We start from the raw sequence: 60,948 nt of genomic DNA on the forward strand, positions 1-60,948 counted from the left end.
GTCACACTCAAAACCGCTGTCTCATTGTCAAAAGACATGACAAGACAGCATATGAAGTGTTGAGAGGAAAGAAACCTCAGATCAAATACTTTCATGTGTTTGGTTGTCCTGTCTTTATTCTAAATAACAAGGATCATCTAGGCAAATTTGATCCTAAAGCTGATGATGGTTACTTTGTTGGATATTCTTCCATCAGCAAGGCTTTTAGAGTATTTAGTAATCGTCTCCAAGAGGTGGATGAATCCATTCATGTCACGTTTGATGAAAGTTCATCTGCTCTTAAAGATATCCAACCATTTTCTACTGAAGAGATTTTCAAAGAGTTCACTAATCCTTCTATGGAGGATGCTGACTCATTAGTTGATGCTTCCTGCTCACCGCTTCTTAATCAGTAACTCACTGAGGACAGTTCAGCAGATCCTGAGTTAGAGCAAGTTGCTGCTCATATCTATACGATTGAGCCAGTTGAGCCTATTTTAAGATCGATCCATGCTGCATCAGCCAAACCTAGATCACTGGCTGATGATATGCAAGTTGATGACTCTGTTGATGATGAGTTTCATGATGCTTCAGCTAATGCTGAAGACATGGAGTCTGCTGATGACCCCATCATCAATGATAACTCAAATCAGCAAATGGCTCCACTGATCAAACTCCTGTTGAACCTTCAATTACCATTGATTTCTCCTTTTATTCTTCTCCTGCTGATCCCATACAAATATCTTCCGCTGCCACTCTAGGTTCATCAAGTGTCCCATCACTTAAATGGACTTCAAGTCATCCTGCTCACCAAATTATTGGTGATCCTCAGCAGGGCATTGTGACTAGATCAGCGACTAGAAACACGTCTATATGTTAATTTCTTGTCAATGATCACTCCTAAGAATATTGGTGAGGCTATGGTTGACCCATCGTGGGTTGCTGTCATGCAAGAGGAACTAACACAATTCCAAAGACAGCATGTCTGGTTCTTGGTTCCTCTTCCTCCTGGCAAAGAACCCGTTGGAACTAAATGGGTTTATAGGAATAAAATGGACGAAGATGGTGTTGTTATATGCAACAAGGCTAGGTTAGTCGCTCAAGGTTACCTTCAAGAAGAAGGTGTCGACTATGACAAAACCTTTGCTCCAGTGGCCAGACTTGAAGCAATACGCTTATTCTTGGCACATGCTGCTTATCGAAACTTCACTGTATATCAAATGGATGTCAAGAGTGCCTTCCTGAATGGAAAACTCGAAGAAGAAGTTTATGTGGAGCAGCCACCTGGTTTTGAAGATCTAACCAAGCCAAACCACGTATATCGTCTTTATAAAGCATTATATGGTCTTAAACAAGCTCCCAGAGCTTGGTATGACACTCTTTCTGAATTTCTTTTTTCTCATGAGTTTCAGCGAGGATCTATAGATAGCACCCTCTTTATTTATAAAAAGGGTGCTCATGTCCTATATGTACAAATATATGTTGATGACATCATATTTGGATCTTCCAGCAAGAAGCTTTGCAATAAGTTTAGCTCACTAATGTCTTCTCACTTTGAAATGAGTATGATGGGTGAGCTGACCTTCTTCCTTGGTCTACAAATTCGCCAACTTCCTGATGGCATTTTTATAAACCAAGAAAAATACATACGAGACATGCTGGCTAAATTTGATATGTCTAATATCAATACAAAGCCTACTCCTATATCTCCTCCAAACAATCTCCATGCTGACCTTGATGGTAAGCATGTGAACCCCACTTTCTATCGTGGGATGATAGGCTCGCTGATGTATCTCACAGCGAGTCATCCAGACATTATGTTTGCTACTTGCCTTTGTGCAAGATATCCAGCATCACCCAGGGAGTCTCACCTTCTCGCTGTCAAGTGTATCTTCAAATATCTCAAAGGGACTTCCTCTCTAGGTCTTTGGTATCCCAAAGATTCTAACTTTGACTTAGTTGCATACTCTGATTCTGACTATGTTGGATGCATGTTAGATAGGAAAAGTACCAGTGGTGGATGTCAACTGTTGGGGGGAAGGCTAACTAGTTGGTCTAGTAAGAAACAACATACAGTTTCCATCTCCACTGCTGAAGCAGAGTATGTGTCAGCAGCAAGTTGTTGTGCACAAGTCCTATGGATGAAAAACCAACTTGCTGACTATGACTTAGATTTTTCTAAAATCCCCATTATGTGTGATAACACTAGTGCTATTGCCATCACACATAATCCGGTTCAACATTCCAAAACTAAGCACATTGACATTAGGTATCACTTCATTTGTGATCATGTCATGAAGGGGGATGTTGAAATCTACTTCATCCCCACTGATGATCAACTTGCTGACATTTTCACTAAACCTTTAGATGAAAAGAGATTCAAGGATCTCGTCAGCAGGTTGGGAATGCTAAATGGTGAGTCTGTCACTTAACTTACATATCTTTTGCAAGTTAAAATCTCTTGTTTTATATCAAGATTCTCAGCAAGTTCAAGTGTGTCTTACTTGCTAGGCAATGAAGAGTCATAAAGTCTTCATCTAGTCCAGCAGCAAATAGCTACTGGTAAAGACATCTAAAATCCGTTGATCCTAGATGCTTTGGGAAAAAGCATAATAAAAGTAATAGGGTGCTGAAAGTTCCTATCTAGTCCAACAGCAAACGGCTGCTGGTAAAGACATCTAAAATCCGTTGATCCCTGATGCTTTGGGAAAAAGCATAATAAAGAGTAATAGGGTGCTGAAAGTCCCTATATAGTCCAGCAGCAAACGGTTGCTGGTAAAGACATATAAAATCCGTTGATGGCTGACAATTTGCCAAAAATTGTTTAATGCATATCAGCATCCAATCCTTCTTTCTTTGTGGTGCTGATTAAAACTTGGTAACCATTCTTCTTAATAAAATAGTCTCTTCAGTGGATACCTCAATTTATCTGAGTGTATTCCACTACGTATTTTGTTAATATTTTATTATATATACCTCAAACGGTTACCTCGATTTTCTCCCAAATAGGCAACTTGTACACTGTACGCGCCGTATGAACTCAAGTATAGTTGAAATCGTGGTTCATATAGTCACATCATACTTCTCCCATATGTACATATAAACAGTGTCTCATAATTTAATATAATTTTTTTATGCCACGTATGAAAAATAGTACATGTGACGACTCACTTTTTGCAGTCATGGGACCCATATCCATGCCATATTTATGTAAATCTCTTCCTCTTCACCTTCTTTTACGTTCATTTCTTTCTCTCTAAACTTCCAAATCTCTCTTTTCTCAACTCTAAAGTATATGATAATGAAGGCATTAATCCTTCTAATCAAGTATCTTTTCAAGCCTCAAAATTGGTCATTAAGTCCAACAACTATGTGGGATTTGAAGAGATCCCATCTAAAACCAAAGGATACTTCTCTATGCTTGATTTCATCATGGGATGTCCTGCCAGAAAGGCTATCTACTCTGATCCCAAGGAAATGTGTGTCCACCTATTAAGAAAGTTTTGGTGGACATGTGATTATAAGGTTGCCAGTAGCACCATCACTGGAACTGTACTGAAAGGAGAACACACTATCTCAATCTCTGTAGACTCATTGAGAGATGCTCTTCGTCTTCCTAAACAATCGGAAGAGCATCCATATGTGGAGTTGGTCCCCACTGGTGTATGGAAGGAATGGTTGTTAACCATTGGATATGGGACCAACATGGAACCTGCACAACCCTCAGAAGAAATATTTACCAGGAGTATGGAGGTTGCTGTTCACCCACGTAATCCAGTGTCTGGGTGGCAACAGTGGCTCTTTTGATCAAGCCACTGCTGCACAAATGCAAATGATATATGCGCTGGCAAATGGTCGCAACATTGACTTTGCCAGCGTAATCTTTGAAGACCTGAAGGGGAAGGTCACAATAAAGAACAGATCAAGCTCAGTGCCCTTTGCACGTTTTCTCTCTTTGATCTTCAGAAGGGAGTTGAAAGATAAGTATCTCCCTAAAGGTGCTCAATTTATTCTCTCTCCAAGGGTTGCAAGCTCTGTTTATAAGATTCCTGCTTGCGACCCAGAACAATTCGATTCAAAGTATGTTGTGCTCACTCCAGCGATGAAGCAGGTACTTTACTCTGTATATCCTGAAATTTATAAACCTAACCCTGCTGGAGCTGGTATGCTGATAATCCCCCCAGCAACCTCCAAAGCTCCCAAGAAAGCCAAAACACTTGCATCTTCTTCCACTTCACCTCCTGCTGCTGTCCCAAAACAACAGCAGCGAGTATCAAAGGGCAAAACTACTAAGGCTAAGAAGTCCTCACTGCCCAAGGACAATAGAGACCTAGCCATCCCATCAGCAGTCTCAAAAAAGGCTGTTGACGAGAAAAAGGGTAACCAAAAGCAGCCACCTCAAACTTCTGTAGGCGAGGTTGGTGAAGATCAAGGGCCACCCCAGCCCATTAGAGTTGAGTCCACCGAACAAACTATTCCCTCTTCTTCTTCTCAACCCTCTGAGTCGTTGTCAGCAGCCATATCACAGGTGATGCTAGAGACAACAAAGTCTACGGCCGATGATGCTTTGGTGGTACAACACACTGAAGCTGAGGCACCCGGTTCCCCTACTCCTCTAAATTTTTCTATGGATGAAAGGATTGGTGTTGAGGTTGAAAATGCAAAGGATGTTGCTTGTGGTGAAGGAAATGTTGGTTTTGAAGGTGATGATGATGGTGAAGAAAGTGATTTTGAGCTGGGTGAATTTGTTGTTGATGAATTCCAGCTGGATTCCTCCAACCAAGCTGATGAACTTGAAGCAAGTGATATGGAGGTTGATGAAGAGGTTGCTGCTGTTGATGTAAATGCAGCAGCCATCAATGAAAGTGCTGAAGAAGCTGCTGCTGACGATAATGCAGCAGCTAATGTTGAAGAAACTGAGGTGCTGACTCTTTCTGCCGGACCTCAGACTCCACCCATGCAACTAGTGAACACCATGCTCTCCCTTAGCATGCCCTCTTCCTTCCAAAGTGTTCCTGGCTGTTCATCTGCTGGCAAGCCTGTCACTGAACCTCAAGTTGCCAAAGAATTGGGTATTTCCTACTCTACCAATTATTCTGACAGGCTGGCCAGAGTGGAGGACCAACTCAATGATCTCACCAGTGCTGCCAAGATAGCAATTGATATTAAAAATCATGAAGATGATAGACTGGTGGCGACATTGGAAAGCTGGTACAAAAAGCAAGAAGTGAATACTGCCAGCATCATGAATATTAAAGACAAGTCTACTTCAATGGCTGCTGATCTAGAAAAGCTGCGCACATACTCCACCATTCTAAAAAAAGATCAGCAGGCCATTAGAAGTTCCTCTCGATCGCTGTGCAAGATTGGCAACAACACACTTCTCTTGGCAAGAAAAGCTTCCAGCAGCAGTGACTCTGCTGCTGCTGAGATTAAGAAGGTTGCTGACCTAGTTTCTCTTCTCACCACCCAGGTTGAAGACAACACCAAGGCTATCAATGCCTTGGAAACTATAGTGGCCAGTCTTCCTCCTCCTCAAGTCTCATTCACTGAGGAAGATCGTAAGTGCCAGCAAAAGTTGGAGACAGAAGTTAGTGATATTAAGAAGATGTTGTCCCAATTTCTTCAGCAGCAGGCAGCCCCAGCAGCAACGGTGGAGGTTGTTATTAATGATACAACCTCCAAGGGGGAGAAAGTGGATGCTGAAATAATGAACCTTGTCACTGAGGGAGTAAACAAAGCGGTAGATGATATTTATAAGGCCTCTGCTGACCTGGTTCTTGAAGAAAAAGATGATACTGCTGCAGTTACCGAAACTACAAATGAAGATTTAGAAACGGTGGTTGTAGTAAATGCTGATGAAGCTCCCCTTGCTGGTGCTGAAGGGGAGATCACTGATGCTCCCCCAGCTGGTGTTGAGGGGGAGGCAGTTGAAGGTGCAAATGCTGAGGGGGAGCAACAATTGATAGTTGCTGAAGCTCCCCGAAATAATGAAGAAGAGGAAATGAGTCCTCGTGCAGTTAGAGCATCTTGGGAAGCCGAATTTGCACAAGAAATGGCTAGGGACAGATCCAGGGAAGTACTCAACATTTTCCATCCTCGCTTCCTTGGAAATGCTAAAGTCTTTAATATAACAGCAACACAAAGAAAGCAGCTGACTGATGCTGGCTTTTTCAAGAGACTCTCGCCTCTGGCTGCTCAAAATGTATCCATCACTTCCCAAGCAGGTAATCAATTCCAGGTCATTGATATCTTGTCACTTACTGCTGAGGGAAGAACTCAAGAAGAGGCCCTGGAGGAGCTGGATAGGCTGAAAGCAAATAAAGAAAATGAAAAGAAAAAATCTGGAATATATCAAACAATTGGCCCTCTTGGAGAAAGATGAGATGGATGGAGAGCAAAGAATGTTGCTGACCACTGGTGGGCCTGAAGCTCTCTACAGGCAAAAGCAGGCTGATGTAGAGCAGCTACTGAAGGAAAAGAAAGAGAAACTTGAAGTAGAGAAGGCCAAGTGGTTGAAGATCATGGAAGATAGGAAGAGGCCTGAGAGGATAACAGCAGTTGAAGCTCATAAAGCTGCCATGGGAACAAAAACCAATCTGAAGTTCCTAAGGGAAGGACATAGTGCCCCTACCAAAATTGAAGATGTAAAGCTGACCAACTTAGGGGCTTCAGAATGGTATGAAGTTTATATGATTATCAAAGACAAAAAGGCTGCCAGCTATGAAAAACTTCAGGGGATGCTAAAAAACTATTTTGAAAAGGCACTAAAGTTCGAAACTAAATTCAAGGCAGACCTACCCATGCTGAGGGCAGTCTTTGGATCTCCAGCAGCTGTTTCTTCTTCAGCAGGCAAGCGTATCCAAAAAAGAAAGCGAACCATGCAACCCTTGCCTGCTAACCTTCCTCCTATCTCAAGTGATACTGGACTAAATCTGAGGCTTCCTCCCAAGTGTTCTTTTGAAAAAGGAAAAGTACTTGAGAACCCTGCTGGCATATTCTTCCAAAATTTCAGAAATGATCAACTCTTTTTTAGGATGGCAGAAATTGAACAAGCATCTATTGGTTTCCTGGATCAGCATCAGAAGAAGATTTGCAAAGGTGATTAGTGCTAGATCAGTAATCAGCAAGATTGATGAAGAACTGATGAAGCCAGCCAGAAGAAAAGATCCAGTGCTGAGAATTGCCAAAGAGGGAGACGCTTGGGAGATAGAAGCTGCTAATCTTTAGATGTCTTAATTTGTAAAAGCTTTATGCTTCAGCTTGTAATTCTCTTTGATGATATAAAAGACATCTTTCCTTCATATTACATTCATCTTACTTACTCAGCAAGTCTCTTCAGCGAATAGGGGGAGATTGTTGAGTCTTGGATTCGCTGATTAGACTTACTCGCTGACATGTATAGTCAGCAAGTCTTCAGCGAGTCCAGTGACTCTCTTCAGCGGGATGTATGCTGACCAAATGTTCGTCATGGCGGGAAGTATTCAAACCATATGAAGACAAGAGTCACATGGTGGTTCTTCCAACTGTAACATGCCTTACTTGGTAAAGGTACAGTTTGGGACCAAAACTTGGGTCTTCTCTCTCATACCCATTTTGGTAAAGAAGACAAAGGCTCTTGCTTGGAAGTACAAGGAGCCAATGGAATGTTGACAACCACCATCTATCACAATCAAAGGAAGGTTGTGTTGCCCTAATTCTTCCTCTATATAAAGCAACACAGCCGCATTGTATCAAGTGTGTTTTGTCACCTTGAAAGTGTGTGTCACTTGTAATTGTTCAAGTTTTTAGTGTGTCTAGACTTAGCAATTACCTTTGTTCTTTTGTATTCTTGTAAGTCAAGTGTGTAAGATCAACCATGTATTCATCGTTTAATCAATGATACATATGATTATCCTTGCATTGATTTATTACAATTGAACTTGTTATTGTTCTTGTTATTTATCTTCTTATTTACTTTCTTATCTAATTTAAATATAACATAAGTTGTGCATTCGTGGACCATCAGTGTGCACTCTTCCTCCTCTCGAAAACGAACCAAGAACGAGTGGGAACGAGCCCATTGTGATTGCTCTAATACATTGAACTACATATGTCCAAATACTTTGATCACCTTTTTAGTTATGAGTAATTATTAGTTGTAACTTTCTAACCCATTGAACCAGAAATGTCTAAATACTCTCACCTTTTTAGTTATTAATTATTAGTTGTAACTTTCTAACCTAACACCTGTCTAAAAATTTTCACCTTTTTAGTTATTAATTATTAGTTGTAAATTTCTAACCCATTGAACCACATATGTCTAAATATTCTCACCTTTTTGATTATCAATTATTAGTTGTAACTTTTTAACCCATTGAACCACATCTATCCAAATACTCTCAATTTTAGTTATTATTATCAGTTGTAACTTTTAAATTTTTCTAACCCATTGAACTACATCTGTCCAAATGCTCTCACCTTTTTGTTTATTAACTATTAATTGTAACTTGTAAATGTTTCTAACATCTTGTTAGATTTTATCGATATACTTTTTATATTGATAAAATCTAACAAGATGTCAGAAATATTTACGAGTTACAACTACAACTAAAACCAAGCAAGCGAGAAGAATTAGATTTCAACCATATATACTTACAACCTTACCGCATAGTTATACGTACGATTAAGAAAAGGAAAAAGAAGGATTCATCCAATAACGCTTTCGGCTTCTATCTTTAAATCAACCACGAATGCACGATTCATATTTCTCCAAATTATCCAAAAAACAGTTTGGATCGATGATGACATCAGCTTGGATTATATATTTTATTAATGTCGAGGCCCAAATAGTTGGGGCCCAAAGAACTATATATGGTGAATGGTGATACGTAGACATGGGTAAAAAAACCGGTTCTAAAAAAACCGGTTCGGATTATCTAGGAACTGGAACCGATAGATAGGAACCGGTTTCACTTTCGGATCCAAAATTCCGGTTTCAAACCGGTTCTTGGCATGAAAAAAAAAAACCAAAAACAAAACCCGAAAAAAAGCGGTCAAACTTTGACCAATAACCGGTTCCGAACCGGTTTCGATTCTTGAAGAACCAGTTCTTCGTCATATTGACTGGAACCGGTTCCAGTTCCACCGGTTCCGATCTTTTGCCCAACGCTAGTGATACGTGATATACAATATGATTAGAAATCTGTTACTCGTATAAACAATTAATGTCAACGATGGCTTTCCAAAGACAAATATATTCGTTTGAAAACGCTTTGGTAAAGAACCATGTAATTGTGTGGAATTTTCACTACAAATAATATTACAATTTTTTACATTTTTAATTAGCGTGGACAAATTAAAAATTTTGTCACACTTTTATGTGTGTAAAAATATGTAGAATTAAAAGTGTGTAGAAATTTATCAACACTAAAAAGTGTGTAGAACTAAAACTTCACGCTTTTTAGTGAAGATTAATTTGTAATAGTCCATTTGTCCACATTAACTAAAAAGTTAGTATGAACAAGTAGGGTGTTACAAAATATTATGAAAGTTCACACTTTTTAGTGTGGATAAATTTTTATACACTTCTAGTTCTATATACTTTTACACATATAAATGCGTAACAAAATTTTTAATTTATTTATAATAACTAAAAGTGTAGACGAATGCAACATTATTTGTAATGTTTGGTCAAAAATCTTTGCTAAATACATATCCAAAACCCAAATACAACTATATCAACAAATTAATGATAAAAATAAAATAAAAAAAAAAAAAAAGAAGGGAAAGTTGCTAACTAGCATGCAATAACAAAAAGTAACAACATGTAAAATAGTTTCAAGCTTTGTGAAAATAAGCAAACAAGCTTTAAGTTGTGTTAATTTGTTTTATAGATTTCTATAGAATATGATGGAATTATTGAATTTACTAATAGATTTTTGTCATGTATAAGTATTTCTGGTGTTAATAAGAGTACTAGAACATCCTATATATGTATTACTTATAAATATATTTTATGTGTATTTAATTACCGACCTAGCTATATAAATTCATTGTTTATTGGAAGTACGAAGATGGAAGACAAAATTTCTGAAGTTTTTTTAATAAGAGTTTGGGAGTGAACATAATAAATATTGTAATACATGAAGTACAACGTAGGCAGTAAAAATGGTCAAACTTTGGATGGCATCATTTCATGTTATTTCGTTCTATTGATGATTCCAAAAACTACAAAACAAGACGATATAAGTGATTCCATATTATATTAGTCCCTAATTATTAGTGGCTTTGTCAATATTGTGAAAACTCAATGTTAACAAGAATTTCTATATACTGTAATTTTATTATTTTTTTTATTAATCTCTAGATAGATTAATTAATATGGTAATTATATACAATACGTACGTAAGGCTGCTTCTTTTTTTTTCTTTTACAATAATCACGTACGTACAACTGAATTCGATTTTCTTTATAGCTCGTTTATTTAAGTTGAGGTGAAGCTAATTAAATTTTAAATTTTGGTAGGCGGCTTTCAAAAACCAAAATTAATAACCACAAGCAAGATTGGTAACTCGATTCCTGCAACGGTTCCCATCACCCAAGATTTCTATATCTAGTCGAGCCTGGTCAACTCGACTCTTCTAAAAGGATTTGAAATTTCAAAGTGTATGGTTCAAATTTTGGTGTCAGAAAACTGAAAGAATGTATAGTAAATTTTTTCTTAAATTGAAGTTAAATTCATAAATAGATGATACCAGTAAGTCAAATTTGTCATTCAACAAAGAAAAATACTCATAGCTTACCGGTTTCGTCTTAAATAAATGTATTTATATAAGGAAAAAAAAAGTAAATATTTTTAGAGCAATGCTATATTTACAAACAAATTTTTACAAACTGATATGGTCCAATAAAATATAGAGAGAGAATAAAGAAAGAAAAATAAAACAACTCCATTGGTGCCAACTTATAAACCTTGTTTGTAGAAGTTCGTTTGTAAGTGAAATTTTTATGCTAACTTCATTTACATATCAAACTTCATTTACATATGAAAAAGAAAAAGAGAGATTTGTTTAAGGTTCACAACATCATCACACAAATATCGCAATGTATCACAAACATGTAAAAGGGGACTCATTATATCCTAATCTCTCCTTAGCCTGTTAAGCGATGCAAAGAACCGAATTCACAAAACGACAAGACGCTACCTATAACGTCGGTTAAGAAAAATGAAGCGACAAGTAAACCAACGAGACTTTGGGAGCAGTCTAATAACTTTGTAGTTGAAGTATTAAAATCCATATATAACACAATCGCGAGTCATACCAATATTATTATTTTATTTGTATATAATAATCATGATTTATTTATATATTTTAATAGATAGAAAAGTGAAATACTATGCTATATATACATACTTTTGTCACACCAACTTAAATCATGGCATCTATAAAATTGATTGATTAAGTTAGATAAGATGTGTGACAAATGGTGAATGGGGTGAGTTCCCAAAACCTGATAGTTTGCATGTTCCCGACAAAGCCTGGTTGTCAAAGATATGATGAGTTTTCCTTAAACACATTCTAGGGATGTTTTCTGTACTCCCTTTCTTTCCATTTTTGTTATCATAATTTCACCTTTGTTAAATAAATAAATCCCCTCTTTAATGTTTCAAGTTTTCACACTTTATTTATTTTTGAACAAACGAACATAACTTTGATGCGATAGATTATTTAATATAATATATATCTATGTTATTTAAGTAAATCTTCTTCTTCGTACTATATAAGCTAGGACAAAATCAATGGTATTGTGAATGAATGAGCGAGTGTTATAATGTTAATCAAGAACGTCTTTGTGTAGAAGAAACAACAGTCAAAGATTTTACTGAAAAGTCAACACAACGACTATTCAAAGTACAAATAACAATAAAATACAACCTGTGAGGCAAAAGGAAAACCATCCTGAAATGCTCTCCGTTACTAGATCAAGTAAACTAAAAGTTAATTAAAAATGGCTAATCAAACTAAATGAACATAAAATTGGCTATAAAACATAAAGTGGTCAGCGATTAGACATTTGTTAGTCCAACTATTGGACAAGTGAAGGTCAGCCTAGCTGGTCAGAGGCATTTCAGTTTTACTCAAGATTTTGAGTTCGATCCTTAAGGATAACAAAACCTTGAGGTTTTTTCCTTTAAATACTTGTAATGGCTTATGGTTAACATCTCGTTGTCTAGGGCACGTGCAAGGCTTCATCATTTACAGTGAGGTTTCCCCAACGTCGTATAATGACTAAATGTTCGGAAAAAGAAAAAAAAGTCTATCAGCATAACCATCACCGAACAAAAGTTGATATTCAAGAAATTGATTCATTGAGTTCTTTAACATATGAAAATAAAGTTTGATAAATATTTTAATTGTTCTTCATATGAACCAAAAAACATCATGACGTACTTATCATTACTTTTTAATGCGAATTACTATATATTTAATTAATGTAAGTATTTCATAATAAATGGTGAATAATACAATGGCATTTAATTAATTAAGACCACTTACAGACATGCTATATTTTTCAATAATATAAACATGATATTAAGAATTAACTCTAAATTAGAGTCTCTAACCATTGCACCGTGGTTGACATTTCTAGGAGTATTATAATCCATACTTTTCACACACACAAAAAAATAAAAATAAAAAATAAAAATCGATACTTTTCAATAGATATAACAATTCTAAAATCTTAACATCCAGACATTTTGGCAAAATTGCTCCAATAATCTGGAGGCCCATCAGAAAATGGGCTAGTATCAAATCTATTACGGAGTAATATTGCAAGAAGGCCCATGTGTTAGAAAATGGCAATAAATTCTCATATACTGGTATAATTTTTGTTTGTTTTACATATCTCAAAATCAAACCTACCGCCATTATTATGCTATATCTTTAAACTTGAAAAACAGTTGCGCGGTCACATGCATGATCACCTCACTCACACTCACTGGCTATAAAACCATATTAAGTATAAGAAATATAAATCAAACATTCACAAGAAATTTGCTACGGCCCATTACTTTTCTATCCAAAAAATGGAAACTCATCACATTTCAAAAAGTCACTCCACCAAAATGGCTCATCATGAAGATGAACTCAAAAGAGTCACTTACCCACTCGATCCCAACAGCTATCAAATCCTCAACGAAATCGGTAGAGGATGCAGCGCCGTGGTCTACAAGGCGTTATGCACCACTACCTCCTCCGTTGTTGCCATCAAGTCTATTGACCTTGATAAATCAACCACCGACGATTTTGATAATATTCGTCGTGAAGCCAAAACAATGTCTCTTTTATCTCACCCGAATATCCTGAAAGCCCATTGCTCTTTCACGGTGGGCCAACGTCTCTGGGTGGTCATGCCTTTCATGTCCGCGGGCTCACTCCAATCCATTATTGCATCTTGCTTTCCAAATGGAATTTCTGAGTCTTGTATTTCGATAGTTTTAAAAGAAACGTTATTGGGCCTTTGTTATCTTCATGATCAAGGCCATCTTCACAGAGATATCAAGGCTGGCAATATATTAATGGACTCAAATGGGTCAATCAAGTTAGCAGATTTTGGTGTTTCGGCATCTATTTATGAATCTAGTTCTCGTTGTCTTATGTTTAACGAAATCACTGGGACGCCTTATTGGATGGCACCAGAAGTTATAAATTCATATAATGGATATAGCTACAAGGCTGATATATGGTCATTTGGAATCACTGCACTTGAGTTAGCACAAGGGAGACCTCCATTATCCAACCTTCCATTTTCGGAATCTTTAGTGATGAAGATAACAAAAGGTTTACGCTTTTCAGATTACCAAAAAGAGGAAGAGAAAGGGCGGCACAAGAGTAATATTCCCAAGTTGTCGAAATATTTCAAGGAGATGATTGGATTGTGTCTAGATCTTGATCCTTTGAAACGCCCAACTGCGCAGAAATTGTTGAAGCATTATTTCTTCAAGAATTGTAAAGGGTGTGACTTTCTTGTGAAGAATTTGCTTCAGGGGTTGCCTTCTGTTGAAGTCAGGTTCAAAAAACATAAACTTCAAAGAATTGCATCAATGACTAAAGAACAAAGGGAACATGATATTGAAGACGAAGACGAAGAAATTGAAGGTGGTAGTAGTTTGCAGAAACACAGGAGGATTAGTGGATGGAATTTTAATTTGGATGCTAATTGTGATCAGTTAAATCCTATTTTTCCCATTGGGGACACAACCAGTAGTATATCCAAGGATCTTGATCAAGGTAGGTTAATTTTTTATTTTTATTTTTGAACAACGAGTTAGTAGTTAGCATTTGAGACACAGTGGAAGAGATTCACTATATATGTTCAATAAATCTATATTTGCTTCTTATAATGGCCTAACTTTGGTGTAGGTTTACCAACGGAAAAAGGTACTAAGGACGATGATTTTGTGAAACAAATTACAGTTGGGGGAGAGAGTTTGATATCTGGAAAAGAAGGAGAGTCTACAGATGCAAGCAAAGCAAGTTCTCCTAGTGCGGTAAGTAGTGGATGTGGTGGTGGTGAGCTTGATATCGGTGGGATTGATAGGGAAGTTGTTGTAGGGAGCTTGAAGACATTGAAGAGGAGTTTGGATGATCAAAGAGAGAAAGTTATGTATATGCTTGCTGTGGTTGGAGCCGAAGAGAGTGGTGGTGATGGTGATAAAGAGGAGAAGCTAATGCAAGTGATTGAGAAGCTAAGATTGGAGTTAGAGAATGAGAAGAGGAAATCGTCTAGCTTAGAGTCGGAGTTGGAGTTTCTGAAGTTGCATATCACAAGTACTTCTGATGTCTAAATAAGGATATATAGCATAGCCACTTAATTATGTTTTTAAATAAAATGATCGATGTTTCAATTTATTAGTTGTATGTGTCACAAAACTAATATAGATCGGCTTTCTTGCTGTTGCTAAGTGCGTTTGTGAATCCTTTTCGCATGACATGTAGTGTGTCACTAGTTTCTGACCAGATGTAGTCTAGAAACGAGAGAAACACAAATTGAACATGTTGATTCACACGAATGTCATATACAATTTTCCAATTATCATTAAATCGACCAATACTTATATTTAGGGTGAATTTTCACTCACACACGGATTTTGTGAGTTGAAAAATTATTGAAATTTAATATATTTCTAGATGACTGTTTTAGCATCATAATAAAACCTTAAAATATACCTGAAATTTAGAATGGGCCTAAAAAGACAAACGGGCCAAAACTAGAGCCCCGCATTCCAAGTTATGTTCATTTTAATGAAGCCCTCATACTTGTATGATCTTGGGCCTCTGGGGAAAAAAATGACACATTCCTCTAGGCTTGGGCCCGCATCATGACTCCATTTCAAGTATCTGTATCGCTAACTATACCACTAGTTTTGTGATCTTTCTGCACAACGTTTTAAAGATGGTCGAAGGGTCCATTGCATTAACCTTTAATTCAATTAAGGTATATATTTTCTTCAACTGTGTGATTAGTTTAGCTTACTTTTCTTCATTTTCTGATCTTATGTATAGTATTTGGTTTTTTCATAGGCCTAGGTTTCGACAATATATAGGTTTGATTGTTCCTAACACGTTAAGAGCATACTATCAGAATTGCGAAAAAACAAGAAGAAATTAACTACAGAAAGATATAACTTCAATACCTCTGAATATGAAATACCATATATTAGACAGGATATCTTCCAAATGATTTATTTCAGCAAGGTACATTCTCTATAATGTCAAATAATCCACAAAGATATAATTTTTGATTTTTACAGGCAGAGTACATAGAGTTTTAGAGTTAATTCTTAATCTTCTTACTTTTGGTCTTGTTTGGTACAAGCCCCTTAAGGATCGGATAACTGAATAGCAGAGTTGTCCATGACATGAATAGCTGCCCAAACATCTCATCAAGATTGCCATTGCTTATTACTCCCTTGACACCACCAACAAAGCATACAACATTCAACAAAACCATGACTGTCAACGGTATCATGAACATCTTTGCACCTTCAAGATCAAAGGTACCTTTCTCATATTTCGCGAGTTTCTCTTGATCCACCACTTTGTTTGTCAATCTGAAATTAGCTTTGGCAACGCCAAATGACTTCATCGCTACATCAAGACAACCAAATAGCAATGCACTAACGCATTTTATGAAATAGATTCTTTGTTCATTCCACCATGTCACAAATGATCCGTCGGATGACAATACTTCGTATAAATGTTGCAAAAGTGAAGATACATAAACCGCAGCAAACACTTTAAACCATGGATTTGATGCCTGATATACAATAACTGGTTACCTCGTATTTTCACTTCAAACAGCTGTTTGATTAACTAAAAACAAACAAATTTGACTTTTTGAGTCTTTTTCTTTCAATTTTGACCGTAAATATTTTTTTTGTGTTATATAACACTTGATATAAAACATATGAGTGAATTGAGTTTTAAATGTACTTTTTATAGATATAACTTTGATCAACTTATATATAAGACAAACAAAAATTTATGAGGTCAAAGTTAAAGGAAAAAGACTTTGAAAGTCAAAGTAAGATATTTAAAATGGGACGTATATTCAGACGCCCATTTTGAATTAGTAGTGTACTTTAAAAGATGATTAAGACATATGAAAGAATTTAAAGAGTTAGTTTTTCCCAAGAATTTTGGTTTAGGTTTACTTACCGTGGGGTACAATGAGACGCCATTAAGAAGGCACAATGGTGGTATGGTTCCATAAAGCAGAGATGCAATTGACAAAATTGGAGTGTACATGAAGTAGGCATAACACATACTTTGAAAGATTGTCATTCTAGATGCCCCATACACAAGAGGGTTGAACCTGGATAGACCAACTTGAAGCAAACCTGACGACCATTTCATGAGCTGAACCAAGGCGTCTTTCATGTCAATGGTGGTGCAACCCAAGAAACAGGGCCTTTTTGGGTATAGATAAACAGATTTCCATCCTTTTGTGTGCAGCAAATAACCGGTGAAACTGCTCTCTAGTAATGAATCATATGAGTAACCAATTTGTTTGCCCCATTTGGTATTATCTTCATACGAGCAGGAAGCAAGCTTCTTAGTTTCTTCTATAATGACCGTTGGGAATAGTTCTGTTTGACTATCTTCCTTTTTTAATGACTCTATGAACTTGGTAGACTGACCAAAGCTCTCCATTGGACGCACAAGATGTTCATCTGATAGTTGTGGGTTCAAGTCTTATTACAGCGAAAGGCAGGGATACGTCAAAAAACTAACAGAAAGGAAAATGAAGAATACATACCTTGTTGATTAGGAGATTCGTACAACGCTTTTTTCCTCAAGTAATAACCTGTTCCTGAACAAATCGTGCCCCCAATCCCGTCCATCCCTTGATATTTTGTCTGAAAAATTAACAAACATAAATCATTTACTGTATATCTCACACTACGATAGAACCTGACCATAGCTAATTAACTTACATGTCTAAACTGACTAGATTTTGAATGAATAATCTAGGAAACAAAAACATGTGCGAAATGATCAAATTACCCTGTATGCTGATCTTGCTTGACCGTCGTAGATATCTTTTTGGCTTACGTTATAGAAGATTTGAGGGAATTGGACGAATGCAAGCGAACTTGAGAGCTTTGGATCAAGGTGGAAACACATTGCCTGTTTTGCAGATGCAGGTTCATTGCAATACATGTCACAATCCAGCACAAGCATGTATGGAGCGTTGCTCAAAACTCCAGAAACTCGAAGCTACAAAATTAAGGCATGATATGAGACACTTATATATGATTAGAACTAACTCATGTTTGTTTATATTAGTCCAACTTATTTATTGTCACATGTATATAGAGCATACAAGAGTGTTTAAAGCTCCGGCTTTGAAACGATGAGGAAGAGAAGGTCTTCTTTCCCGTGATACATAGACAAGCAGAGGCATTTGAACTTCATCATCCCCACTCTTTTGGTTGTCGTGTATTATCTGAATTTGAGGCAAATCAAAACGTGAAATTTTGTGGATTACTTCACCAGAATAATATAGAATTGTGCACTAGCTTCATATTTGGATATGAATACTAGACAAAAAAAACATACCTCCACACATGGTGGCCGATCGTTTATAGAAGAAGCTCCATTGGTTCTTCGTTCTACGTCGTCTTTGAATTGTTCGTATGCTAACTACACATATGGAATTAATTTGTAATTATACATAATCTTAAACTGATCTAACAAATTAACAATTATTATGTTTTGCTGTCTTAAAAGATATACTTAGTCTAATATATGCAATTTTATGTTTATTGATGAATATATATGTACTCACCTTCATGTTCTCTTCATCTACTTCAAATTCATCACTTCTAAAAAGTAACTCATCATGTCCATATGTAGAGAAAAATGAGTCTGGGCACCTACTTTTGATCCCATACTTTCTACAAAAAGGTAACCAGCTCTTTGCAAAAGAATATGCTTCCTTGATAGCATAAAGCGTTGAAGGCGCGCCACCATCATCAGACAAATAAACTGATAGTTTGTCTGATGGGTAATCAAGTCCCATAGCAGACAATACCGTGTTCATAACCTCCAACGTAGGCTCCTTACTAGGGTCTGCAGTGCATATGAACACGTCCACTTTAGGCAACTCATTGTCATCAGGGAGGTTTTGAAGTGAAACCTCCCTAGCCACTGGACGCCATCGAAAGGCTTGTGTTAAGAACCAAACGAAGGCAAAGATAACTTCGGCCGAAGTAACTAGAGCCCATGGTAAGGTGGGTACATCACCATGTATTAGGTTGGTGAATCTATAGTACAAGATGGCTAATGTGGCTATCAAGTGAAAAATGATGTGAAGTCTTTGGGCAGTGGCTCGTGGTTGTTGAACGGAGCATGTGTTAAGAGAGACTGTGGCGGTATGGCGTTGGGAGACAGTGGCAGCTGCCATCGAGCTTAGTAGCTTGTTTTTGTTGATCAAAATTTTGGTTTTTTGAAAGAAGGATAGATGATACTATTTTACTTTTTCTTAAATATTGATTGTGAAATTCTTTAGCTTAGTAGCAGTCCATTGGTTCAAATGATAATGCTATTTTTTGTCACTAATTCCAATCCTTGTTTCTGTCTTGCTACAAATTTGGATTTAGTCGCTTAATCTTCCTGAAGTATTCGGATCTCAGGTTTAATTGTCATCGGGTATTATTTTAGGTGGCTAGCAAATGGTAAAGAAACGGTAATGGAACTACTTCAATAAAAACTTTTTTACAAACTTTGATCTTTTCAAAATTACGAAGTAAGATAAATTTAATTCAAATTTTACGTAATCTATCTGACTATCTATGAACACAATATATGAAGAGACAAAATATATATAGTAACAAGTACAAAACCTATAAAACCTTTGGTAAGCTAATTCCATTTCTTTCTTATACTTTTATTAAGATTTGCATAGATGGTTTTTTGACAATTAAAGAGACGTTCATTAATCAAATACTTTATTTGATTTGGGATTTGGCTTCCTTCCAAAGACATATGAAATCGTTATGAACGCCCTTCCACTTACGATAATTTGATATTAAAAAAAAAAACATAAATAAGCATATATTGATATCATCACCTAGCTAATTACCACACACACTTATCAAACGGCCAATAGATACTACACAAATTCCTTCTATTTTATTTCCAGGTAGTTTTCTTAACCAGTCATCTAAGTCTCTTAATCATTTTGTTTATATAAATGCTTCTATAGAAGACCAAGTAGGACGGTCCATAAATAAGAGCTTAATTGGTATTTTTGCTAATGGCTAACCACTATACTACTGAAAATTTTGTACGGATGAGAAATATTTTGAACCATGTAGTGTTTTAGAAATTTTCCTCAAAAAATTTATAAAACTGGGAAAGCAAGTGTTGAGAACAACGGCTCAGACAAACTTTTTCCCACTAACGTCGGTCTTTGAGTTACCGCGCTTCAGAGTTTTTCTTGCTTTTCCTTCAAAGTCAGTGTTATGATCACCGGTCTTCATTCTTTTTGAGCTTTTGCATGACTAGCTTTTGAGCTTTTGTATAAACGGAGGTGTATCTAATATCACCCCTTTATTCAATGGAAAATAAAATATATTACATACCATATACATAAGTAGCTTCTTCAACAATATATATGCATAGGTTCATGGGTTGTGTTTATGATTTCCTTTAATATATAACAAGATCATGAAAGATTGAATAGAAAATAACAATAAACAGATTTATATAACCTCAATTAACATATAAAAGCAAGAGTTTTTGTAGTATTGGTCTATGAGAGCAATGAGCGATTTTGTATATTGAATTTTCTTGTTTTTAACAACTATCATCATTTTCTTTTCGAACAGGTATCATAGATTTGTTTGGTTACAACAAATTTCTACAGCAATAATTTTTTTCCTTTTTATCAAAAGTTTCTTATGATTGAATACTAAAATGCTAAACAACTCTTGATTATTTGATTTCTCCTTGATCACATCTTTAGGCTAATGTGATAGGAAGGGCTCAAGCTTCCAAGACGGGGTATGATTAATAGTTGATTGATTGCCATTGTTATTTAGAATGGCCTTCAGCCATTTGATTTTGTTAGCAAGTTCCTCCAGGTCAGTAACAGCTGCTTCCAGTGTGTACTCATGCATTATGTTCAAGCTTGTGCCACGGTCAATATCACATTCATCTACTGCTGACTCTTCCGCACACACACTCTCTTCAACACCATCATCATTCATTTTCACATCCTCACACTGCACTTTTTCCTCCATAACAGTATGCACAAGATCTGAACTCTGTTTTTCTGTATGTGCCAACACAAATTCATCGTCCATTTTTACATCTTTACTCTGCTCTTTTTCATATACGATAACAGCATCCACGGGATCTGAACTCTGTTTTTTTGTATCTCTCACCGCAAAGTCAACAACCATTTCCACATCTGTATTCTGCATGTTTTTCTCACAGATAACAGTATCCACGGGATATGAGCTCTGTTCTTGGGTATCTCCCTCTGTAAAATCATCATCCATTTTTACATCTTCACTCTGCACCTTTTCTTCAGAAATAGCAGTATCCACATGAGCTGAACTCTGTTTCTTCATATCTCCCTCCATAAAATTATTATCCAAATTTACATCTTTACTCTGTCTTTCTGAACCTCCCTCCGCTGATATACGTGTGCTGGAAGATACATTGAGAGGTGAACAAGCAGCATTCTCAACTTCTAAACCCATACCCAAAACAGTAAAACATGTGCAGCTACAATCAGAATTAGAATGCAAAGATAAAAGACATTACATAAGCATGGACTTATTACACCTTACCATACATGGACTGTAATACTAGTAACTGTTTGAGATATCATAACAAAAGATTGGGAGATTGTACCAAAATGTAGCGAACTTTACCAAAAAAATTTAAACATATGAATGAGCATTTCAAAATTACCACTTAATGACATGAACCTAAATTTTCTTACAATCTATATGTGACCTGCTATAACAAGCAAACAGCTTCCGTGGTCTCTCTTTTGCTCATCCTCTCCAAGAAGACATTCTCTAGAGAAACCATTTCTTTAGGACAAATTTAATCCTTTTTTTTTTCAATTACTATATTTGATTTGGTAGTATCATAAATTAAACATTCTCAATTTTAGTCAACATTTATATCCTCAATCTAATCAATGTACACTCTCCTGCCTCTTCCTTTTCTGCCGCCTTTAATACATCACCATATTTAAGGCCATTAATTGGCTCCCACCTACCATCATCCTCATCAAGGTCACCTGCGAGCTGTGATCTATAAACCAACTTCAGGTCACCTACGATCTACACACGGTGTCTAGGTTTTAGGCTTTTAGTGTGAGCTAGCTGATGACAAAATTAGTGGTGTGTATGGTGGCCAATGGAAGAGATGTAGCCAACAAAGACGACAGGCAATATCAACAGATAGCTAATGGAAAGAAAGACGCCCCTTAATTTCACCCAAAAAAGGTGTGATGCTTTTGGTGGTTTGTTGTTTGTATTGACTGGTTAGTGATTACTTTACTAGGATAATTAAAGAAATAGTTGAAGAAATTGACATGTAGTGGTTTGACGTTTATGTTGACCAGTGTTCAATAATGAATATAACAATTCCTAACCAAAAAAATAACCTATGTTCACTAGGTTACCTTCGAATCAAATGGTAAGGAATTCAAGTTCTTCGCATTTCACGACAGTTAAAAGTTCATTCAAACAAAGACACATTGATGTTCATCTACTAAAAAATTTCAGAAAACCCGATAAAAAGTAGAGAAATTATTGTAAGTAAAGATAGCAGATGCATATATATGTAGCAGATAGATGTTTCCATTTGAGGTTGAAGGACGAAATTATTATAAGTATCACACAAAAGTTTGGTCATTTACCACCAGTTAGCAGACAGTTTTTCAAAAATATGTCACTCAACTTAGAAGCCCACAAATTCACTAATGAATTACGTAATAAAAGAAGTGTTGGCCTATAAATCTTTTACTTTACCTTGTTTTGATGGAAAGATAAGTTGTGCATTGCCTGAAGTCTCGCCTCCCTGCATGAAAAAATTAACATCAATGAGAGCATGTCTAAGGCATTAGAAAAGGATGAGAACATCTTTTGTTCCTGGGACCAGGCTACAAGATCTGAACAAGAAACAACCTTTTGCATCACACTAGTTCACATTCCAATCTTAGTTTAGCACTTTAGCCAATAATTGAACAATAAGAAAAGAAAAAACTAAAACAGTAAAACAGGTCTACATTCAAATCTTGTGAGTTTCCCTTTTTCCGCTTATGGGGTATAATGATGAGATTCTCTAACTGTTTAGTGCGAAACAGAAAATTTTGAAAATTAATGCATTAGCAATTTAATCATAGCTGCAGTGGCATTTACTTGAAGACCGTATTATCTGGCCATATGTATGACATGAAGCTACGAAAAGTAGATAGCAATTTATGACATGACTAGATTATCTGTCTAAACACTATGAGACATCCATTATGGAGCTATCATGCAACATCAATTATGTTAAGAAGATCAATTGACAAAACTTGAGTTGTTATTATTCTAACACAAGGCTTATTAGACTAACATTTATAGAAGGAATGAATTAGGCAGATAGAAGCTAGAGTATTTATAACAAAAATAAGATACGACAATGTATGTGAACACCACCAAGTATTCAACTTTTTACTTCACCCCCTAGAACTATCATAGAGATCACCCAAGTATGTGTCATGTGGCATTTATACCTAAAACATGCCAGATGTCAAAATAACCTTTAACTTGTACTCTTTTTGAAAAAACAAAAAAAACTTTGATAAGATATCAACATATATGTGTTAAGGGGCTGTTTTTGCCTGTTTGGCATGCAGCTTATAGGAGCTTATGGTTTTCATAAGCTCAAGCTCATAAGCTTTGTATGGCTACCAAATTTTCTAGTAGCCTTGGATTCAATAAGCTCCAAAACCATAAGCTAGCTGAAATAGCTTTTGGCTAGTAACTTGAGCTTATGAAAGAGTAAATTACCTAAATACCACCCTAAGAAATTATATTCCACCTCTTGCTACTTTGCCAAACACATATACCAAAAACTCCAGTTACAACTATTTTTGCCAAGCATACCCCTAATTTATTTTTAACTAACTATAGGGAACTTTTGTCATTTAGCATGTTTTTGGTCCTTACAGTATCAATGACACAAAATACATACTTGGATAGCCCATATGATTTGTTTTTATACATGGGTGGTCATAAGAAAGAGAAGTTATATAATTGAAAACAAGAAAGCTACCACGGTAGGCAATGTCCAGCCTTCTCTTTCTGACCAATCTAAGAACGGGCGTAAATCCTTACAGTATGCATCATAAACTTGGCCTTCTCCTGCTGGAGGCATTGGCAACTCTATCTACAGAACGTACAAACAAGAGCTCATATCAGATGACCAAATCACAATTCACAATTGCTGCAAGAAAAGTACAATTCCAAATTTCCAACTCCAATAATAAAACACCAAACACATTTTCCGTTACATCCTTTATCAAATCTCATATCTCCTTTGTGACGCAATGTTACATATATCATAGTAAATCTCATATCTTCTTAGTGACAAAGGAACTAAAGCACTAGCTAACATTATTTAAAGATATATAAAATCTTAACAATCCTCTTAGCACATGATGCTCATGGGAGTTTAGTTTATAAAAAAAAGTTTGAATTAAAATCTGATATGGAATATATCAGTTAGGCTTGTACAAAGAAATATATTATGTTACTAATCAAATCAGATATAGAATTCCCAATGCTTCGAAAAACCCCAAAACTATAGAAACCAAAGCTCTTGGACCAATGCAAGTATGGGACTAAATGTGGACACGTATCTTGGGCCAGAGGGAGTACTATGTAAAGATAATTCAAGCATACATGAGCCATAGAAGTCTCGGATAGCCATATCAACTAATTAGTTAAAGACGGGTGATACTACGTTAGATTTTTGTAATTACATCAGGAATTGATAAATCAGAAGACTTGCATTTAGTAAAAGAATAGCAAATAGCATGATTATGTTAATAGAAAAGGGAAGGAAGAGTTTGGAGCCTAATACTTCTGAGTTGAAAGGTAGTTAAATCTGTAGATAAACAAGTCATAAAGGTTTCACCAGTCATGTATGTGGCTAAGGAAAACAAGCAACTAGATATAAATCCATTACCTGAACCTCAACGTCGCTCAATACTTTGATCACCCTTGCAGACCAATAAATACTGTCAAAATACCAGTCCACCGTATCCCCAACCTTCCATCTACCATTTATCACAACACAAACTTCTGAAATTGATTTGGCAGGAGGCACTTCACTTATATGATACATTGGAGGATAACGAGGCCGCAACATCAGTTGTTTTTTAAACTGCCTTGTCTTCCTGCCATGAGGAGGTGCTTTGTAAATCGGTTCCCAGCTTGGCTCTGCAAACATATTTAAGCTAAAACTGAAATTCATGCTCATAATAAAAGACAAAAAGGAGAGTACAACTAAACAAAAGCAAGTAATGTCAAAAGCAGGGATCATTTCAAAACTAAAAAATTGGTCCTATAAGTTAGGGGATGTTTGGGATTGCTTATTTTTCCGCTATCTGCTTATCGCTTGGTTTTTTAAGAAGATAAGAAATAACAAACATTCTCTGAAAGACTCCTTAGCTGCTTATCTAAGTAGGAAAAAAACACTTTCTTATAAGCAGGTAGGTATCTGCTTATATTTTCCGGCTAAAAGGTGCTTATAAATAAGCAATCTCAAACGCCCCCTTAGTCCTAATAAAACTGATGTGGCATCACATGAGTCCGCTTGTAAATTACATAATCTGACAAAAGGGGAAAGAAAGAGGCTTGTGTGTGTCTGTCCCTTGTAAACCAGACAATGAGTTACCCAAGACCCTGTCTGACTACCAAAAGGAGTTATATGTGGATATTACGTGTATCCTAAGACACACCTTAGTTTTCAACTATACTAGAGATTATATATTAATCTTTAGAATCAACACACCTACACTCTGGACTTGAAACATAATAAATAAATAAAAAATGTATACATAACCACTCAAAAATTTAACCGATCTACACAACCCACATCTAAGATTTGGCCTATTGCCTTAAACAAATACACAGCCCGGCAACAAAAAAGCTATGTACCATATAGTCCCAGTTCTAGTCTGGTAGTTTTGGTTAATTTCTTGGCTAGTTTGCTTACTTAATTTTGTAATTCTATTTAGTTACTTTGCTTAGATACTTTGTGGTGGGCCATGGCCAGTGGTAAACTGGTAACTTTTGCTTAGTTACTTTGCACTTGCAGATTGTAGTATGTCAATTGGTTACTTTGCTAATTACTTTTTATGGTTAACTTTGTAATGTGCTTAGTTACTTGGCATAATCATGGCTTTTCTGTAATCTTGAGGCATGTTTCAATTGGTTACTCCCCACTTTTATGTAACTTGGCCGATAATTTAAAGCTTACAAGATACCGTTTTCCCCAAATATAATGATAATAATAAAGAAATTGCGTTTAATCTAAACCGATGAAATGCAACTAGTAATTAGCAAGCAATAATCATCATTGGTTTCTACAACTAGTTAGTCAGCTCACTTTCTTGGTCAAAATCGTAGTACTGCAGGTTGACCTTCATCTTTTCCGGGATGATATTCAAGATCTGATGGAATAAATAGACACGGAAACAAAGAGACTTAGATTTTGTTGCAAGTTCATTGCTCAAAAGCAGCCAAGCCTTCTTTTGTGCTTCTTCAAAGAGCACGTAGATGTTTCACACATTCGATCGAGTTATTATTTTTCATTTTTTCAAGTCTAAATAAAATGTATGTGAAATAATAACTCGATCGAATGAAAGCGGTACCTTGCAACGGAACCAGGCACCACGATATCCTGTCTGGAAGGTTCTCAATTCCGCCAGTTGGCCAACTTTGAAATCCACAGCACCAGGCTGCTTCTCCATTCTGCTATAACTATTGAAATGCCAATCAAAAATTTCTTGATGAGAATGAAATAGCAAAATCACATTTCTGATTCATTCATGTGTAAGAACATATATAACTGTAATAACATAAACCTAGAAAAATCTAAATCTTCTCTTTAGGGTTTTGATGATAATTAAATAGACAGACGGGTTTCAATTAGCATTAGAAAAAGTAGACAATGATAGAGAATTAACTGCTGGAATTAAAGATTCTTTACCAGTTGGAATGGAAATTGAAATTCAAATTGGAATACAGAGGTTGAATTTGGGGAGGAATATATATATTGATTTTATATTTTATTTTATTTGATGATTGAATGTGCAGTCATCTTTCTACTGAACTTGAAATTAATTACGTCAAAACTCAAAAGTCATTTATTATAAATTTTTATTTATTTTAAAAATATTATCAACAACCCTACGAATTATTGTTAGCGTGTACGTTTTTTAACCGCAAATATACTTTGATTTTAATTTTCACTTTTAAATGATCTTTATATCAAAAACTAAACATTGAGTTAATTCTACCAACTTATAACAACGGAAAAACGTTAGGTTAAAAAAAACAAATCTTTTTTCAATTACATTTCATTGAAGATTGAGAATGATTTTTCAAAGAAACTAAAATGATGAAGATGAAAAAAAAAACATAACAGTGAAATAAATGAATAAATGTTCATAAAAATGGGACTCAGTGTGTGTAATCTATTGAATCTCGCAAAGCACCATGTGGGACCCACAAAAGGTGGTGATACAGTATAATTAACTGGGCAATTGAACAGGGACTACAACGCCTTCAACTAAGGGAGGGGTGTATAAAGCATATGTCTTATCATAACACAAAAATAGCAATGTTTTTTAGATTAACGTAAACCAATTTTGTGGGTGTCATTTGCTGGTTTCAAGATCTGTGGTAGTGGGTTAAAGTTGGTTTTACTTGGTTTTGTTTAGATCAATTTCATATTTTGTAAAAAAAATATCGTTGCTAAAAATCAAAAGGGCATGCAACTTCAGAGTTGCATGAATAGTTGTCATGATGAACCATTCTATTAAAAATGTCATTTTGTGGTCTATGTGTCATGGCAGACAAAAAAAAATGTCATTTTCATCTTGTGATCCATAAACCATGGCTGATTACACAGAGATTAACATACTTTGATTTTAAATTTAATGATCTTATATAAAAAACTAAATAGTGAGCTAATTCTACCAACTTATAACTACGGGAAGACATTAGGTAAAAAAAAAACAAATCTCTTTTCAATAGTATGTCATTGAAGATTGAAAATGATTTTTCAAAGAAACCAAAATGATGAAGATGAAGAAAAACATAACGGTGAAATAAATGTTAATAGGAATGGGACTCGGTGTGTGTAATTTATTGAATCTCGCAAAGCACCATCTGGGACCCACAAAAGGTGGTGACACAATACAATTAATTGGGCAATTGAACGGGACCACAACGTCTTCAACTAAGGGAGGGGTGTATAAAGCATATGCTTATTCGAAATCATATTTACCACTTGATAATTTTGTATCCTAGCATAATATCCGGTTGTTAACATGATAAAACGAATAAGTATGTACTCACAAAAGGTGTATTAAAGTTAAAATATAACGGAAATAAACTATAAATTTTAACAAAATTTGGAAGAATCTAAAATAGGAGGAAAAAAACATTATATGAGTTATGAGAAAATTTGAATCAATAAATATAACATGACCCTAATAAGATGATACTATCATATGATACCACTTATTGAGTTAAAAGTTTACAAATGAGTTATGTGTATGTAAGCATAAATGTTATTTTTTAGTCAGTTACATTTAAAATGTTTTCAACACCATCAACAATATAGGTCTATTAATACTTGATCTAACCGAAAACCAACTTAAACCCCTCATGATATCAGGTTTTTCGACCTGTCAACCGTCAAAATTAACAAACTGAAAATTTCAGGTTGATATTGGGTTGGTTTCTTACGATTTATCAGGTTATCCTGAAAGATCTTTTTATTTTAATTTAATTTTAATATTACTAATTCATTTGACCACATGATTTAAAACTAACTCACTTTACTTGTCAACCAGCTATTCCATTTTACCCAAAATAACCCATTTGACATGTCAACTCACTCAACCCCAAAACCACCCATTTGATATGTCGACCCACTTTACCCAAAAAAACACTCATTTAATCATGAGCTAAAATCAACTCATTTAAAAGCACTAATATCAAACTCACTTGACTCAAAACCAACTTATCTAATATGTAACCCATTATCAACATCACAAAACATAACTAATTTAAGTAAACCAATCCTTAAGAACGTGTCGAAAATATCTATAAATAATTTTTCAAGTAAATTATCAAATTGGTGAAAATATACAATAGACAAGTATTTATACGAACTGTCAATAGATCAGATATTCAAAGGATTAAAATCTTGGTATGCCAACTATATAAACACATACACATGTAAAAGCTATAACATAAAAAATAAGGATGTAAAATTTCGATTACTTTTTTTTTGTGTTATTTCCATTATTGCGAAGGACAACTTCTATTTTGACGCTCTTATTCATGTTTACATATTTTCGAGTTTATAAAAAAACAATGATGTTTTTCTTGTATTTTTATATTATGTTTCTGATTTTGCATGATATGAAAAGATGAACATATGATCATTAATTATTTAGTTGACTTTTTGAAATTAGATGTGAACTTTTGGAAATGAAAATGTATGAAGGAGGATCCTCTAAAGTTATTATCAACTTCATAGGTAAAGTTAAAAATTCTTAATCAAATGTTAAAATTCAAAAATCAAATTTTAATTTTGACATTTAATTGTAATTCAACTGTAGAGGATACTTGTCCCAAAAGTATCATCCATTAAATGTATTTTTGTAACTTTATGTGCTTATTTTTTTTACAATAATCTTTAAAAATTTTGAGAATTACTTCATAATTCTCGAAATAATTATCTTTTTAGCTATAAAGTTCTAAAAAAATTAATTTAAAAATATCATTGTCACTTGTCATAAAAACATTTTAGCTAGAATTAAAAGTCAAAGTTGCAATCTATTAAAATGCGTAAATCAAAGACTACATTTTAAAGACATTTTGGTATGAAAATGAGGACCATTTATGTAGTCTAGCAAAGATATAAATAAATAAAAATTAAATTAAAAAAAAATATAGAAATAAAAAAAGTTTATATACATACACACACACATATATATATATATACATGATACATATATGTCCACCTCTGTTTCTGTTATATGCTCTGTTTCTCGTAACCTAAAAACAGCTTCAAAATTTAATTCAATCAGGTGATGATTTCCATCTATTCACTTACTTTTTATTTTTTCATAATTAATTTACTCAAATTCATAATTAGGGATATTGAATAGAGATATTAAATAAATTGTTGAATTTTTAAAATAGAGAGTCCAATATATTTTATAAGAGATTATAGATATATGGGTACCTATTGCATTTAGAAAGTGTGTGAATTAGAGGCAATATGAGGATATTGAATATATTGTTGAATTTCTAAAATAGAGAGTCCAATATATTTTATAAAAGATTATAGATATATGGGTACCTATTGCATTAACAAAACCTAAAAATATTTTTAAATAAAAATAGAAATTTAATATAAGTATTTAATGAACAATTTATCTTTAAAAATATTCAATATTAAATATGACATCATAAATAAAATAAAAATTTCTGGAAAAAAATATAAACATGCCACAATGTTTTTTTATTTTAAAAATCGTTTTGTAAGATAATTTTCTTTTATTATATATAAAGATTATGGGTTATTCTAATTTTATATTTTTAATTTTCTATCATGTCATCATTTGTTTCTTTTTGTATATATATAACCCTTAGAATGAAACTTATATCACCGAACGGTTAGGTACCCTTTCGATTTCAAAGAAGTCAATTTTCGTTATCACTTTGCTTTACAATGACTATCAACAAAAGTCAAAGACAAAAATTGGCCTAAGTTGGTTTGTACTTGAAGAATGCAGTTTTTAGTAATGGTCAGTTATTTGTTGTTCTTTCAATAGTTAAAAGCAAACAAGGATTGAAATTTTTTATTTTAAACAGTTAAGAAAAGTCTACAAACACCATTATAAAATATTGTTTTCAAAAAGGTTTTTGAGTAATCAATAATTCCTTTTATGTCTATGTATTTAATATTTGTTTACTATTAGTGATTGCAATTTCTTTTGTTTAATAAATATTAAGTAGTAAGTACCTTCGTTTTTTTAATATTTTAATTACTTAAACTAGTTTATGGTTTAACCCATATGAACATCTATTTTATTATATACGAGAGCAAGTACCCGCTCATTGCGACAGTGAGATGGTGGGGTAATAGGTCATAGAGTGTGATAGATCATAGAAGGTGATGGGTCATAGAGTATGATAGTCAAATGCCTTAGCCGTAAGGGCTCCGCCCTTAGATTTAAAAATTCGTCGAAAGTATATCGAATGACATCTTTAATGAAAGAGCATTAAATTTTAAGAACACTCATATAATTTTTATGATTTATCGATGTACGGTTTTTGAGATAAAAATTTTTGAATGAATTGGGGAATAAATGATTTATAGAAGAAAGAGAAACAAAATGATTGGTTGAGATTTAAGGAAAGAGAAATAGTAATTTAGTTATTTTAGGTAAATATATAATATACAAGAGGACATTTTAGGAAAGTAAATGTTGAAACTTAAATTTAGACAGAGACTTTTTGCTTTATAATATAACGAGAGCAAGTATCCGCGCGTTGCGGCGGTGAGATAGTGGGTGTGATAGGTCATAGAGTGTGATAGTCAAATGCCTTAGCCGTACGGGCTCCGCCCTCAGATTTAAAAGTTCGTCAAAAGTATATCGAATGACATCTCTAAAGAAAGAGTATGAAATTTTAAGAACACCCATATAATTTTTATAATGTATCGATGTACGGTTTTTGAGATAAAAGATTTTGAATAAATTGGAGAATAAATGATTTATGGAGGAAAGAGAAACAAATGATTGATTGAGATTTGAGGAGAGAGAAAGGGTGTTAGATAAATATAGAATTGAAATATGGGCATTTTGGGAAAGTAAATGTTGAAACTTAAAATGTAAACAGGGGAGATCTGCTTTATAATATAGTATATATATAGATAATTATTCATCTTTTGTTATTACATTATTTTTATTGCATGTCATTTACAATGAATCACGTAGAAAACAAAAAAGACCGATGCAATGCACAGGTTTCACCTAGCGAGGACTATTTATGTAGTTTAGCAAAGATAGGATGAATAAATAAGAATTAAATTAAAAAGAAATATAAAAAAAAAATTATACATACATATATATTATATATATATAGGGGTGAGTTATTTTGAGAACCATTAAAAAAAAAAGAACGCGAGAACCAATCTCAGCCCTCCATTCATCAAGATCATGAAGAGCATGTTTGTCATTATTAAAAAAGTTGTCCAACACTCTCTTTCTCTCTCCTCTTATTAAATCAAAAAATATCTAAATCATTAAAAATCTTTTATCTCACAAACCGTACATCGTTAGACGGAAAAAAAGCATGGGTAGTCTTGAAATTTCGTCCTCTTTCATTAGAGATGCGATTCGATATACTTTTGACGTCTTTTTAAATTTTGTTTTTTTTTCCATCACGTTCATCCTACACATGTGTAAGTACAACCTACACATGTGTAGGAAAAACCTAGAAGTAGTGAGTTGTATAACCTGCCAATGTGTAAGTACAACCTACACATGGGTAAGTACAACCTACACATGGGTAAATTACTTATAAAGTTCAAAAAAGATGAGGACGCATTGTAAAACCCTAAAGCTTAATTTCTAATCCGAGGGGGAAGCTACTTTCTAAAAACCCTGGAAAATCTAAACCTTAAATGTTAAACTCTAAAAACCTAAAACGGATGAGGGTTCCCACTCTAGGGTTTAGGGTTTGAAGCCCGAGGGTTAGCCTATCGACCTTCAAACCCTAAACCCTAGAGCGGGTACACGGTACGGCTAACCCTACAACTTCAAACCCTAAACCCTAAAGCTTAATTGCTAATCCGAAGGGGACGCTACATTCTAAAAACCCTGGAAAATATAAACCCTAAAAACCTAAAAAGGATGAGGGTTCACACTATAGGGTTTGAAGCCCGAGGGTTACGGCTAACCCTCGACCTTCAAACCCTAAACCCTAGAGCGAGATGTATTAGGGGTAGGTACAACTTGCCCATGGGTAAGTACAACTTACACATGTGTAAGATGAACGTGATGGAAAAAAAAACGAAATTTAAAAAGTCGTCAAATATCAAATTGCATCTCTAATGAAAGAGGATAAAATTCTAAGACTACCCATGCTTTTCTTTTCGTCTAACGATTTACGGTTTGTGAGATAAAAGTTTTTTAGTGAATTAATATTAAAGTAAGAAAGAGAAAAAAAAGGAGCTGACGAAAATACCCCTTTAGTGTTGAGAGGAATTTTTTTTATTTTTAATCTTGTCCATCAATTTTCTTTGATCCAAGGGTGTAGAGGAGTTGTTGAGTTTTTTTTAGTTCTCAAATAATCCCTCCCATATATATATATATATGGGGAAGAGAATATGAGGCTATTAGGCATCCAAGTTGGGTGAAAAACCCTCACATACATTTTTTTAAAAGGTAAAATTTATGGGGGCCATGTATTTATTTAAAATATTAAAATATTAGTATGTAATGGGTTTTTCACCCAAGTTGGGTGCATAACAGCCTCATACTCACTTTTCCCTGTATTTATATATATTATATATATATTAATATATATATATATATACATACATGATACATATATGTCCGCCTCTGTGTTCTGTTATGTGTTCTGTTTCCCGTAACCTAAAAACAGCTTCAAAATTTAATTCAATCAGGTGATGATTTCCATCTCTTCACTGTCTATTCACTTACTTTTCATTTTTTTCATAAATGATTGACTCAAATACACAATTATTAATTAGTTTATCGTTATTTAATAGGATCAGGCTTTGCTTTTCTTGATGATGATATTTCTATGTAATTAAATAATTAATGATCTATGATTTTATGTGAAAATCAATTATATACGTATACTATTTGGTTTTATTGAATTTAATGTTGTTTTATTATTAGTTTAAGTTTATATATTATATATTAAATCAGTTTGACTGTCAATTGTGAATTAATTTAATGATCAAATTTTGTTATGGAATTATAAGTGAATAATATTGATGTATGTATATATAGCTGAATTTGGAGTAGTTAGTGTGTAGGGATTTTTGTGGTGGGAAATGACAAGTGAAGCGTTGGCGGAATGGCGGTCATCTGAGCAGGTGGAGAATGGGATTGCTTCGACATCGCCTCCGTATTGGGATACTGATGTTGATGACGGTTGCGGTATTTTCCTTCTTGCCTTTTTTTGATATATATATATATATATATATATATATATATACATGTTCCCATGAGGTAGAAGAGGCAGCTTTTAAAGGGGGGTGGGGGAGGTGACATGTTCGTAAATAATACTAGTTTTGGATGTAGTGTTTGACTAACTAAGGCCAATTGTAGCATGATCATCCAGCTCAATTGTCGGGTGTGTGATAAAAATACCACAAAGGGCCGTCAAGTTGTTGGGCCTCGAAGTTTGCTACAAGTACCAAAAATCTAGTGAACATAAAAATGGTTTATCATCTAGTGTTTGTTTAGGGGTCAAATTTATTGTAGCGTGCATGGTTTGATTTGAATAAAGTTAAATAAAAATCTTTTCAGGCCTTTAGGCTTTACTTTCAGGTGCCAACTCATGACCACCAAAAACGATGGATTGTTTCATATACATTTTCAACACATATACAATAGAAAATTTGGATACTTTTTAAATATATATGTGAATGTGATACTGCAGCTGTTCTTTTCTTTCTAGTCAAAATGCATTTTCATCTCAGGTTTTGTGTACTGTTAATATGTACTTTTTGCTCCATTGAATGCAGGACCAAGACCTTCAGAGTTATTTATTAGGCATACGTGGAAGATAGACAAGTTTTCAGAGATTAATAAAAAAGAACTTCGTAGTAATGTGTTTGATATCGGTGGCTACAAATGGTACGGACTTTAGATACAAGCTATTTTCTAAGCCTTGACTTATTCAAATTATATGAGTTGTAAGTTCTAGTAGCATGGATACTGACTACCGCATTTGCATTATGCTTTTCTGAAATTTATCAGGAAAGTTTCAGATACAAGATATTAATGTGAGTGTAGACTGTCGATTCCTTGTAGGCGAATATCCAATTTATCTTTCCCTTGTAGCATGTCAATTCTGCATAGTTTGTGAAAATACGGGGCTGCAGTATTTTGTTGTGAATGGCCAACTTATGCTGCCATCTTTATGTGCAGTTGCTGATGGCATATATGCATGCACATGGTCGGCAATACGATACAACTAACACTTGCAATTCACCTTTCATTTAAGCTTACTGTTGTGGCTTGCAGGTACATTTTGATCTACCCCAAAGGTTGCGAAGTGTCCCATCACTTATCTTTATTTCTCTGTGTTGCAGATCATGAAACGCTACACCCAGGTATGTTTGCTTTTGTTTTGTTTATTTTATTTGTTGTGCTACCTTAAATATTAATAACAACTTCCTGTCACTGATATAGGTTGGAGTCAGTTTGCACAGTTTACAATAGCTGTTGTGAATAAGGACCCCAAAAAATCAAAATATTCTGGTTGGTTATTTGTTCCCCTCCTTGTTCTCTTGTTAGTTTTAAGTATTAATTCTAACTGGTTAGTGACTCTTGCTGATCAATTGGATTGGGTTGGATGGTATGACAATCATTAAATGCATGTTTGCAGACACATTACATCGATTCTGGAAGAAAGAGCATGACTGGGGATGGAAAAAGTTCATAGAGTTATCTAAAGTTTTAGATGGTTTTGTTGACGCTGATACCCTTACAATAAAAGCTCAAGTCCAAGTTATCAGGTTTCTAGCTACTTATTCTTCAGAAATAATTTTATGTCTCTCGTTTTTTTTAATGCATACTTGTAACCGTCATTGCTGTGATCGCACATTGTTTTAGCGACAACTTCTAGACTTGACTGTTTTCTTTTTTGCTAGTTTAGGCCTCACAAAGCTAAATATATTTTGTACATATAGTTTTGTAAGATAGTCTGGGTGCCTACTGCCTACTATTAGAATACATTTGTTCTTTGTTGACTGTAAACTTTTATTACCGCCTTATTGATCTCCCAGATTTTTTCATGCAATGCTTGTTTCACAGAATATCAGTCCTTAGCCCTGTGGAGACATAGGTAGTGTAAGTCAATGCTTTATAAATCTTTGAATCATAATAAATACAATTGAAAATTTTGTTTACATATAGATTTTACACTTAATTAGTCCTTAGCCCCATGTTGACACATAGGTAGTGTAGGTCAATGCTTTATAAATCTTTGAATAATAATAAATACAATTGAAAATTTTGTTTAGGTATATTGTATTATATTTAAATCTTTGATATTTTATATTCTTAATCATTATGTTTTTATTAGTGTTGGATTTATGATGTTAGTTCAAAAATAAATCCAATGTAAATTTTTGGGGTTATTAATAATGGTTTGGAAAATAAGGTATCATTATTAATATTGTAAATAATGGATAATATTTTATTATCTCTTACATATGTATCATAGATAATTTAGTATGGATGGAGCTTTCTGCTGTTGATCATTCAGAAATCCAGCAGATTATCTCAAGTGTGGTATCTTATGCCATCTTGTTCTTATTAAGGATTGGCTAAGCAAATATACGTTTCCGTAGAGAGTGATGATATCTTGTTCTGATTGCTGCTTATTTCATATTGCATGGTTTTGTATGCTTATAATCTCCATCTGAGAGATAATCTGTAGCTTTTCCGATGTTCTCCTTGGTTGGCTTGAACTTGGAAAATGTATGGTATGTAACAGTAAAATGTCCAATTGATTTGCAGGGAGAGAGCTGATCATCTATTCCGCTGCCTTGATCGTCAATATAGGAGAGAACTTGTTAGGGTATATTTGTCAAATGTAGAGCAAGTATGTCGCCGCTTTGTGGAAGAAAAGAGAGGAAGGTTTGGAAAGTTGATAGAAGATAAAGTTAGATGGTCAAGGTACATACTGGTTTAGTTATAACTGCTGGTTTCATTTTTCATAGTATAGTTAGTTTTGTTTCTCCGTTCGATAATCACATTGCTGGCTGTATCTTCAACATCAATAGAACATACCATGTGTTAGGAATAAACTGCACGCACTCACAAAAACAAGAACCAGAAAATAACAAGAAGGAAGGACACGAGAGATTTAATGTGGTATCTCACACTAAACTGTGTGAACTAATCCACGGGGCAACTGGGTTTTTCTTTATTGATTCCACCAAAACCAAAATTACATGTACAAGAGATATGTGTATTTACAGGCTACTGATTAGGGTTAAATGCTTGTTCCCCAGGAAATCTAAAACTGGACCTAATAGAATTAAGGCCTGCTGCCCTAATTCCCTACTGGGCCGGTTTTACTAAGCTCAACTAAATAAGGCCTGCTGCCCTTTTAGTCTCTGAACATAGCAGCCCTTTGAGTGGACCGAATGACAACAACTGCCAACAATCTCCCACTTGGTGTCTTCGGACCTCGAACTACACCATCTTCAATCTCTTATGTACATCTGTAATAAGAACTCCTCCTGTTCTTTAATGCGCCCCAGCCCGACCTTCTCATTCTGAAGGCCCGTTAAAGCTCTCACTGAATTTCAACGCTTCAGTCACGCCTATCTTTGCCCTGACTTGTTCTCTATCTCTACCGGTTCCCACTGAAACTGCCAGATCCTGAGAAATCCCAAGAACAAACACTCTCCTGTAAAGCAGATAATAAAATGGAGAAACTTTAGCAGCTGGAATACTGGTTCACTTAACCCACTGTCTGGAAGCTCTGACTGAAGCACAACACCCATGCTCCCACTGTCATAAAAATCCCTGACTGACTGGTTTCTCTGAACCTTTCCTAGCAAGGCCTGCTGCCCTTTTAGTCTCTGAACATAGCAGCCCTTTGAGTGGACCGAATGACAACAACTACCAACACCATGTGCTATATATTTATGTTTCCACTTCCGTAATGTAACTCTGTAGCTCTATGTTCGGGCTGTAATTCAGTTATACTTTGCTTTGTTTCAGTTTCTGCACTTTCTGGTTGGGAATTGATAAAATTGGCAGGCGCGGTATGTCAAGGGAGAAGTCGGATTCGATATTGAAAGTTGCTGTGAAGCACTTCTTTTTAGAAAAGGAAGTTGCATCTACTTTAGTGATGGATTCCTTATATAGTGGACTGAAGGCCCTTGAACGTCAGACCAATAACAAGAAATTAAACGGAAATTGCGTGGATGCTGAAGCACCAATACCTATAGTGCTGGTGGAGAAAGACTCGTTTATTCTGGTTGATGATATATTATTATTGCTTGAGAGGGCAGCCTTGGAATCATTGCCGCCAAAGGATGAGAAAGGTCCTCAGAACCGAACCAAGGTGAGTGCCGTTTTGTCATGGCTTCAGTTTGATCTCTTGCATTTGTAGGTTTACATCAAGTGTTTTCAAACGTCTTATCATGTCACTAGTTTTGAGATTTTGAAATACGTCTAGTAGTGGCTATATTTAAATTTAAATTGCACTTTATTTTCTTTTCCAATATAGATTCCGCATATGCAAATTCTTTTTTTTAGGTCAGCTAATTGCTGCATAGATGATTACTCAAGCTATACTAAGTAGTTTTAACTTTAAGTCTTGACATATCTTCTTTTTTCCTTCATAATATACTTACAATACCTTATAGCACCTATCATTTGTAGTTTCTTGAATTGGTTTGTCTGTTATCTTTGTTCTTCAGCATCTGTACACCGATAACTACTTGATCTGGTATCAATGATATTAGTGTCACAGTTAAAAGTGGTAGTTTTATGGTGCATTTTGCTGCCCTTGTAGGATGGTGGGTTAGGGGAGGATTTCAGCAAGGACTCTTTTGAACGTGACGAAAGGCGTCTTACTGAACTGGGACGTAGGACCTTTGAAATTTTTATTCTGGCACATATATTCAGGTAATGAGCCAATAGTTTACTTTTTAACGTGTTTATGTCCTTTTGATGTTTTGACGAAGTTCCACTATTTTTCTTAAGTACTGAATCTTCGAGAGAATTTTATTAGTGCTTGTTGCATAACAGTATTACTACAAGCTCATGAGTTTTCTCAGTTACAAACCTGGTCAGGTGATGTGTTTTGTAGGTTCATTTTGGGTAGGGTATGTTTATTCAATCAATATCATCTTGTCAGGAATTTATTGATTTGTTCTCTCTCTCTCTCTCTCTCTATATATATATATATATATATAATGAGTTAGAAATAATAGCATGTTGTGGCAGGATTTTAAAGTATTTTTTATGTGAAATTGCAAAATTTTCAAAATAAATTCAATTTTCTTAATTTGGTTATACATTCATAATTCTTATAAGAAAACATTTTGTTTAAAAAAAAGTTTGGAAATTACAATATAAACCAAACTATATCAATAATAATATTAGAAAACAGAGAATACATCTGCATTTTACTAAGTCATTGAAAGACGTCTTTGGCAGGTTTTGTTATTTCTAGTTTGCCGTTCTTCAAGGAATAAGTTAATGGGTCGGAATCTATGACATTAACTCAATAAAGTAAAATGTAGAATCTTAGTCAACACAAAATCATATCAGCACAATAAAACAGGTTATGATACAATAGCAGCTTAATAAACACAGTACAACGACAATAGCAGTATTAATAGTAATTAGATTATTTGGTAGTAGTCTTTATTTATTATTGTAGAAATAAATAATGGTGCATTAGAATTTATGTAAAAAACCAAAATATAGTATGTAAAAAATAAGTTGATAGATAAAAACTCATTGTTATCTTAAGTATAAAATAGATGAATGTGAGAGAAAGAAAATGACTAGAAGTACAACTGTATAAGGCAACATGCAAGATTTAGGATTGTTATTTCAAAGACGTTGGCTAAAAAGCCTCAAACCACTTCAATCGTAGATTTTATTGGTCAAGTAAGCTGTCACTTAATAATACTGTTTAAGAGCTGAAGTTTTTTTGGAACAAATTTATTTACCGGCCCAATTTGTCGCAGAGTTAGTTTTTGCTCAACTGCCTCTTGTTCCTTCTGCAAGCTGCCTTTTTGATGCCATTTTGGTAGATGTGTTATTTGGCGGTAAAAGTTAATCGTTATGGACATCAAAACTTCTCCGGTTGTATATGAGTAATTGAGAAATGCGCCAAATAGCTTGTTTTAACTACCATTACTTGCATCTATTGATAAACAGCAACTGAGTGTTTGTTTCGTTTGCATAATCTTTTATTGTTGTCTGGTTTCAGTTATGTTATAATAAAGTTCCTTGAGATACCTATAAACTATGGGATGTGATAGACACTCCACAAAGTTTGATAAATACTTTTGTATATAAATATAGCAAACTGTACAATCATATAATGCACAATTGTGGTATATCAACTTATGTGGTGTATTTGTTAACTCCCATAGACTATAGGTTGATATTTTGCCGGTTGTTATTTTAGATCGTATTCAGCACCTAAATATCATCACATGACTGCCTAAAATGATGTGTTTTTGCCTGGCATATTACCCAGAAGAGACCCTTCTACATGTGGTTTAGTATAAAAATTTGTCCATTATGATTGTATTAAGTTACTTTATTCTTAGAAATGATGCTTATAGGCATCTAACTTACCTCTCTATGCAATAATTCTTATCTCCACTAAATTACTGCAGTAAAGTAGAAGTTGCATACCAGGAGGTTGTTTCTTTGAGAAGGCAAGAGGAGCTTATACGTGAAGAAGAAGCAGCATGGATGACTGGGAATGAACAGAAAGCAAAGCGGGGTGCATCCGAAAAGGAAAAGAAATCTAAAAAGAAACAGGTTTGTTGTAACCGATGTTAAAGCTATTAGAAACATTTTTCTGTGCCAAATTAAGACTTTTGTGTGAAGGTTGGATGAAGTGATTGCTTACTATTAAAGCTTGATGTTTGATGGTAATTTTTTGATTTTTAGCCTCAAGTTGTAGCTAGACATAGGGAGATTTGCGTTGGGGATCAGGCTTGAACCTAAAGGGGCTGTTAAGTAGTTGCATATTTCATACAGTTTGGGATGCATATACGAAACTAAACTATTTTATTATCAGAAACTGGGGGTGAAACCTAGATGGGGAATATACAACTTGTTAAACATACCCTGAGATAAATAGGTGCAATCCTGTAGTGCCAACTTGTAATGTTAAAAGTTCTAGATTATCCATCCTTACGTTTTTACATGATCAAAACTTCTATTCGACAGGACTAGAATCTGTATCATCTAAATCATATACACAAATCTTATTGAAGAGAGCAATTCTATATGTTTTTATGCGACCAGTCTTGCGCCAAACTAGCTTGCCCAAAAGTCAAGTTGATTTGATATTATCGTTAGAACAGTTAGCTTTGTTAAAAGACCCAGGATGTGCAATGCTTTACCTTTAAATTTATTCGAGTCGTAACTTTTTACACAGGCAAAGCAGAAAAGAAATAACCGCAAACTAAAGGATAGAGGAAAGGAGGAAAAACAGGATATTGTAGTAGAGGAGAAACCTCAACGACAGAACCTAATTGAGGATGCAGAGTTGATGGTCGAATATTGTGGTGCTGATACCCTTGAGGATGTTTCTGATGTTTCAGGTTCGGTGAAATGTGACATACTTGAGGAGACGCCTGTTGAGGTTGATTCAGATGACAGAGATTCAAGTCCTGTGAATTGGGATTCAGACACATCAGAAGCTCAACCGAACATGGTTACGACTGCGCATAATGTAGATAGGAAGACTCAATCTATGAAGGATGATAGTTCATCAACATGTTCGACAGATTCCCTCCCGTCAGTTCTTTACAAAGGGAACTCACTTCGAGATCAGAAAAGCCAAGAACCACCGGCAAGGTTAGCTACAACTGTTTTCTTCTTCTTTAGGTGGGAAGTGTTGGTTGGTCTTATTAAGTTCTTATTATTTGTAGAAGCAAAGGGAAGCAAGGAAATCTGAATGGTACAGTGACTGGAAGATGCAACGTGGATGAACTCGAGTCTAATATGGTGAAAAAGGTGGTGTTATAATACTGTTACCTTTTTTGCCGTCAACAAACATCTGTTATTGAGTTATTTTAGGTCACGAAGCAGAATAGGAGCATTTAGCTTCTGAAGTTTTGCTAAAACAGCCGGTCATTTTAATGAAAAAACATCTTTTGCTGATTCGTATACCAGTTTTTTTTTTATGATTAATGAGCTGTCAGTCTTCACTGAAAAATGATTTTGATTGTTCACATGTCTAAGTCTGTCATCGCTTTAAAATGATTTAGGATCTCTGCTATCTAATGGATGTTTTCATATAAATTATCTGCCTTTCACTACCTGTACATTTTCTGATGATCTTTTCTTAGGACTACACCTTATATTTTATCAAATATCTATGGGCTGAGTTGTTAACATGAGACTTATTTGTATTCATGTGCTGTAGGAAGTTGTTGGTTCCTTGCAAAAAGAAACAAGTGTCAAGGATGAAGTGGGCCCTCCAAATGCAGCTCATATTATGTCATCTTCTCTAAAAACATCCACATGTGCTGCTCACCAGAAAACCGACCTAAAGAAAAGCTCATTTTCCATTCCTAGAGAGCCATCTATAGGTAAAACCCTCAATACTGATAAAGCGGTTGAAACTTTAGTGTCAGCCAAAACTTCTGGTTATAAAATGGGGACCCAGAAGCCAGCCAAAACACTCCTTCCAACCGAAAAGGCGATGAACAGTCCATTGATAACCGAAAAACCTGTTCTTTCTCAATCGTCAAACACCATTAAAAAGCCTCCTATTCAACAAGCGGCAGTTTCGGTGGACAAGTCTTCCACTCAGGCTCATTCAACTAGCGGTGTTGCCATTGCAGCACCATTGGTACCTCGTTCAGCAAGTGCAGCAGTACATTTGGGTCCTGATGATGCTGTTCCTCAATCCTACCGAAATGCCATCATGGGGACTCATGCTACTACTGCTGCAACTTCAACAGCTTTCAGTCAACCATGTTCTCCAAATTTGGCATATTCACAGCCGCCTATCACATCACTTCCCATGTTTCTACCCCAGACCTCCACTTCTAGCATTTCACCCATACCAACCTTCTCGTTTGGAATGTTGGATTATGGTGTATTGCAAAATGAGTCCCACTTATCAGGAATGGGTGACGTTGATAGCAGCAGAGGCTTACCTAATGATCCTTCATTTCTGACTGATATTACAAATATTGATATACTCAAACGATCCTGCAATCTTTCTGACGAGTTCCCTCCTGGGTTTCCACCTCATGGTGTGTTAGCTGATGAATTTCCTCATCTTGATATTATCAATGATTTGCTCGATGATGAGTATGGTATACCAAGTGCAGCACAAGTTGGTCCCTTGTTTCAAAGTTTCAGCAATGGACCGCACCACCTAACTGGTCAGTTTGACACAAGCTCATGCAGGTTTGAGCGACCTCATAGTTACCATGATGAATTTCAACGTAGCTATGGTGGTGGGTTTGACTTGTCACGAGAGATGGTTCAACAGCAACAACCCAACTTACAGCCTTTTGTTAATGGACATATTAATGGATTGATTCCCAACCATTGGCAGATGGCTGGTGCCGATTTTTCTTATCCCAGCTGGAGGAACTTGGATAATAATGTGCGTCAGTATCCAGATTACTCTAACCTAATGATGGGTGTTAATGGCTATACCATATACCGTCCTTCAAATGGACAGTGAATAGGCTCCATTAGTACTAAAAGATCAAAGAAGTTGATCTGAAAGGAAATTTTAAGAAACACATGTATAGATTTGATTCTCTCTATTGTTGATTTATGTCTCAGTCTTGGCCCTTAAAATGGCAAGTCCTATATGTTGTGTTAGGTCTTTAACATACATGATCCTGCAGGTCTCTCCGGTGAAGCTAGAAATGCACATTTAGGCATTCTTAGTTTTAACCTGGCCAACCCAAAGCTTGGTGCAGGGCACTAACCCACTCCTTAGAGTCTTAGACTGACTATGCTTAAAATTAAAGGGCTATGTGAAATTGATGTTTCATATAATGACATAAGGCTGCTAAAGGGATAGAGGGGAATTGTGAGGGATAATATACTGTTTTGTGGATAATGATTCCCCAAATATCCTAATATTTAGAAAAGAACTCTGATTATTATTTTTAAATGGCTAATTTTATTGAATTAATATAAGACACGAATACAACCACAAAACGAATTCAGATTACAATTTAAGAACTATTGTTTTTACATAAAAGAAAAGCAGTTTCAATTCTCCCACGATTTTGCAAACTCTTTAGCTTGATTTTTAAAGCAAGATATTGAATTTCTTCAAAATATGCCGTGTACACCACCTATTTCTCCCACAAAAAGAATTCAGATTACAATTTAAGAACTATTGTTTTTACATAAAAAACGTCCCTTGGTAGTTCTTTAAATAAGACATGTACACCATCTATTTTTAACCGTACACCATTAAATATGCTTTAGAGTGTTGTACCGTACAATACCGTGAATCACGTTTGGTAGTGTACGGCTAAAAGTAAGTGGTGTACAAATCACTATAAAAGAATGGAGCATTCGTTAAGCTTGGTGTCTCATGAATTTCAAGTAGATTTTGCATAGAAAAAGCATATATGAGGGGATTTTGCACAATACTCCAACCTTTTGCCTATGCCCGAGGCAAAAGAACACGAGGTGAGGTGTTCTGTTGTCATTGGACAACAATTACACATTGTACAAAAAGAACTTAGAGCTACAAGTTTTTTTCCATAGCGTTTACTTTAGTTGGTAACCTTTGCAATGCGATTTTTCATAATCTCATTGTGACTTTTAAAATCTCACCGCGATTTTCTAGAATCTCATTACGATTTCTTTGTTTTATTTTGAAATTTTGTTGGGTATTTTGTGAAAATAAAAAACTTTTTACTTTTTTTTTTCTTTGCTATATTGATATATCTTGATTAAAAAAATCGGGTGCTCATGTTATTTTTTCTAGTTTTCATGTTATACTCATAGTTAAGATAGAAAGTAAAAGAGTTTAGAAAAGTACAACTTTTGTTTCCTTTATTTCTCATTGTGAAACTTTCATATATAGTTATACAATACCTGCTTTTGGTCTTTGTGTTTTCCATGTTTCACAAAAAGTAAATATATTTAAATGTCATTTTTTTTCCAGCTAATTTTGAGTAAATGAATTTGCTACTGAAAATTTTATAAGTTTTTGTCTTAAGTTATAATACAATGTTTCATTCATTAAATTTTTTTCCACATCTTCTCTTATTCCCCACTAATGTTTTTTTCTCTTTCAAATTCTTTTTGACTATGATGATTTTATAGATTCAGTCATTTCTCTTTATAGAAAGAAAATGATGACCTCAAATAAATATGGTCTATAGAAAGAAAATGATGACCTCAAATAAATATGGTCATAGTAGAACATGAGGTGAGGTGTTCTGTTGTCACTGGACAACAATTACACATTGTACAAAAAAAACCTGGAGCCACAAGTTTTTTTTCATAACGTTTAATTTAGTCGGTAACCTTTGCAATGCGATTTTCTAGAATCTCATTACGATTTTTTTATTTTTTTTTGAAATTTTGTTGGGTATTTTGTGAAAATCAAAAACTATTTTTTTTGCTAAATTGATTTATTTTTATTTAAAAAATCGGCTGCTCATGTTATTTCTTCTAGTTTTCATGTTATATTCATAGTTTAAGATAGAAAGTTAAAGAGTTTAGAAGAGTACAACTTTTGTTTTCTTTATTTTTCATTGTGAAACTTTCACATATACTGTTTTTGGTATCTGTTTTCCATATTTTACAAAAAAGAAACATACGTAAATGTCTTTTTTTTTCATCTAACTTTGAATAAATAAATTTGCTACTAAAAATTTTATAAGTTTTTGTCTTTAGTTATAATACAATGTTTCATTCATCAAATCTTTTTCCACGTCTTCTCTTATTCATCAATAACGTTTTTTTCTCTTTCAAATTCTTTTAATAATCATGATGATCTTTTAGATTCAGTCATTTTTCCTTATAGAAAGAAAATGACGACCTCAAAGAAATATGGTCATAGTAGATCTACACATCTCGAGGCCTCAAGATCTTTTACAGATAATCCAAGTTTTTGTCTTTAAGTTATAATACATTTTTTTTCTTTTACAAATAATCCATTCGACGTCATAAAACATTCATACTTCAATATCATCACAGATTCCCATAAACACCTAGACATCGAACATTAAAACTGGGACCCGACATAATCTTTCCTCTGTCCTTTTGTTGATGATAAAATTGTGATGTGATCTCAGCCCAGACCTGCACTTGTGTTTTTATTTTGCAAATGCACCTAAAAACTTTACCAATATCAAACTACAAATTTAAAATCCATACAAACTTAATATATACACCAGATATGACTGTGACCATGTATTCAATATATACGTCCAAATTTGAACAACCTCTACATCGATTGATTATAAAAGTTTGACAAACTTCCAAAAGAAACTTGTAACTCAATAGCATAAACGGTACAAGCTAAAGTCCACATTGAATTACTACTAACACTTAGCCTTGACTAGTTTTTCTATTCTTACTAGATTTTGAACCACCTATCAAAACAATGGACAATTAAAAACATAAGCAAAAATCTCTTAATGAGTACTAATATTTACAAGTATTTAGCAAAACGTGCAATTCAATTAAATAACAATGCAATTAACAATGAATATCAAGCGTAGACTCTACCTCTGTGTACCAGCGAAATCAAACGCTAATGAGTCCACAACATGTGACTGACTCATTAGTCCAAATGGGGCGTCTACACCTCTGTGTAAGACTAGCCTGAAATGATGCCTACACATCATGTGCCCGGCATTCTCAAAAGATTAGGAACCTACACATCAAGTGCCCAGTCCCTATTCACAACAATAATCATACAGTCTGCATATCAATGCATACTATACTTACAGACATTTTTGTAATAATAGTGTTAATAATCCATTATAAAAGAGATTATGCGTTCTTATTATTTACCTCTATAAAAACGTTCTTAATGTTTTGGTATTGATAGTTATAAGTATGATGTCTTCTACTCTTCTAAGTTTTATCAATACTTTACCTCTCAAAAATGACCCGAATGAGATAACCAATGCCATTGAGTGGATCGATGGTGGTGGTTGCTGAGTTAATGTAGAGGTCAGAATGGTGGATGCCTGGATGGTGTAGTAGCGGTGGTGGTTGGCTGGCAATGGTGGGTAGAGGTGGTTGTAGTGGGTGGATTTCAGTCAAAGATATGGAAGTGTGTTGCACTGCATATTGATGCATTAAACTTTCAAGACAGTAGCTAACCAGGTGCATAAAGCATTAGTAGGGAAAAGAGTCAGAGTAAGGAGAGGCTTTCTAAGCGAAGATTAGTCTAAGTAAGGAAATGGGACCACGCCGCACAAAATTACTAGGAGTCCTAGTTGTATCATTAATCATGTCCACAAACTATAAGCAAAAATATGTAAACTTGTGAAAAGTGAAAACTACAAACTATGTTTTTCGTTTCATTCAACTGTACCCGCGTGTGTGATTAGTAATCTTAAAATTACAACAGTTTTAGGCATGGCAGAGTTTGTATGCATTTAAGGATACAAAGTTTCTTCTAATTGAAAGACAACATATCGCTGGGCGTATTCTATATTCTAAGAAATTCATAGTTGAAGAAGAGATGTGTCACCTGCAAAGAACTCATGAGCCACACCATCTATCTCAATGGTACTGCAGCCAGGCTCCTTGGTTACACCCTTATCCATCATTAGCTTTCTGACAGAACCAACCTCGTTCCACTTACGAGCCACTGCATAAACTCGGGACAAAAGAACATACACACCACTAAAGTTACTCCCTTCTTCCGACTCCATAATCTTTTTAGCCATTTCTTCACTAATCTCTATTCCCATGGTCTTCTTTGAGCAAGCATCAAGAATGCTCCTCCAGATTACCACATCTGGTTTAATGGGCATGTTGGACACAGTATCTAGTGCCTCTGCAATGAGCCCGGCTCTAGCCAGGAGGTCAACCAAACACCCATAATGCTCCAAAACTGGTTCAATGCCATAACTTGTTGCCATAATGGTGAAATAGTTTCGACCCTCGTTGACCATGCCACTGTGCCTGCAAGCACTTAAGACCCCGCTGAATGTAATGGAATTGGGCTTTATCCCTCCTTCATCCACCATCTGTCTAAAATATTCTAAAGCTTTCATTACCTGCCCGTGCATTGCGAATCCAATAATCATAGAGTTCCATGATGTCACGTCACGTTTTCTCATTCTTTTAAATACCAAGTTAGCAGTTTCTAATGTTCCACATTTACAATACATATCTAGCAAACAATTATTCACCAAAACATCATCAGCCATTTCTGAGCTGCAGCTCCTTAAGATATACGCATGAGCCCACATCCCTAGAGATAACGCCCCCAAGCCAGCACAAGCCCGTAAGATGCTCTGAATTGCAAAACTATCTGGGGTGAAAGTTTGCTGCATCTCACGAAAACACATCAACGCATCATCAAACTCATTCAACTGAACAAGAGTATCAATCATGACGTTCCACGAAACGACACTTCTTTCAGGCATTTCATCAAATACATCCCGCGCATCCTCCAAACTCCCACACGACCCGTACAAATGAATCAAACTATTATTAATATATACATCTGAGGCAAGCCCAAATTTGACAATATGCGCATGCAATTGTTTTCCCTCAGAAATAGCAAACAAATACGCACAAGCCTTAAGCACAAAAGGGAACGTGTGCTTATCCGGGGCAACATCCCCTTCACATAACATCTTAAGGTAGAGTAAAATGGCTTCGTGCTTTCTATGGCTACTTTTAGAACAAGCTCTTATAATAGTGTTCCAAGCAAAAGAATTAGGCTTTTCAATATGAGTATGGAAGAAACGGAAAGCATAGTTGAGGTCGTGTAGAGATGCAAAATGGAGAATCCTACTATGGACAAAAAGGGTATGTGGGTGAGCAGTAGAGGTAGTACGAAGCGTGTGGGCGTGAATTTGCTTGAGCCGAGACATGGAGGTGCATTGGTCCAACAACTGAAGGAGACGCCGGTGATGGTTGGTCGGTTGCACGTAGTCAGCCACCGCCGGAGAAGGTGTGGTTGTTAGAAACATATTGTATTGAGTTCCGAGATTCAATGCTTTTAGATGATACTATATTTACCAGCCATCATGTGGAATCAACAAGGTTTCAATGACTATATCCAACTTGGTTCTACAATTGATCAACATCACTTCCTGTATGCATATATAGATTAACAATTATAGGTTAACAAATACACCAGTAACTTTTATAAATTTTAAAACACATGATAATTTTAGCTTTACCCAATTATTAATATTCAAAAGATATATCAATCTGAAGCAGATAACATTTTCGTTTGGCTAATTTATATCTGTCTGACATCATAAGTTTTGAATCAAGGATACCTGAATCCCTACTCATACATTCACAGCTAACATATATACTTGAGATCATGGAACAGTAAATCTAAAACCTCTATCTTTCTGTTTCTTTCGTAATGATAGTGATTCCTACACTGTCACATCCTGAAAATAGTCGCTTGTGGTCATGTTATATATCCAATCACTATATATGTCAGACACGTAAAAATCGAACTAGTATGTTATGTAACTAATCACTTTAACCCAATCCAATCCAATTCAGTGGTACAAGTTTATCCAAGTTCCAGTTAATCCGTTAACTAACTACACGGCGCTTTCGATCATTCGCGGGCGTGTGGGATGCATTTCAACATTGGGTAACCAGGCCTTAATCTTTGTTGGACGTTAAAAATGAAAAAAGCTTACCAACTAGTGAAGAAGACCTATGAAATTAGTATAGTGAGTAAAATGAGAAATATGCACAACTTCATGATTAATCGATTGAGACAAAACAAACTTACAATATGAAATGGAATACAAAAACTAATAACACCATGAAAATGAGTAAATTAAAGTATACCTCTGTGTGTGTCAGAAAGAGAACTTAGAACTGAAGAAATAAGTAGTGGATAATTACTTATGAAAAACAGAACACATTCAAAATAAATGAACGTGTTTTGGATGAAGGAAAGACAAGCACACAAAAAAAAAGCACTAAAAATAAGGTCCTACCGGGAGTCGAACCCAGGTCGCTGGATTCAAAGTCCAGAGTGCTAACCACTACACCATAGAACCCCGATATTATCGCTATTCGCTTTAATATTATTTATTTATTAAATTAAAGTTTTAACAAAAGCAAAAAAATGAAATGCACCAGCCGGGAATCGAACCCGGGTCTGTACCGTGGCAGGGTACTATTCTACCACTAGACCACTGGTGCTTTTTGTTTAGAGTCACTCTTCCAATGTTATTATTGTATATATACATACAATGCTGGAAACAATCTCACATTCTTAACCTTATTCTTAACTAGAATTTTACTCCACACATTACCGCGGAAAGTATTTGAATTCGAGGCGAAAGCCTTCCCCACATTTACGTTGTTATAATTTTTTAATACATGTCAATAATCACATTAAACAAATGACTAAAGAAATTAGCATAAGTTTTTTTTTTAAAGAAGTCTTGAATCTAAATCTAAAGCCTCTAAAATAGAAAATAATAATTCAAGTAGAATATTTAACATGTCTAACATAAATATGTAAACAGGGCATAAATTTTTCGGCATAAATTTGAAGCCATTAAATTAAGTTATAAGTACTCGTAATACTTTTCTTTAAAAGTTAAAGTTACTCGTATTAGACATGTATTAATGACCATTTCAAAAAAGAAATAGTCATGACCTTCCAATATGGTTCTCTAGTTTTTTCCGTCCACTATCTAAAAGCACACACACATGACACATCTTTTCTTTTTTCAAATAGAAATTAAATCTCCATCCACCAAGTTTTCTCCACCTCCCCATTTCTTCTTTACCCATATTTCGTTCCTACTAAATGAATCACTTGCTTTTCTTCTTTGTTTAGAAATAACAACAAAACCCACATCAATCAATTTAGTAAAAGTCTCAGGTAGATGGAAATCGATCTGTACCATAGACATTCAAACAGTCATTTTTTTAAACCTTACCAAATTGTTTTTAGTCAAGGCTTTGTAACACAACTTTGTCAAGGATCAAAGTTATGTCCGACGTTGAAACAACCCCGAAGTGCTAAGTGGTTTGTAATTGAATGTTACAACGGCGATAAAGAATGAAATCACGAATGTTGTGGCCGGCGCAACGGCGATGTACAACGATGACGGATGACGTCGGAGCTCGATCTCTACATATGCTGATATTATTGACAGTATATGTCGGACAAAATTTGTATATACCATGTACGTTTTTGTCGGTATTTTTTTAATTTGTTTTTATTATGTTTTTGTACTATAGATTTAAAAGTGGGGTGGAATTGTATGTAAAAGAGGACACCGAGTAGAAGAAATAGGAAGGGGCATTGCAGGAGAGGGTTGAGCAATGATGGAGAAGATGAAATAAGGGTCAAAAGATACAGGAAAATAAAGTTTGGTGGCCGAATTCGAAAAGAATGAAAGTTTGGTGGTCAAGTTTGTAAAATTATATATTAAAAATCAGATGTGGCAGCCCACGATTGGAGGGTCTTGTTACTGTAGCTAATCCTCACATAACCGACCTTTCGGATTGTTATATATATAATTTTTTATGTCACTTTAAGTCAGCTGAATCATGAACAACATACTGAATTTCTCATTTACATTGGCCTAACACACTATGAAGTGGTCATGGAAATTGTTAATTACATATTTACATAAATTTTCACCGAAAAGAAAAAAAAAAAAAGTCTGTCGTATTTTTTTTAAAAAAAATTTAGGATAATATTTATATTGTATACCATTGTGCAACCAAAATATAACATAAGGCAAGAAGTGTTCGGGTACCCCCAGGGGCCCACATAACTAGTTTCGGCTTAAAGAGAGGAAATAATTTTTCTTGCCATGAACTTATTTTGACATGTTACCCAACCTACCTTGAATGAATTTTTAGTTTAATTGTACTAGACAAGCAAGCACATACGATTCTTGATCCGTTTTGTTACTTTTAAGTGGATTATGGAAACAGTCAAACAAACAGCTATGATATTCACTAGCTACAGCTTACATCATAAAACTAGTTCAATTGATGAAATAACGCCAAGTTCAGTGGCTTCATTTTTATTTAAACAGGAAATATCACGTGCATGACGAGTGCATGTGATAAGATGCATCCGCCTCGCAAAGAAATAAGTCAATAGCAAAAAATAACAAAAAGAAAGACTTGAAAAACATCTTTAAAAACCAGCATAGCATTTGACCTTGTAGTCCGCATTTTTAATCTCCACGTGGGTATATCAAGAAAGGGCTAAAAAAATAGAGACTTTGCAACAAAAAGGGAAGGTAAAAAAAAAAACCAATAAGAAAAGCTGAAGCTTTTTGATACATACAGTAAAATGGAGTAAACACAAGAGAAGTTAAAATGTTAATCAAGTTGTTTGGTCCAGTCAAAAGGCTCCCAATCCCGAGCAAAATTTGTGACAGCTTCTTTTTGAGTGTCTATAGAGTCATATTTGTGGCGACGGTGCATGTCTTCTGCAGGCAAACGAAGCATACCCCTTATAACATTCAGACCAAAACTGCTCTTGAATTGTGATTCATCATCAATTACATGAACAAACCCTTTCTTCAAACCAAACTCTACATGGAAGTATGGGAAGTCTTCCGGTATAGAGTGACGTAACCCCTTTTCACTTGTATCTATTAATTTCTTGGCATTGTGTTGGCTCCATTCTTCTTCAGCCTCATCTATGGCCTGAAAACCAAAATTCAATATCATAATGAGTGTTCTGAAAAGCATTATTCAATCCTTAGTGAATGTTTGCAAGAAAAAACAATTTAACATCACAACATCATGAATCAGATCACAAATGATCCATCAAAAGGTAAAGCCATACACAGGTCCATACTCTATCTATCAAAGAAAGAATAGGCTTGAACTTCGCAAATTCAAATCTTACTCTTTGATTTCAAGATTAATAAAAATGTTTAGACTATTCATTTTCGTTTGGCATCTTCTATGTGAGCCAAATATCAGAAATGAATATAGACGAAAAACACTAAATACTGAATCAAAAATAAAGACAAGCGTCGTAAGCAAATGAAACCTAGTTTTTTTAGCTTCCAGCATGTTATCGCATCATACTGTGTCGTAGTTTAAAAAAATGTTTACACCTAAAGTACAACCATAACTAAGAATGCAACTTATTTCTTTAATTAGCACTCAAAAATTACATCTGGAGAGCTTCTTCTCAAAGAATATCAAACAAATTCTCTCTTAAAAAAACAATGTCTAAGTATCAGGTGATTATACATATCAAAGATATAGCAGCACTGTATTTCAAAGCCTTTTCTAATTTCTCATAATTTAACAGCATATAAATGAAGAGAACACTGTATTCAAAATAACACAAACCTTCTTAAAATACAGTGGAGCCTGTTTAGCAACTTCTGGAGGCAACGGGATGCATTCTATCAAGCAATGCCTGCTCTGCTTTGCCAAACCCATCACCGTTTCAAGAAATACCACCTCTTTCTCTTGCTTTGCAAACATCATTAAAATACATTTCTTAAAATTCCTTATCTCGTCCCAAACATTATCATCAACACTTCTGGTCGCTAACTCGTGCTATATCAAAGAAAAATATGTGCATTACATCTCCAAAAGCATAAGATAGAGACTAAACAACTTGAGTGTAACAAAAACTGACCTGCATGGGCAATATGCAACAATGGCCAGGTACAACAGGCTGCCATTGAGGTAACATTAAGTATGTGAAATTGGCAATTGCAACAACTAGATGTCGTGGTCTCTTAGGGTTCTCAAAACAAAAGTTACAGCGCTCTTTCTGGGTTAAGATATGCTTTTCAAAGCGTGCATTTCCTGTTGAATTGGGAGCATTACCACCTTTACTCTGTTTCTTTCTCTTAGGTCCCCCATCATTATCATATTCATCGTCTGCCTGACCAGAAATACTATACTTTTTGTTTTGCATTATGGATCGAGCCACATGCATGTCTGAGTCTTCTTCTTTTTTCTGTTGACGTGTTTTTAAGCTGTGCATGATATACCTATACAGAATTACAATCTTGTCAGACTTAAAAATACAATACAAACGAGTATTTGACATTTAACTCAACAAGAGAAAGCCACATACAGATCTGTACAAAATGCAAATCAATGCTTTCTGATTTTTTATGTTAACTCCAGAGAGATACCTTAAATTAAATGCAAAAGGTCAAGAACATGTTACCTGCTTGTGGTCCCATCACCCTGTGGATTGGATCTGATGGTATCTGCGTTGCTTTTCACTTCATGCACTTCTACCTCTTTCTGAAATAACAAAGCATACAAAGTTGATATATGAATATGTACAAATCTATCAGATTGATAAAATGGAGATCTATTCAGTATATTATAATTGTGTATTTCATAGTCTGTTCATTAATTGTGTGTACTACTATCAAACACATTTTGATTTCTTCTTTTTCCTAATGATAACGACAAACAAAAAATAATAAAAATGCAGCCCCGGAAATTAAAACCCCCACTTTCTGCTTGAGGTGTTATAGTACCACTAGATAGTATGGGCCACGTTAAAATCCTCAGGATTATCCCATTCTCTTTACATTTTCCAAACCTTCTATGCCATTGGGATCATGTTATTGTTGGGGTATTGTGTTGTCTACCGCCCATTTAAGGCTTCTGAGTTAAGACATTAATTAGGCAGCAGGCCTTAATTATTGAGCTATGCAGGCCTGATCTTTTTTAGGCAGCCAGCCCCATTACATAGGCCCGTTCCAGTTTTAGGAAACTTGGATAGCAAGTTTAGCAACCCTAGTTGTAGCCTATATAATCTCTTATCTTTTATACATGTAATTTGGGTTGTGGGATTCAATAAAGAAAAACCAGTTACCCCCGTGGATTAGTTCACACAGTTTAGTGTGAGATACCACGTTAATCTCTCGTGTCCTTCCTTCTTGTTATTTTCTGGTTCTTGTGTTTGTGTGTGTGTGCAGTTTATTCCTAACAAGTGGTATCAGAGCAGGTTGCATACATATCACACAACAACCCCATAGTCACCACCAAAGCCAGATTAGGGTTCCCGCCAATACCAGCCACCACAGCCGCCGTTGCCAGCCAGAACAGCAACAGCATCCCCCTATCAGCTTTTTGATTAGGGTTCTGTCACCGCCACCAGATTTACAATTAGGGTTCCGGTGAAGTTGATTTGGGCAGAATTAGTTTGAATTGGTCAGTTTAGGGTTCCGGCGAAATTGTTTGGGCATATTCGGGTCTGATTTTGGCAGATTAGGGTTCATTTGGGCAGATTAGGGCTTGATTCGGCAGATTGGGGTTTTTTGGGGGGTTCTTGAATTAGCAGAAGGAAGAACTGGTTTTTGGGACACCAGGGGCTGTTCAGGGAGTGTGGTTAACAGCAGAAAAACAGAGACTGTTCACAGCAGGGGGCTGTTTCAGAGATGTTTTTTGCAGGACTGTTTTGATCGGGTATCTTCAAACCAAGTTCTATTCTTCTTTTGTGCCTAGTATAAGAGCAGAAAAGCAAGACTGCTTGTTCTTAAGGCATAAGTTATTCCAACCAGATCAAAAGAAGCGGACAGGAAAAATTCATCAAGCAGGAGGCTTTGAACTAGGTCACGCTTACTTAGAATAAAAAAAAGGACAGAAGCATAAGGCTCATTTGCTGTTTTTTTTCTATTATTTGGTTGATGGATGTTGAGAAAGATTTTCTAGGTAGTGAAGATCAGATCTAAATTTTCAGCAAGTTCTTTGAGGGCCTTGATTGGCTTGTTCATGATAAGAGGAGACCGCCGTGTTGCATGGAAAACAAGGCAGCAAGGATCTGTCAAAGTAGGTGGCTTTGGATTTGTCTCGTTTAGCAAGATGAAAGAAACCGTTAGAAGCAGGGTGGCTTGTTTTCTTGATGAGTGGAGATGCTTCTTTGAACAAGCATGATCGGAAGAGGTAGTTGGACATTTTAGGAATCAATGTCCGGAAAATAATAAAGAACTGAACACTACATAAGAGTACAGCTCAGACTGAGAGTAGTGTGGATTCCTGGGTCGTGGATTTCAGTGCTTCATCTAATTCTACCCACAGCAGTGAAGCAATACGGAATCTGAAAGTTGGATTTTGGAAAGGTCAGACTGGCGAACGATGAAGTTCTTGATATGACGAGTAGGGTGACAGGTTTGAAGACTCCAGTCAGTTCATGGACTTTGAAGGATGTACAGGTTATTCCAAGTCTGAAAAAGCAGTCGGTTTTCTCGGGCAGTTGGATGTAGCAAGGGCATGAGGTCAAGTTCGGGAACGGGCAATGGAAGGTTCTCAAGGGAAATCTAGTCGTGGCTCGAGGTAAGCAAGGTTGGATTTATATGGCCAGTTTATCGTCTGAGGGAGTGACCATCCCAGTTCAGAAGAAAAACAAAATCCGGTTCACAGAATCTCGTGGGCAGAAGAAGGTTTGCTTTGCAGATGGCAGACCCATAGCTACATGTCAGATTCAGGTTGAACGTGCAAGGAAAGGTTCAGAAAAACCAGTCAGGGATTTTTTTTGGCAGTGGGAGCATGAGTGTTATGCTTCAGTCAGAGCTTCCAGACAGTGGGTTAAATGAGCCAGTATTCCAGCTGTTAAAGTCTCTCCAGTTTATTATTTGCTTTAAAGGAGAGTGTTTGTTCTCGGGATTTCTCAGGATCTGGCAGTTCGTTTCAGTGGGAGCCGGTAGAGACAGAGAACGAGTCAGGGGCAGAGGTTGTCGTGACTGATGGGTTGAAGCTCAGTGGGAGCTTTAACGGGCCTTCGGGTTTATCTGATGAGAAGGTCGGGGGTAACTAAGGCGCATTGAAGAAGAGAAGGAGTTCTAATTACAGATGTAAAGAAGAGATTGAAGATGGTGCAGTTCGAGGTCCGAAGACACCAAGTGGGAGATTGTTGGGGTATTGTGTTGTCTACAGCCCAGTTAAGGCTTCTGAGTTAAGACATTAATTAGGCAGCAGGCCTTAATTATTGAGCTAAGCAGGCCTTAATTATTGAGCTAAGCAGGCCTAATCTTTTTTAGGCAGTCAGCCCCATTACATAGGCCCATTCCAGTTTTAGGAAACTTGGATAGCAAGTTTAGCAACCCTAGTTGTAGCCTATATAATCTCTTATCTCTTATACATGTAATTTGGGTTGTGATTCAATAAAGAAAAACCAGTTTCCCCCCGTGGATTAGTTCACACAGTTTAGTGTGAGATACCACGTTAATCTCTCGTTGTCCGTCCTTCTTGTTATTTTCTGGTTCTTGTGTTTGTGTGTGTGTGCAGTTTATTCCTAACAGTTATGCACCAGATTACTTGAAAAGAAACATTCAATGAGTTCAAAAGATATTGTTACTTTACTTACCATAAGCTTCTCAGCTTCTTCATGCTTTCCTTTCATACGTAGCTGCAAGACTTTAGCAGCCAACTGGTTTGCACTCATTGCAGGCTTTATGTCTGTACAAGATGGTTCTTCGGATTTAGAAACATCAGACATAACTCTCCTGCCAGAGTTTGTACTCAATGAAGGCTTTATTTCTGAATGAGATGGTTGTTCAGACTCGGACACATCGGTTAGAACTCTCCTGTCACCATCTGCAGACGAATTGAACTTTTGCAAGAAACTCCCATCATCTGGAAACTTCTGTAAGCTGGACAATGCAGAAGAAATGACATCAGCATCCTTAGCCGACATGTTTTGATTTTTCCGCTTCCCCCATGATAAAGAATCATCAGGCCTGGGCACTCTCATTCTAGCAGGCGTTCCCTTCTCATTATCTCTTTCAGGGTCCTGATATCAACAAATACAGCATAAAACCAAACTGACTTTAATTTGTGTTAGACAAATAAAAAATACGTAGCTATGCAACCAGTTGGTGAACTAGTGAAGATTGAAAACAAGAATCAGGGACAATACAAGTGCAAACCATGAACCTATTACATCTAATGCGGTTCACCAACAAAGATAAGTCGGGTAACAGATTACTAAGCTGCACTCTAATAAAGTAATAGAAGAGAGCCAATTGCAATATACGATGACAAATTAAGCCCAGATGGAGATTAGAATTAGCCCTTACATATTGATCACCTGGCTGCTCCCTAGCCTGACGTCTAACTCTGTTCTTAATGGCATGAAGGTGAGCATGAGATGGCGCAGCAGTTGCTGATGCCACAGAAACTGCTAATTTACCCAAAGAACCCCACCGCTCTGCAACTACCTGCAATTATTATTACACCATGATGTTAATAATGATGATGATAATTATCGTGAAGATGGATTATTGATGCAAAAATGCACCTCATCAAGTTCTTTTCCTTCACGAGCTGCTTGCTCCTGGGAACGCTTCAAGGCTTTAAGTCTCCAGCTTGCACCTCCATCCCCCACTACAGAAGTTGACAACAGATCACTTTCTGCAGATTTTGATCCATCTGCCTCCTCTGGGTAGCCACTTCCATCATTTTTGAAGTAGGGATTTAGCTCTCGTGGATTCACCTTTTTAATCTAAAAGGAAAAGTTGAAAGAAAAAAAAAAGGAATGTGAACTGGAATACAAATTATGGCACACATTGCAGAGACGAAAAAGATATCATGCACTAAGCACCCCATCTATGACAAACCTAAATGAGTATAACAGTAACTAGATCAATAAACGTATGTGCATTCTGATGCACAATATAAGTCCTAGAGGTTGTTTGATTACTTGTTATTTTCTAAAATAGAACTGCTAGTCAGTCAGACATACAGATAGCTTCATACAAGAAACTGAAATCTGTTGATGCATAGATTTAAATCAACCTATGTGACGGAGGATCTGGAGTCACCGTCATTTTACAGGAATTAGCATATTTGCTAATAAGGCTAAATCTGTTGTACAAAACTACCGTACGGATATAACAATCAAAATCTATCGTGTATTATGTGTTCCACACATAGGCAGCTAATGAGTGAACAGAAAACCAGACACCAGTTCATTATCATATAGACAACATGATAAAGTTGGAACTTTCCATATTTACAAAATATTCAAATCATTTCAATTTATATCAACTACAGCTGACAAAGAAGATACAGCCAATTTATCCACTATAGAACTCATTCATCCCAATGGTTGAACAATAAACAATTCACTATAAAAGAGATCACGAGAACAATGTACAAACTAAGAAACCAATCTACAATTTATTAATTATATTAATCAGCAAAAACAATATCATGAAAACAAGAAAAAGTCATATAACTTGAATATGATGTAACATACCTCCTTAACAGGAGTTTCTTCTAGCAAATCAGAAGTTGATGCAGCTTTTTGTTCCACGTCATCTTTAGGTCTAAGCATCCATTCCAATCCCATTTTTTCCCTTACAACACTCTCATTAGATACACCGTCATTTCCTGCATATGAAGTAAGTTAATTGTAATTCCTTGAAACTTCAAAAATAATATCATATCCAGCTTATAAATCATACCATCCATATCACTCTCACAATTCTTGCCTGATCTGCCCTTGCCCTTCTTATGGGCTTTCTTGACTAATTTGTCATAATCATCGCCATCTTCACTATCACTGGAATATTCTCTTCTTGATTTCTTCGACTTGCTTTTCTCTTTCCTCTTCCTCTCTTTTCTTTTCATATGCATCTTTGTATCCTCATCACTACCACTTCCACTTGCATCTGAGTTTGAAAATGAATCTTCTTCCGAGGAATACCACTTCTTTTTAGACCTTTTCTTAATTCTCTCGGATCCATCATCATGATGACGGGACTTTGTTTTCTTCTTGTAGCTTTTCCTTAAATCTGAATCATTCGACTTCTCATCATCCCCCTACCCAAAGAAAACCACAATTTAATACAAAATGAAACAAATTAGTCGCATTGGTATGCTATAGTATCATTTAATAACCTACAACAAAAGAACTATCTATATCTATACTATTATACAAAAACCTCCATCTTGAGGGACCCTCCACATTTTAAGACAAAATCATAAAATCAGACAAGAGAGGTGTGAGCTCTTGGATCATCCACCCCTCGACTAAATCCAACCCTTTTATTTCATATCTTCGTAATGAAACACCCACAAAAAACCCATATAACGCACACTTTACACGCTTTTCAATCCGTCTCTACAGCCACTAACTCCTAACATGGCCACAACTATGCGCCAAACATCATTATGTGCAATGGGGGTAACTAAAGCACCTAACTTTCAACACGGCATTACATGGGTACAAGGCTAGTAAGTAAATAAGACGAAAAGATTGCGACTTACTTTATCGAGCTGATCGCGGGGTATGAATTTCAAACCTGAAAGCATATTTGTCTCCTTTTTGAAGTGCAGCGGTTTTGGTGTATATATACTGGAAAAAATCAAATTATAATAATTACAATATTGAAAATTGAATAATCATAATATTGTTCTACTTGAAGATTGAATCAATTATTATTAGTCATAAAGGATTTAATTCTGTCTATAAATTGCATAAATTTACACACAAAAATAAGATAAAATATAATAAAATAAAAGGAAAAAAAATAAATGGGATAGTTGATATTAATACCTCTGATGATATGATGAACAGCACAAAGATTCGAGGGCTTGAAGGAAGATGATGACGATAACGGAGTAAAATCAAGAATCGGACGAAATTTTGGAGGGGAGGGTTTATTAAATTCTGACCCGTATAGCTATATTGGGTATTAGACCGACCCAACACTACCCAGATGGTTAATAAAAGGGATTCAGGTTAATTTGGATAAAACGGTTACCGCCTTAGTTATTTAGGTAAGAGTAAAAGTGTAAAACGGTCTCTCCATACACATACACCACCGTCATAAACAATTGGCCGTAAAAAAAAGTATTAGATGTTACTTAAAGGGGGTTTGTATTTGCGTTTTGATTTGATTATTTATTTATTATGTTTATATATAAGATAAGTAATGAAAAAAACTGTTTGACAAAATTGTTAATTATTTGAGAAGACGCAGTTTTGAAAAAACAAAAAAACACATAATCTATTTT

General features: G+C 35.3%; 7 protein-coding genes and 2 non-coding genes across 17 annotated transcripts; 3 read left to right on the forward strand and 6 right to left on the reverse strand.

The window, feature by feature from the left end:
- The first annotated feature begins 13,033 nt into the window (after nt 1–13,033).
- Nucleotides 13,034–14,929, forward strand: LOC122585215 (serine/threonine-protein kinase BLUS1). The gene is made up of 2 exons (XM_043757327.1): nt 13,034–14,255; nt 14,388–14,929. The coding sequence occupies exons 1-2, from the start codon at nt 13,052–13,054 to the stop codon at nt 14,810–14,812; spliced, it is 1,629 nt and encodes a 542-aa protein (XP_043613262.1). The 5' UTR covers nt 13,034–13,051; the 3' UTR covers nt 14,813–14,929.
- An 872-nt stretch (nt 14,930–15,801) lies between these two features.
- Nucleotides 15,802–18,936, reverse strand: LOC122593412 (cellulose synthase-like protein G2). The gene is made up of 7 exons (XM_043765825.1): nt 18,319–18,936; nt 18,090–18,173; nt 17,854–17,976; nt 17,535–17,747; nt 17,287–17,386; nt 16,686–17,200; nt 15,802–16,284 (listed from the first exon to the last, which is right to left on the reverse strand). Exons 1-7 carry the CDS (start codon nt 18,934–18,936, stop codon nt 15,802–15,804), a joined length of 2,136 nt encoding a protein of 711 aa, XP_043621760.1.
- Nucleotides 18,937–20,287: 1,351 nt separating this feature from the next.
- Nucleotides 20,288–26,869, reverse strand: LOC122586019. Of its 2 annotated transcripts, none has more exons than XM_043758136.1 (7): nt 26,763–26,869; nt 26,425–26,533; nt 26,160–26,223; nt 24,735–24,988; nt 23,823–23,933; nt 22,529–22,577; nt 20,288–21,231 (listed from the first exon to the last, which is right to left on the reverse strand). In XM_043758136.1, the coding sequence occupies exons 2-7, from the start codon at nt 26,521–26,523 to the stop codon at nt 20,501–20,503; spliced, it is 1,308 nt and encodes a 435-aa protein (XP_043614071.1). In that variant the 5' UTR covers nt 26,524–26,533; nt 26,763–26,869; the 3' UTR covers nt 20,288–20,500. The 2 variants fall into 2 exon arrangements, with proteins under 2 accessions (XP_043614071.1, XP_043614070.1); XM_043758135.1 differs by having other exon boundaries at nt 23,820–23,933.
- Nucleotides 26,870–29,820: 2,951 nt separating this feature from the next.
- On the forward strand, nt 29,821–41,826 carry LOC122604965 (TNF receptor-associated factor homolog 1a-like). Of its 7 annotated transcripts, none has more exons than XM_043777853.1 (12): nt 29,821–29,880; nt 33,870–33,993; nt 34,584–34,695; nt 35,086–35,174; nt 35,254–35,322; nt 35,450–35,579; nt 36,586–36,744; nt 37,801–38,146; nt 38,600–38,712; nt 40,446–40,593; nt 41,219–41,640; nt 41,715–41,826. In XM_043777853.1, the coding sequence occupies exons 2-12, from the start codon at nt 33,888–33,890 to the stop codon at nt 41,809–41,811; spliced, it is 1,791 nt and encodes a 596-aa protein (XP_043633788.1). In that variant the 5' UTR covers nt 29,821–29,880; nt 33,870–33,887; the 3' UTR covers nt 41,812–41,826. The 7 variants fall into 7 exon arrangements, with proteins under 7 accessions (XP_043633788.1, XP_043633784.1, XP_043633772.1 ...); XM_043777849.1 differs by having other exon boundaries at nt 29,823–29,880; nt 33,859–33,993; XM_043777837.1 differs by having other exon boundaries at nt 29,824–29,880; nt 33,863–33,993.
- Nucleotides 41,827–42,194: 368 nt separating this feature from the next.
- On the forward strand, nt 42,195–43,620 carry LOC122605007 (TNF receptor-associated factor homolog 1a-like). The gene has a single exon (XM_043777874.1). The coding sequence runs from the start codon at nt 42,284–42,286 to the stop codon at nt 43,487–43,489; it is 1,206 nt and encodes a 401-aa protein (XP_043633809.1). The 5' UTR covers nt 42,195–42,283; the 3' UTR covers nt 43,490–43,620.
- Nucleotides 43,621–45,850: 2,230 nt separating this feature from the next.
- On the reverse strand, nt 45,851–49,870 carry LOC122583010 (pentatricopeptide repeat-containing protein At1g59720, chloroplastic/mitochondrial). 2 transcript variants are annotated; one of them, XM_043755457.1, is made up of 3 exons: nt 49,798–49,870; nt 47,492–49,070; nt 45,851–46,117 (listed from the first exon to the last, which is right to left on the reverse strand). In XM_043755457.1, exons 2-3 carry the CDS (start codon nt 48,945–48,947, stop codon nt 46,101–46,103), a joined length of 1,473 nt encoding a protein of 490 aa, XP_043611392.1. In that variant the 5' UTR covers nt 48,948–49,070; nt 49,798–49,870; the 3' UTR covers nt 45,851–46,100. The 2 variants fall into 2 exon arrangements, with proteins under 2 accessions (XP_043611392.1, XP_043611385.1); XM_043755450.1 differs by lacking the exon at nt 45,851–46,117 and having other exon boundaries at nt 47,294–49,070.
- Nucleotides 49,871–49,940: 70 nt separating this feature from the next.
- TRNAQ-UUG lies at nt 49,941–50,012 on the reverse strand. The gene has a single exon. It is a non-coding gene; the product is annotated as a tRNA-Gln (tRNA).
- Nucleotides 50,013–50,086: 74 nt separating this feature from the next.
- On the reverse strand, nt 50,087–50,157 carry TRNAG-GCC. The gene has a single exon. It is a non-coding gene; the product is annotated as a tRNA-Gly (tRNA).
- A 1,963-nt stretch (nt 50,158–52,120) lies between these two features.
- On the reverse strand, nt 52,121–60,602 carry LOC122604229 (CWF19-like protein 2). The gene is made up of 11 exons (XM_043777123.1): nt 60,488–60,602; nt 60,199–60,286; nt 59,394–59,751; nt 59,186–59,319; nt 58,226–58,429; nt 58,005–58,145; nt 57,293–57,718; nt 54,140–54,219; nt 53,597–53,957; nt 53,302–53,514; nt 52,121–52,641 (listed from the first exon to the last, which is right to left on the reverse strand). The coding sequence occupies exons 2-11, from the start codon at nt 60,241–60,243 to the stop codon at nt 52,312–52,314; spliced, it is 2,292 nt and encodes a 763-aa protein (XP_043633058.1). The 5' UTR covers nt 60,244–60,286; nt 60,488–60,602; the 3' UTR covers nt 52,121–52,311.
- Between the last annotated feature and the right edge of the window lie 346 nt (nt 60,603–60,948).

Source organism: Erigeron canadensis, chromosome 1, assembly GCF_010389155.1.
Source record: "Erigeron canadensis isolate Cc75 chromosome 1, C_canadensis_v1, whole genome shotgun sequence".
Classification (NCBI taxonomy): Eukaryota; Viridiplantae; Streptophyta; class Magnoliopsida; order Asterales; family Asteraceae; genus Erigeron; species Erigeron canadensis.

Bases quoted from the DNA above. Each gene is read 5' to 3' on its own strand.
- LOC122585215 (XM_043757327.1), top strand. From the start codon at position 13,052: ATGGAAACTCATCACATTTCAAAAAGTCACTCCACCAAAATGGCTCAT. The intron at 14,256-14,387 runs GTAGGTTAATTT...ACTTTGGTGTAG, and splicing joins ATCCAAGGATCTTGATCAAG to GTTTACCAACGGAAAAAGGT.
- LOC122593412 (XM_043765825.1), bottom strand. From the start codon at position 18,936: ATGGCAGCTGCCACTGTCTCCCAACGCCATACCGCCACAGTCTCTCTT. The intron at 18,174-18,318 runs GTGAGTACATAT...CCATATGTGTAG, and splicing joins TAGATGAAGAGAACATGAAG to TTAGCATACGAACAATTCAA. The intron at 17,977-18,089 runs GTATGTTTTTTT...CCTCAAATTCAG, and splicing joins ATCGGCCACCATGTGTGGAG to ATAATACACGACAACCAAAA.
- LOC122586019 (XM_043758135.1), bottom strand. From the start codon at position 26,523: ATGGAGAAGCAGCCTGGTGCTGTGGATTTCAAAGTTGGCCAACTGGCG. The intron at 26,224-26,424 runs GTACCGCTTTCA...TTATTCCATCAG, and splicing joins GTGCCTGGTTCCGTTGCAAG to ATCTTGAATATCATCCCGGA. The intron at 21,232-22,528 runs GTAAAGTAAAAG...GTATGGGTTTAG, and splicing joins TATCTTTCCATCAAAACAAG to AAGTTGAGAATGCTGCTTGT.
- LOC122604965 (XM_043777853.1), top strand. From the start codon at position 33,888: ATGACAAGTGAAGCGTTGGCGGAATGGCGGTCATCTGAGCAGGTGGAG. The intron at 35,175-35,253 runs GTATGTTTGCTT...TCACTGATATAG, and splicing joins TCATGAAACGCTACACCCAG to GTTGGAGTCAGTTTGCACAG. The intron at 41,641-41,714 runs GTTAGCTACAAC...TATTATTTGTAG, and splicing joins AGCCAAGAACCACCGGCAAG to AAGCAAAGGGAAGCAAGGAA.
- LOC122605007 (XM_043777874.1), top strand. From the start codon at position 42,284: ATGTCATCTTCTCTAAAAACATCCACATGTGCTGCTCACCAGAAAACC.
- LOC122583010 (XM_043755450.1), bottom strand. From the start codon at position 48,947: ATGTTTCTAACAACCACACCTTCTCCGGCGGTGGCTGACTACGTGCAA.
- LOC122604229 (XM_043777123.1), bottom strand. From the start codon at position 60,243: ATGCTTTCAGGTTTGAAATTCATACCCCGCGATCAGCTCGATAAA. The intron at 59,320-59,393 runs GTATGATTTATA...CTTCATATGCAG, and splicing joins TTGTGAGAGTGATATGGATG to GAAATGACGGTGTATCTAAT. The intron at 53,515-53,596 runs GTCAGTTTTTGT...TCTTTGATATAG, and splicing joins GTTGCATATTGCCCATGCAG to CACGAGTTAGCGACCAGAAG.